This window comes from Schistocerca piceifrons, chromosome 2 (genome assembly GCF_021461385.2).
Source record: "Schistocerca piceifrons isolate TAMUIC-IGC-003096 chromosome 2, iqSchPice1.1, whole genome shotgun sequence".
Taxonomy (NCBI): Eukaryota; Metazoa; Arthropoda; class Insecta; order Orthoptera; family Acrididae; genus Schistocerca; species Schistocerca piceifrons.
Window position 1 is genome coordinate 1,072,446,295 of NC_060139.1, and position 72,089 is coordinate 1,072,518,383.

Sequence of the window (72,089 nt, forward strand, 5' to 3'; positions counted from 1 at the left end):
ATGACTTCCTGACACTTAAATCAATACTGGATGTTAACAAATTTCTCTTCTTCAGAAACGCTTTCATTGCCATTGCCAGCCTACATTTTATATCCTCTCTACTTCGACCATCGTCAGTTATTTTGCTCCCCAAATAGTAAAACTCCTTTACTACTTTAAGAGTCTCATTTCCTAATCTAATTCCCTCAGCATCACCTGACTTAATTCGACTACATTCCATTATCCTTGTTTTGCTTTTGTTGATGTTCATCTTATACCCTCCTTTCAAGACACTGTCCATTCCATTCAACTGCTCTTCCAAGTCCTTTACTGTCTCTGACAGAATTACAATGTCATCGGTGAACCTCAAAGTTTTTATTTCTTCTCCATGGATTTTAATACCTACTCCGAACTTTTCTTTTGTTTCCTTTATTGCTTGCTCAATATACAGATTGAATAACATCGGGGATAGGCTACAACCCGGGCTCACTCACTTCCCAACCACTGCTTCCATTTCATACCCCTCGACTCTTATAACTGCCATCTATTTTCTGTACAAATTGTAAATAACCTTTCGCTCTCTGTATTTTCCCCCTGCCACCTTCAGAATTTGAAAGAGAGTACTCCAATCAACATTGTCAAAAGCTTTCTCTAAGTCTACAAGTGCTAGAAAAGTAGGTTTGCCTTTCCTTAATCTTTCTTCTAAGATAAGTTGTAGGGTCAGTATTGACTCACGTATTCCAACTTTTCTACGGAATCCAAACTGATCGTCCCCGAGGTCAGCTTCTACCAGTTTTTCCATTCGTCTGTAAAGAATTCACGTTAATATTTTGCAGCTGTGACTTATTAAACTGATAGTTCGGTAATTTTCACATCTGTCAACACCTACTTTCTTTGGGATTGGAATTACTATATTCTTCTTGAAGTCTGAGGGAATTTTGTCTGTCTCATACATGTTGCTCACCAGATGGTAGAGTTTTGTTAGGCCTGGCTCTCCCAAGGCTATCAGTAGTTCTAATGGAATGTTGTCTACTCTGGGGGCCTTGTTTTGACTCAGGTCTTTCAGTGCTCTGTCAAACTCTTCACGCAATATCATATCTCCCATTTCATCTTCAACTACATCCTCTTCCATTTCCATAATATTGTCGTCAAGTACATCTCCCGTGTATAGACCCTCTATACTCCTTCCACCATTCTGCTTTCCCTTATTTGCTTAGAACTGGGTTTCCATCAAAGCTCTTGATATTCATGCAAGTGGTTCTCCTTTCTCCAAAGGCCTCTTTAATTTTCCTGTAGGCAGTATCTATCTTACCGCTAGTGAGATAAGCCTCTACATCCTTACGTTTGTCCTCTAGCCATCCCTGCGTAGCCATTTTGCACTTCCTGTCGATATCATTTTTGAGGCGTTTGTATTCCTTTTTGCCTGTTTCATTTACTGCATTTTTATATTTTCTCCTTTCATCAATTAAATTCAATATTTCTTCTGTTACCCTAGGGTTTCTACTAGCCCTCGTCTTTTTACCTATTTGATTCTCTGCTGCCTTCACTACTTCATCCCTCAAAGCTACCCATTCTTCTTTTACTGTATTTATTTCCCGCATTCTTCTCAACTGTTCCATTTTGCTCACCCTTGCATACTTGTGATAGTATGCTATTTTCCCCAAGTAGGCCTGCAGTTCCCTAACAGATGTAGGGCGAGGAAGGGCATCGATCGCAGCAACAGTTTGCTGAAGCGGACGAATACCATCCCGAGAGAGTTGAAACCCCAAGTAAGTGATAGATGCCTGAAAAAATTTTGATTTCTGAAGATTACACTTAAGACCGGCAGTCTGTAAGACATGAAAAAGCGTGCGGAGATTCTGAAGATGTTCTTCAATGGTGGAGCCAGTGACAACAATGTCGTCCTGGTAATTTATACACCAAGGGACAGTGAGCAATAATTGTTCCAAGAATTTGCTGAAAGAGAGCAGGGGTGCTGGCAACCCTGAATGGCAATCGTTGGTATTAATAGAGGCCGAAAGGCTTTTAAGGACCAGAAACTGCCAGGAAGCAGCATCGAGAGGAAGTTGATGATAAGCTTCTGACATATCAAGTTTAGAAAAATACTGGCCTCCAGCAAGTTTAGTGAACAATTCTTCAGGTCGAGGCATAGGGATGGGTCGAGCCTGAAAAAACTTAGGCTGAGCAGTGGGTTTGAGCAAGATATGAGCTTCAAAGTTGTTTGCACGGCCTAACCGTGAGAAAAAAAGGGATGAAAATGTCGTCGACAAGGAATACAATTGAGCATAAGGAATAGCATCAGAGATGATATTGACAGAGTCGTCTATGGAGAACCCAAAAACGTGGAAGACATCGAGACCAAAAAGATTGTCCGCGTTACTATGGTCGACCACAAATATGGGAACAGTGTGAACGACAGATTTGTAAGATACCTCAGCATCGAATTGTCCCAAGAGAGAAATCTTCTGTTTATTGTAAGTCCGTAATTGCCTAGTGACAGGTGACAGGATTGGAGAACCCTACTGAAGATACGTCTGAGAACTGATGATAGTGGCAACTGACCCAGTATCCACCTGCGTGCGAACATCTCAACCAAGTATTTGGACAGTGGGGAATAACTTCCCTGAAAGGGAAGAAGTACAATTGACAGACAACACAGAATCAGAATCAGCGCCATGTTCATGAACATCATGTATGTGGCCGGATTTGCAAACGGATGACACATGACCCCTTTTTTTGCATTTGTGACACACGGTCCAATGTTGTGGACAATCCTCTCTGTGAATGTTTTGTAAAACACCACAGACATGAATGAAACTGCCGTATGTTTTGCTGCAGTTTCTTAGAGGTTTGTTTACGGTTAGGCCGAGGCTGCACTTGGGAGTGTACTGCGGCCGCATCAGATGGTGGGGACATGCCACACGCTTATTCAACATTGCACGGAGGTTGTATTTCCCCAACGTCACCCCATGCCTCTATTTGTGCTCCAGCAGTGTGAGAAATTTCAAAAGACTGAACGATGGATAGGACTTCATGTAGAGTAGGATTTGCCAACTGGAGGTCATGTTGCCTAACTTCTTTGTCGGGCACCGACCGGATAATAGCATCCCACACCATGAAATCAGCGTAGGATTCTTTGTGAACTTCAGTAACAAATTGACACTTTCTACTGAGGCAGTGAAGTTCAGCAGCCCAAGCGCGATAGGAATGATTCGGTTGTTTTTGACAACGATAAAAGGCAACACGAGAGGCTTCCACATGCATATGCTTTTGAAAATAAACAGACAGAAGTGAGCACATATCAGCAAAGGAGAAAGATGCAGGATCTTTCAAAGGAGCCAATTGCGACAACAACCGTTACATTTGAGGTGGAATCAATAAAAGGAACAGAGATTTACTTGTTTGGTCGTCCGCGACATGAAATGCCAAGAAGTGCTGTCGAAGATATTTTTTGTAATCAGACCATTCTTCCGCCATCTCGTCATAAGGAGCAAAAGGGAGTAGAGACGACAACGAGAGACACCCCGCATTTGATGCCGCGACGAAATCACGAATCGTATTTGTGAGAAGTGTTTGCTGTTCTATGAGACCTTGCAGTAGTTGCTGTGAAGTAGCCTTTGAAACGCGTGGGACAATGATGAATAAGAAAAATTCACTACCTCGTCACCAATTTTTATAACTTCAAGTTGTTCAAATTTATTTCAAGGACGACAGAATACATGAAAGTCACAGATCAAGTAAACAGAGTGAGACGTGTGTCACTTTAACAGTCAAATCATAACTGAGTCCGAGTCTAGCTGCCGCTCGCTGGCTGGCCGCTTAGGTGGCGTTGCTGCTGCGTGGCTGGCAGACAGCGCCGCATGTAGAGGACGCGCGTAACTGCGCGTGGGCACTTTGAAAAATCGGCAAGTCACAACACATCATTTGCTTGCAGTTCAGGATAAACTTCGTTCACCAACTGTTCTGTACTGTGAACAGTATTACAGAAGTCATGATTTAATGTAATCATGCCATTGATATTTGCAACAATACCATCGTCACCAATTTTCGAAAGAGCATCCACAGATTGTCTGTGTCATTGTACAGTTGTACATGCATATTTGGTGTTAAACTAAATTTTGTAATGTGCTGACATAAGGTTGATGCCTTTAAACATGGATTTACTTCATCTGCTAGTGTGCCTTCAGTTATTACAGGTAGACTCTGTCTAAAGTCACCAGCCAATAAATTGACCACCCCTCCTAAGATAGGTTGGTTGCTTCTAATATCTTGCATGGTATGATTTAGTGTTTCAGTGGTTTTTTTGTGGGACATTGTATGTTCTTCCCAGACCAACAGCATAAGCTGCTGCAACATCTGTCCATAATAACTATTTTTATTGGTGTTACAAGTAGTTGTTTCTTTGTGAGCTAATTTCAGCAGCAGCATAAGTACTGAATGCACCATTCAGCCATTACTGAGTAGCTCGGCAGCTATTCAAGATTTGGACTAAGAGCAAATTTGAAAGAAAAGTCTTACCAGTTGCTTCTAGAGCATCTAAAACGAATGAATGTGCTTCATCACTCAATTTGTTGCATAATGTTGTTGAAAACTAATGTCTGTTCTGGTCTCAGTTGTGGAAACATATTTGCTGAGCCACTTTTACAGTGAAATAGTGTCATATATCATTTGTCGTAATAAATTACAACTAACTTCCTCAGTTGTAGTTGGTCACCTGATCCAAAGTCAGGTAAATCTTTTCCAGTTATCATTATTTGTGGTCTTCCACCTTCATGTGAGCTTAATTGTAGATAAAATCATTGTAAGGATTTAAGTCTGTGCACTAAATCTTCTGTTGTGTCTTTTCCTCTTTCTTTCTTTCTTTTCTTTCTTTTCCCCACTTTTGTTGTGGTTTTGGAAGCCCATGGGTTCCTATTAATATTATAAAAAGCTGTGTCACTTTGCCTGTTCATCTGCATTTACAGCCTCCTCTAGATCCCAATGATATTCATTTTCTAGTGATCATTTTGTCTCACACACCTGTGTGAATGTTAATAATTCCTGACCATTGTGTTTTTTAATGTCTTTGAAACATGTTACCCTCGTACATGGTGTAGCATTATTCTCAAGCAAAACCATTCCATGTTGCTTGCGTGCACCTTACAGACTTTACCTAAAGCATCTCCAGGTTTGATACCCTGACAGTTGTGAACAGGGATTCCTTCAACTCAAAGTTTCCATTCTTCTCTTGATGTAATCTGGGTATAATATCTTGTTTTACCAATGTATAGAAGAGTTATTGTGAAATCATTTCTTGCACAAAAAGAAAAAAAAAAAAAAATTCAGTCAGTGTTGTATTCGACAAGCTTGATAGTCGAACATAAAAATTATTTTGATTAAAATACACCGTTTTTCCCTTTCCTAAGTGAACACAGAGGTGTGTTATGGTGGACTGTCTTTTTGTGCAGTGGAAAGCCTACAAGCAGCCACACAGCTTTGTTCCTGTTGATGTAACGATCAGACTGGTATACGTGTACTTCACTTACGTGATTTGTGAGATCTTTGTTTTTGAAGTTGAAAATATCTTGACCACTGTCTTTGTTAATGTATTTCCAGATATGTTTTATAACACACTCAGAATTACTGTGTCTTATCAGTGGCTAAACCAGACATTTATGCACTGATGATATTATCAGTTTGATTGGGTCTCAATTGGTCTTGTAACCATAGTAAAACATGCACTTTAGCCATCCAGTGGAATACATAAAATATAACATTTCTCTATATCTTTTTCCCTTAGCTATAAATGACGTTAGCATCTTTACTTTCAACCTAAAAACTCTTACAATCATATCATGTCTATCAAAAGCAGTGTCTTCTGGTAAGAGTTCATCGACTACTTCCTGTCAGACCGGGTTACATGTGAAGATTATGAATAAATTGGGACAACCATACATGTGCATGTAGGTGAATGCATCTTGAGTATAATCTTGCATGTGTCATGGACTGTTCACAAATGAAGAGCATAGAGTTGCCATCTTGCCATATTTATAGGATTTACATTTGCATCACTTTCAAAAGTACCTTTAAGATGAATATATTTCTCTACTCTCAACTTAGCTCGATTTAACTATATGAAATTGCAGACGTTCATTGTACACCTTAACATATATATCAACATTAAAATGATTAGCCCATTGTTTGGATGGTGTATCATATTAAAATCATTTTCTCATATGATATGCATAAAAGTCCATGTACTGTGATGCCATTCCCCCTATCTGTGGTGAGCAAAAATACAGCCATCATTTTCAAACTAACAGAACCTGTATTCATCCAACAACACTATCTGATGCCATTCCTGTCCCCAGTGATGTTGTTCCATACACTATTGCCACCTAGCATGTTTCTGCACATTTGTCAAAGGCAGATGGAGAAGTGGACAATGCATACGTAACTCATGCCGTAATAAACAGCGTCCCACTGTCACCACTGATAGTGTATGATGTGTTACATTGTGCCTGAGCTGAGGAGGACATGGGTCTGTCCCCAATCCCATTTGTAGGAGGTGTTGATTTTCTTGTGGGGTTGTCTGGGTGCTGCAACTTGACCCATTTTGTCATGTTCCATGGACTTCGATAAACCATTCTGTACACACCTGTTGCACTGCTGAAACGTCCCACACGAGCAGCAATTTCTCAGATGGATTCATCACATTCTCCATTTGCCATTAATGCTTCCTCTTTCAAGCTCGCGAGGCATCCTAAGTGTCTGCTCAAATCACACTCACTTTCTGTTTATAGTGCAAACTAAAGCCCCAGGCTCACTTTTCTGGTAGGTGGTGTTGCTCCCCCCCAATATCAATATTGACCTTGAACTGCAGGCCAATGTGGTTCAAATGCTATTCATTTCTGCTGAACATACTGAGGTACATGTTCTGTGGATATGAAAGCCCTATCTCTAGTTGTTCAAGGTACTCTTTTTTTCTGAATTTGAGTGCGTTAACATCATAGTTCACCAACAATCGAGCAAGATTGTCTGCTTCCCACTAATGTACATATTTAAAAATGTCAGTAACATTCAAAAACATAACACAACTTTCTAAAGTAGCCTATGATCTTCCTTGGGGCTCAAGCTATCTCCATAGCAAATTTTATAGGAATCAGTTCAGTGGTAGAGACATGAAAACATAACAGTTACATTCACATTTAATAATATTGGTATTAGTATCAGAGTATGAATTAAACACATTGAGAATTGTATAAGCATTGTATTTTAGCTGTTATCCAAGGCAGCACTTGTATATCACTAAAATTAAATGAAACACGGGTATGGCTTTATTGGTCAGGAGACCCCAGTCAGGATGTTCGGCCACTTGGTACAAGTCTTTTTTACTTGACAGAACAGTGCAGACTTGTGTGTTGATAATGATGAAATGATGTTGAGGGCAACACACACACACACACACACACACACAGTGACAACTGTAATAAAATCTGATCCCATTGGGAATCAAACCCGAGACCCCGTAATCCAGAGTTGCAGTGCTAACCACATGACTGTGAGCTGTTAACATGAATCGTATGCATCTCAGAAGCTATAAGAGTTGTGTGACGTTCAGCAGCTATAATCAACAGCGTTGTTACTGATATTAGTATGGTTTAAACATATAGCGGATTGTACAAGCTTTGTATTCAGCATGTCGAATACTATTATGTAGAACGTATCAACGTCAAAGAGTAAATAGCTTTTTCAAAGGGTAATTATTGGTCCATATTTTGTGTTATATTCTTCGAATCAATAATTGTGTTATATAACACACTTTCTAAAGTAACCTCCTTCAGCATGAAAAATTTCATGAAAACTGGTTCAGCAGTCAGTCATGAATGCATAAGATAGAGAGTTACTTTCACATTTATAGTTTTACAATGAATATGCCTTCTAATATGATTCTAGGAAATTTCTGTTTGCTTGTAACACTAGCTTGAGAGTGAAGGATGGTAAGTGTAACATTGGAATCGTATCAAGTAATGGAATTCAGGGCATAAGGTCATGACTTGTAGTCAATGAATTGATGCTAAATCACAGTAAGACCCAGTTTTTAAAGTGCATAACCAAAATTAAACTGAAACTGACTTTTGATTGCACAGATTCCGTCAGAAATCCCATCTTTGCCTGTGATAGTCTGCTTCTTATGTCCTCCTTGCTTCATCTGTCACTTGTTATTTTGCTTCCAAGATCACTGAATTCTTTCACTTTGTATACTTAGTCTTTCAAATAGAAAGCACTAAAACTAGTTACCAGATAAACTCGTAGTGCCATAAAATTTTATTTTGCTCCACAAGTGTCTGAAAAAAAGACTTTATATATTTTCTGTTTGTGTCTTCTATCTCTTTCCTTTCCATTTCTTGTGTTTAATGGTGTAATGGTTTGCTGTTAATTTAACTTATTGAACTAATATGACTCTGCTTAATGCAACATGGAGCAACATATGAAAGACCATGTCTCAAAGTGTCACATGATTAACAAAACTAGATTTCTTTCTGTGGAAAATACTTGAAAGTCTAAAAGCCAGTAAATTATTACAGTTTAATATTCCACAATCAGAAGTAATTCTGAAATAAAATTGTTAACTACTCACCTTGAAGAGTGTAATGCAGATCATTTTAACTAAACAATTTTGTTGTTTCAGGTTATTACTTGTATTTCAAGCGAGAATTCGGTGAATGGGAGAAAGTGAGCATTCTGTCTAACTGCTCAAGTTACACTCTTAACAATCTGCAGTGTGGCACCAGGTACCACTTTTACATGCAGGCCTTCAATCAATTGGGTCAGAGCACACCTACATTAACAGTCACAACTCGCACACAAGGCTCAGGTGAGAATCCACCAGGAAATTATTATTAAAATTCTATAAGTTTGAAAATAGTGAATCAAAAGAAATATGAATTAGGGTAAAATGCTGCTCACCACGTAGCGGAAACACTGAGCAGAGGACTGGCATATTTAATGTAGACTGCTGGATAAAGTGTTGGACAATGTCCTCCATCAGATACAGAAACACATAAACAGCCATACATCCACACACTTCCCTCTCTCTATCTCTCTCTCTCTCTCTCTCTCTCTCTCTCTCTCTCTCTCTCTCTCTCTCTCACACACACACACACACACACACACACACACACACCTGTGGCCACGTTATATCTGGGTGCTGAGGCCTGACTGAAGTGAGAAGCGATCTCGGTTGGGATGATTGACGGAGATGCAAAAGGGGTATGGGGCTGAAAGGGAGATGGGTAACAGCCTAAGATTGTGAGAAGACGCTGGAGTCTTGTCTGTGAGGTTGTGCGAGAATGTGCCAGTGACATGATGATGTGCTGCAGGTTTCAGGGAGAGTTCAACACCCATGCAGTTCTGAAAAGCTAGTGTTACTAGGAAGAATATAGATGGCCCAGGCTGTAAAGCAGTCACTGAAGTCAAACACAGCTTAGTTGCACTTGATGCTTAACTGGGTTACCCAACTGCTCAGCATACAGTGCAGCACAATGTGCTTGACTTCAGTGATTGCTTTGGAGCCCGTGTCGTCTGGATTCTCACCAGCAACAACTGCACAGTTGTGCAGGAGCCCGCCAGATGTGGCCTCCTATGTGAGTGTAGGATAGTCGAAGTTCAGCGGATGTACAGTAGAGGGAAGGGGGGGGGGGGGGGGGGAAATTCCAAGTGCTGTGTTGGTGCACTAATGAAACAGCATTCAATTAGCAGACATTTATTTTCAAAGTTTTATGATCACTTTGTCTTCTTCCCAGTGCTGTGTTGAGCCCATATTGCATGAAAGTGCAGAGTAGCATGACAGTGCTCAGTGAGGAATCTGCCTGTGCAGGCACTGGCACGACCTGCGGGCAGTTCCCCTGTTGCAGGAGGGTACATTGGCCAGCATGTCGCTACAGCTTGGCATGGCTGTGGACTCGTGTCAGAGCCACAGCATTCTCGCCGCATGAAGCTGTGCTTAGGCTTGACCCCAGAAATTTGCGTGCCCCTGTTGTCATTTATCGAGATGAAATGTCAGTGGTGGATTGGACAGTGATGTGAAGGACACCCCAAGAGGGGCTCATAGCATACAATCCTTGAGGTGGTACTTGTGTTCCCCAGGAATGCTGGCACAAGTAGCCTGCAACAAAGTTGACTGTGTGTGTGTTGGGGCTTATGGGCGCTCAAAATCGAGGTCATCAGCACCCTGACACACATTAAAAGGAATGAATGTGGACAGGCCTAATAAAACTAAAGCACACACTCAAAGTAAGCGGGAAAAGAAGGAAAATGCTACATAAGAATGTAAAACCTAAGGAAAGGGGAAACATAGCAACAAGAATGTCACAGGAAATTTTGATTGGCTGGTCACTTACATAAAATATGGGCAAGCTTGTCACACAGTGAGCAAATTAAAATCCTCTCCCTAAAATCTTTTTATAAACATTTGACATGGCACAGAACTTTAAAACTTTAGCCACATTAGTCCGAGTGTTGCCTAAAAGAGATGGCAAGGCCACTGGCAAGTCAGCCGCAGCCCGCTGGTCAGAAAATAAAACGCAATCCAATAAAACGTCGCGCACAGTGACCTGGACACCGCGAGCACCACACATTGGAGGGTCCTCTCGCTGGAGCAGGAAGCCATGCGTCATAGGGCTGTGGCCTATTCGAAGCCGAGTGAGGAGAACCTCATCCCGTCGATGGGGCTGAAAGGAAGTACACCACACACGCGTTGTGTGCTTGTGTATTGGGAGCTTATTGTCAGTCACTTCCAGCCACTCACCCTCCCACCGACGCATGACCCGCGAGCTCAACAGCGAGGTGAGTGCGTGCAAGGGGATAGCACACTGAGATACTTGTGGATCAAGACACGCCCCCTTGGCTGTGAGATCTGCCCTTTCATTCCCAGCAATGCCGACATGCCCCGGAACCCAGCAGAAAGCTACAACCTTCCCCAGTCGCTGTAGTCGGAGGAGGGCATCCTGGATGGTCTGGACCATTTTGTCTGCCGGATACAAATGTTGCAATGAGTGAAGGGCACTGAGTGAATCGGAACAGACAAGAAATTTAGGAGAGGAAGAATGTCACATCTGCTCCAGTGCCCGCAAGATCGCAGACAATTCTACATCAGAGACAATTGAACAGCTCGTAAGCGGGCAGTTCATCCATGGAGAATCAGCCCAGCACTTGTTTTTGCTTAACTTGAGCCCAGTCTTCTAATTTACTATTAAAACGGGTTAGATGTTCTCCAGACTTAGTTACAATGAATTCTACATAACCAGGAGACATGATGTTAATTCTCAGTTATCTGGCCAACATGGGTTTCAACATCTTCCCGAGCTCTTAAATCTTTAACTTTGTTTGTCACTTCCCGTGACTCCTCATGAAAATTTTCCTGAGCTTGTTAGAACTGAAGTATCTCATTGGAGATCTTGGACTGCTTAATTGGAATTTCAGAAACCTTAGTAGACATACTCTCATCTTTTGTAAACATTTCATTTTGTTCAGCTGAGAAATTTGCCGCAATTGTAGATATAAATTCTACTGTTGTAGACAATTGGGTTTTTTGAACAGGCATTTGCTACAGTTGTAGTTACACACTCTACTTTTGTAGAAAATTCCTCCTGTTGATCTGTTACAAGTTTTAACTAATTCAAAATATCTGCAAGCAGATCCATGTCTACTTGTGTATATGCTGTTGCCTCTTCTCCTTCTGAATGTCCAGTTATGGGTGGAACATAATTACTTTTCATACTGCATATTAAACATTGCTCCAATTCTAAACCATAACACATCAAAAATTAAGTTTAGAACTGTTAATCCCACCAAGTAATGACACTCAAGTACAGATTCACTCTTAATCTAACACTTGACACATTAAAAATTCGTAAAATGAATTAACATAAGACGTAGAATAGCACTACACTAAATATTGTTTGAACTACATTCAACTTTCTACAGCTAAAATTAGACGTCTGCTTGACTGAACTTGCACAGGGGTGTAGTAGGTGAAAAGACACACACACACACACACACACACACACACACACACATACACACACACACACACACACACACACACACTCAATTAGGTCTTGCTAAGTCCTGTCCAAAGATGTCAACACTTCTTATATACAAATTGCTATGTTTAATTTGTTCTTTAGAATTTAATTGAAGTTATTTGTTTAATGTTATCTGGAATTTTCTGGCAACATCAAAGATAATGTTCTAAGTATTCAGGTAATGTCTGTGTAATTATCAGTGCACTTATTAAATGGCACTTCCTTCCAGTAATTGCCCTCTGAAACTCAGCAAAATTGTTCTTTTGCTGTGCAACAGAACGTTCAGAAGTTGTCTATGCAATGACACAACACAAGATTGGAGTTCGGTAGAATTACCAGTCCAAGGAAAACCTTTTCAAATTAAATAATTATGTAATTTTCCATACTCTTCTTATGCAGCAGTAATTAGCATTTGTATTTAACTTATTTTGACTTTTTCCATCCACAAACTTTTAGAATTTCCAAAATACATGAAATGGCTGACTTTTTAAAAAATCAATTCCCCATCAGTGTCATACAGAATTCAATACACATCCATCTAGTCAGATAATTAACAGCAGGATGAATTACTTTATTTCATTTGTAGCTTATTTGCAAAGTCCAGAGAGAAGCACTGCACATCATGAGTGAATAGCTTCTCTCTTGTAGTCACAAATCAGAGGTTGTCCATTATGTAACATATTTTGGTTAAAGTTTACATGACTTGAGAATCACTGTGTATTTGCTGTACAGTTTACAACCTTCCCACATTGTCTCCAGAATTTCATTTATTGTGGTGTAAACATTCGCACCCCACCAATTGAAGAAATATTTAGATGTGTGTTTCATGTACAGGATGACTAAGAATCAGTTTCCCTCTAGCTGTGTAGAATATTGTACAGAAAGTTATGTAGACTCAATCTGTATGATTTTCTTGCTGTTGTATTATTAGCAACTTGTATCTCTATTCACTGAATTATTAACACACTGTATGGAAAATAAACAGATAGCTTCAGTCATCACTGACTGTGTTATTATGGAATAAACTTCCAAATTGTTCATAGGAAACAGGTTGAGCATTAATTGTACAAAGATCTATTTATTTTATTTATCCATCTTTGAGCATTGTACCTTCTGTTGATGTTCACATTGATTGCACATAGTAAAAGGAGCCTTCATTATATGTATACACAAATGTACAAAGCTTATCTGCTTGATAAGTTATCTATGTCAACAACATATTAATTTAAGATCTTTGTGCAACATACGCAATAACCATGAAACATATTTGCATGGCTCAATTCACTGGTAGACAACACACACATTAAGAGTAAAGTTATGGTTTATAGCACAGCACTAGAAAATTAACAGAAAGAAAATGTATTGATAATATTAAGAAATGGGGTTACAGCAGCTCTAATAGAAAACATCACTTGTATCATGTGTTTTAAATTATGCTATAATGTGGAATGACTTGCATAACTAGGGACAGGAAAATACTTGACAAATAAGATGAATTTGGTGGTTTTTAAGGAAACAATGTGAATTCAGCAGTTTTTAAGGAAGTAATGTGAATTTGGCAGTTTTTAAGGAAGTAATGTAAAATTGGCATTTTTCAACAAAATTTCTCTGTGTCCTCATAAGAAGTTTTGTAAATCTAATGATGTCAGTGACATTTAATGTTGAAATGTTCCGTGTTCAGCTGTCGCACTACTTTTTGCAATCGTCATGGTACTCGTGGCCTTTAGACTATCAACTTTCACGAGCATGTACAAACAACTATTGGGTGAATTTGGATTATTTATTTCTATTGTAATGTATGTGCTGCAGTATGCTGTTTCAAAGCAGTGGTGCAATTAAAACCTATCACTAACACATCATCCTGCCCATTAAATGCAGTTAATAATGAAGTAATGATATACGGCTTGAAGAAATTTGATCATTGAGACTTGCGACAGTAGCCAAATGAGTAAGCCATAACGTAACGAATAGTTTCATGGATTACTATATGAATGGATGTAGGTTTGTGTCCCACTGCATGCTAATATATATTTTTCTCCATCGTAATGTTGTCAACACAGTCTGGCGCTTTTGTTATGAATGTAATGCAAGTATTTGGAAGGAGGCGAGTGCGAAAACTGCCAACTCCATCATCAGTTATTGAACTTATGACTCTACCACTTTTTACAGTAAAAGTAAAGGAAAAAATTGGAAAGCATAACACAAGTATGTTCTGCAATAAATGATTTTAACATTTCCATCTCATTAGAGATCGAAGAATGAAATAAATATTTGTATGTTTATTTCCGAATATGTGATGAGTGTTCCGAATGATTGGTGAGGGAAGTATCTTACAGAACAGCATTAATGCCTGCAATGGAAACAAGCAGTTATAAAATTCATCTTCTTGGCTTTCCAGCAAGCTGGATTAATAACAGGACAGCAACCAGTTTGGTGTAGAAAACAGCAAAAGTTGCAAAATTCAGTTACTTTTGTTTAATTGAAGACCGTTCTCACGTATCAGAACCCATTCTCAAATCATCCAAACAAGGAAAAAGGTGTACTTCGTAATAGCGCACAAACCATATTAATATAGTGCATGCTTGTGTTTTTAGCCTTGTGTAGGTACATGATGAAAGACCCCCATGATATTGTAAAGTTAAAATTTATTAGAAACAAAAAATAAAACACAGAACAACCATAAGTATGAATGCACAGTAAGGCCTACTCAAATGAAAATAACAGCATTCTTTTTTTATGCATGATTTTGTTTCTCACTCTCTTGTATGTTGAAGTTCTGTTAAGAAGTGGCACTCAGAAGATTATGGGCTATGAGAGTTTTGTATCGTACATGTTTTGAAATAAGAAAAAAAATTTATACCAGATTAGGTATTTTTATTCAAGGGAAGTGAAACCAAGTAAGGTCAGAGATGAGTGTTGCAGGTGTGACAAACGATAGCAATGCTCCACAGCAGAATAACCATGTTGACACAATGTTTGCAACTGAGGAGACAATATCACGCATCTCCCAGAGCGACATACTGCTCATGAATAAAACATTGGAGAGCGATTCGAATATGAATTTTCACAACACTTTACAAACACCACTTGGTCACAACTCAAACATTAATTTGGAAAGTACAGCTGATAGCAACCACATTAGTACAACTGATGCACTGCTATGGCAGTTATTATCTAACATAAGCACGAAGTTAGATAGTATCAATAGAAATTTCAGTCATATGAAATAAGATATGAACATGGTAAAACAGCAACAAAATGCTGTTACACGAGATCTAAATACAATGAAACAAGAAGAAAAGCAAGTATTTAAGGATTTGGAAGACACGGTCTCACAGAAGTTTGATGATTTAGCCAGAAATTTTCTCACTGAAATTGCAGAAAATTAAATGATATGAAAAACAAGTAAAGCATGAAGTATTTTCTGAAATTAATGATAATATTACAGAGTTAAGACAGAAGGTAGATTATTTTAACGACCATCATGATCTAGTAGAGCAACAGATAAAGAAAATCACAGACACAAACATAAGTATTGAAGCCACACAAAACCAGCTGTGTTTGACAGTAAAAAAAGGTAGCCACTGTAGTTAATAAACTAAATAAAGACTATGCAAGTGTACCTCAAGCTGGAGAAGAGCTTACTTTAAGAGTAGCAACATTAGAAGTTGACTCAGAATGGCTAAGAAGGAGAGAAAGAAGATCAGTGAAAATCTGAGTGATATCATTAGTCAAGTTGAAACAGGTACCAGTGTCAGTTGTAGAGTGCAAAATGTAAAAATAGCCACAACACCTGACCAATTACCAACCGGAGTTACAGTTCATGTAAACGACCTGCTAAAAGCCACATCCACTTTGTTAGAACATATCAGGCTCATTGAACAGGTGCTTCAACGATTTGCAGATTATGGAGTTCCAGCCAATTTAACGTAAGTCTAGTTTTGATAGGGAGCAAGTCAAATTTTTAGGACATGTTGTGTCAAACAAGGTATATTACCTGACCCAAAAGAAATTGATACTATACGCAATTGTCCAGCTCGAAGGAATAAAAACCAACTAAAAGCTTTTTTGGGACTAGCATTTTTTTTTCCCCTCTCCTCCATAAATTCGTACCACAGCAACTGATGAACAGTGATGCATTGCTCAACTTGTTACAAAAAAAATAGGCCTTGGTTATGGGTTGATAAGTGTCAAGAGAACTTCAGTAACATTAAGCAGGCATTAATCAATGCAAATGTTCGTAGCCACTCTGATATGTTCAAGGATTTTGGTGTTTGCACAGATAACTCATCTCAGGTGCTAGGGACATGCTTGTTCCAGATGCGAGGAGGAGGAGGTAAGGAAGTACCCAAGGTCATCAATTTTGCTAGTTGCACATTATCAAAAGTGGAAAAATCTTACTCTGTGTGAGAATTGGAAAGTTTAGCTGTAATATGGGCATTTATAAAGTTTGAATATTTTTTTATGGAGCAAGAATACCAAAGTTTACTGTGACCATCAGTCACTTTCATTTCTTTTAACATGTAAACTATTGCACCATAGATTAGTTAGATGGTGTCTATAATTAAAAGCATTCAATTTTAAGATAATTTATATTAAAGGAAGTCAGAATGTTATTGCAGATGCATTGTCTAGGTTACCATAAGGTTTAGAGGAATTTGGTGAATTAACAGAGCAGGATGCAGAACTCAGAACATTATTAATGCAAGGTACAACACAACTGTCTGGTTACCCTAAGTCTTATAAGCAAATGAAAATTATACAACAGCAAGATCACAGATGGAGGAAAGTCATGCAAAAATCTTAAGCAGGATGAAGGTGGAAAGGTAAGTAAATGTTATAAGGAGTACAAGGGTGTTTTGTTTCATAGGAAACATGAAAAATCTGATCAATGGTGTGTGTGTGTATTCCCGAAGATTATATCGACGAATTTATAAGGCACACACATGGAGCGTGGGGTCATTTGGAGTAGGCAGATGTACTGAAAAAATTGCAGCATTTAGTTATTTTCCAAATTTGAGAAGGTGAGTCCTTCAGGTATTAAGAAAATATGTTGAAAATCAAAACAGTCCAATGTGTCCAAGTATACTGAGCTACACCCAATACTCACAAAAAACCCTCTAGATGTACTACTCCTGGACATAGCTGGTCCATAGCCAAGAAGTAAAGGAGGAGTAAGATACACAGTAGCGCTATATGACATTTTCTCAAAACATATCAAAATGTATGCCATTAAAAAGGCAACAGCCACAAATATTCGAGAAAGAATGGAGGGAAACTATTTGAGAAGAGTAGGTAAACCAAAGGTACTACTAACAGATAATGCTTTATATTTCACTGGGCAAAAGTGGAAACAATTTATGACCTCACAGGACATAAAGCACGTGTTAGTAAACTTTTTTTACCCAGAAGCAAGCCCAGTAGAATGAGTCTTTAAAGAATTTAACCAGTTTAATAGGATATACACTCCTCACAAACACACCCTATGGGTAGCATATGTAATTCCTTTCGTGCAAATTGTCAATATCCTTCCACATTCTTCAACAGGTTTCACACCTAACTAATTGATGTTCCAGACAAAACAAACGAATGAGTGGGAGTCACCCATACCAAAGATACCTCTACAGAAATGACACTACAAGACAAAATCAAACAAGCTATGGTTACACTAGAAAACAGGGCCAAGTATAGAAAGAAAATTTATAATAAGAAACTGAAATGTGTTACACAATTTTTTGAAGGGCAATGAGTCCTCTTAACAGACACAACCTAAATCAAAAATAACTGGCAAAATGAATAAGAAGTGCCAATTACTCTATTCAGGACCATATGTAATTTCCAAAAATACCATACCCTGGCATGTACAGATTAGTCAATGAGTAAACAGGGAGATAAAAGGGTCTCCACCCTCACAAAGATATAAAAGCTTTTATAGAACGATGAAGTTAGGTAGCAATTTTTCTTTTGACCAAGAGTGTAATTTTCCTCCTGGAGTGTATTTTAAGATAAAGTAATGTTTATAGCCATAAGTAATTCTTTTGATTTGTACACATAGGCATAAAATTAACAGCAATGAGAGGAGGTATTGACCTGTGCACATGCACGACAGACTGGCAGAAAGCGCAACCAAATAGGAATCGCAATATGTACAAGTACTTAACTTAAATACAAAGTAAACAGAAATACTACGCAAATACATTTACTGCCTAAGAACTAAGGAACCTATTGATATATGTACACAGAGATTTAATTAAATACTAAGCTACATACAAAATATTTACAGGCAAAAGGAAGCTTTATAAAAAATTATATGAGACATGTAAGCTAAGGACAAACGACAAAATCCCGTAAGGAATTTCAAATAATTTTTGTTGCAGAGTAAATGATCATAATGGGTAACAGTAAGGAATTTCAAATAATTTTTGTTGCAGAGTTAATGATCATAATGGGTAACAGTAAAGGAATGTCTATGAATTTAAACGAAGTATGGAAATATCTGCCGACAGATGCAATGACCAAGTGTATCAGTGGCACCTAGCTACATAATGCAATTAATTTTAAGTTAGTTTTAAGTGTTTTTTCTTTCAGCGACCAGTGCATCGTCATGGCACAGAAGAAGAGAATTATGTTGAGAGTAGCAGATACCAAATGAAGAAATGGGCAGCACCTCGAGTAAACAATTTAGTTATAAGGATATTTATACAAAGGTCATAAAGCAAATGAAAAATGAAATATATATCGTCCCAGTGTATCTCCGTGACAATCATCAGTACCTATTCACTGCAGAGTACACATAAACATCTCAGCATGAGATTTTACAAAAGCCAGTTAATTTTTATCGTGCCACGTGAAAGCTTGAATAATGACATTTCCAGGTATTTGAGGAAGATAAGTCTATGATGGAAATATTTCACACTGAGCTAGACATGAATTGAAGTAAATAGCACTAGCACATGAAGAAACAACATGATAATACATAAATGATTAGTCAGTACACATTATTTCCATGAGACAAAAGTTCCTTGGCAACTAGTCCATGACTGTACAAGTAACATTTCCTCATAAATCCTTGAACCAGTAGATGAGTATTTCCTTTCTTCCCTCCCAAACAGAAGGAGGTGGCACTAAGTGTAGTTAGGCCAGCAATGCGTAATGTTTTAGTCCTATTTCCAATGTTTTTCTCCCTCCTGTACCTAAAGAAGAAATGACCTCCCATAAGTGATAAAAGCCTATTTATAAAACGAAGCAAAAACGTATCATATGTTTGTATTGTATCATGGTAATCTTTATGTAATTAATTTGTGTATGTGAAGTGAATGAAGATAAGTTGAAGGTAACAAACAAACTGTAGTAACAGTGAATGACAATTTTATGACTTTTTAAAAGTTAAGAAATTTATGTTCATAGTATAAACGATGGATGGAATGTCAGCCATAGGTATAAGCTGTCATGTTATGTATATTGCCGTAATTCAATACTTGTATGAATTTTCATTGGGAACCTAACTCCATTTGAGGAGATGAACTGTAAAGCCAAGCAATTTATACTGATTTTTTTTTGATGGCTATATGTGACTTTCAGCAGGTGATGGTCAGGTGGGGTGACATGAACATGCATGTGCAACGAAATAATTTCTGAGTATCATGGCTCACAACACTTGACACATTAATAAGTGAACTATAGTTGTTCGACCCAATACTTACCTCATCGACGGATGCTATTAGTCAGGGTTCTCTCTGTTGAAAATGCAAGTACAATGGGTAATAATGATGCCTGGACCATAAAAATGGAGATCTTCTGCCACAATGTCGGATTTGAACAGTAAGCACACACCCACTGCACCAAAAATGAAGACAAATGCCACGGCAATTTTTCAATATGTGACACTCAGGTGAGAGTGTAACACTCAATGTGAAATCAACACTAAGAAAATAAGTGCCTGCACAAGTGATGTTAGCAGCTGACAGGTTGATCATTGGCAACTAGTTCTTTGCTGCCAAATCTGCCGGTGTGCAAGCGCAAAACATGGCAGGGAGAATGAAGCAAATTGAACATTATTGTTAGCATCCTAAATTCAAATATGTAGTGGACTGTCATATTATGTATATAATCTTTTAATTTCTTATAGAACTTTGTCATACTTAGGATAAGTTGACATACCCATTCCATTAAATAGAAGAGAAGCCGACAAATAAACGGCATTGATCCCTATCAGCAAATGTAAACATGTACAAGAAAAAAACACTGTACATCTCCATACCATGTCAACGTACAGTGTGGAGACAGTTGTGTGTGTACTTGATGAGAGACCCCCAGGATATTGTAAAGTTAAAATTTATTAAAAACAAAAAATGAAACACTGATCAACCATAAGTGTTGGCAAAGACGTTAATTACGAATGCACAGTAAGGTGGAGACAAATGAAAAAACCAGCATTCAATTTTTTTGTACATGATTTTGTTTCTCACTCTTTTGTATGTAGAAGTTACGTTAAGAAGTGCTGTTCAGATGATTACGGGCTACGAGTGTTTTTTATCATACATGTTTGGAAATAAGAAAAAAGATCTGGTACCAGTATTAAGTATTTTTTATTCAAATGAAGTGAAACCAAGTAAGGAGGATTTTCTTAATTATGCCACGCACTGATGTACTTGGAGTCCACTGCCTGCATCTACAACTGGAATGTAAGAAAAGTAGTCAGATAGCCTAAAAATTTGTACAAGCACAGAACACTTCTGAAAACACAATTCAATTGTATTATATGTATATATATTTTATGCAACACAGCCATTAGTCAAGTTTACAGAGACTATTCAGTGGCAGGACAACTGTTTTGCGTATGTTCACTTCCAATCGCTGTGAATAAACAATATTGTGTACAAAACCAATAGCACCGTGGTATTCAAGGATGAGTGCATATTTTTCTATGTGAAATGATTAACTTATGAAAATTTTAATTAATATCGATATGATTGTTTTCAAATTTCGTTGAAACTGCAGTCGACAATCAGGAATTTGCAGCTGCAGCATTAAAATCTGTTTGGTTCCCGTATTCCAATGATGACAGCAAGAGGCTGTTTTCAATCTATAACAAAGTATTGACAGATAGGAATGCACAATGTGTCTGAAGACAACATTGAAATAATGACAATACTGTCATTCAAAAAACTGTCTACAGAGTGAATGTGTACTTCCCTTAGTGCTACTGTAGCCCTATCTTTGTTAGCTTGTTGCCTTATTCTTCTTAAAAAAGTTTGCGTTATCTCACTTTCTCAAATGTTTAGTAGTCTTTACTTCTCTGAAGTATGCTTCTTTTGTTTAAGGATAGATTTCTGTTTTATCTGTTTCTACCGCATTTGTCCAGATCTTGGTAAAAACAGCAGAAAATGCAGTACATCAGTACTACCAGTTGTATTTATGTGTAAAAAATAACAATAATAATAGTAAGAGACTAGTAAAAAATAATAATAGTAGACTAAATTAAAAGAAAGTATTTTTATTTTAAAAGACTGTGTTACTGATGGGAAATAGAATTTAAAACTTAAAACTTGTACTGAAACATAATATAACATGCGAGTGAAATTAAGAAATTTAAATTTTTTCTTACTTTTAACCCAAGTTTTTGTAAATGTTATAAATGTCTTGTTACTTAGGAATACTTAAAAAATAACCTTCAAGCTTCCTTGGTGATATTCATACAGAAAAATCTCTTGGGGATGCAGCCAAGACATTTTATTTACTAACAATAGCACTGCAAAGGCAAAGATTTTTCTTCCCATTAAAAGATTTTCTTCTAAGTTTCATTATTGCTATTCCGTAAGAAATTTCAACCATTTAACATAAATATTTATGTTGGTGAGAAAAATTGTCAAGTGTCAAAAATAGATTGTGGACCTCTAAAAGGGGGAGTTCTGTATAGTTTTTTAATCTGCTGGATACATCATTGATAAATAATTTTTTTCGCTGTATTTAAAATATGTGCATCACTCCCCGCCATTCTGGCCAAGTGCAATAACAGTATACAAATATTAAAAGTTGAAATAATAGTCTCTGTTGCAGATATTTTATTGATGACACATTTCACGCTTCTAGCGCATCTTCAGCTCGTTCTTGAGCCATGGAGACCGGCTTCTGCGGTCCCCACAGCTCAAGAACAACATGAAGAAATGCAAAACATACTACCAATAACATATATGCAACATACTGTTATTTTCATTTTTACCTTTGGTATTTGTTTTCAAATAATTATTTGTGTCAAAATTTTGTGTTAAAATAATTTGTCTCTAGGTTTGTCTTGCGTTTGATCAACCCTGTTTTAGGAATAGTTCCACTTTCAACACAGTATTGAAAAATGGTTAAATATGACAAAAATTGATAACTGATAATAGAAAAAACTTGCCAGAAAATAACACTGATAAATAATACCAACAATTACAAAAATAACACCGATTTTTGCCATAAAATAACACTGATCTGTCCCTATGCAGAAGCTATCTTTATCGTATTGCTTCGGAAGGCATTTAGTGACAAACTATGTACTTGCATTACTAGAATGTTAAATAGTTGTATCTGTGTACTCTGTATCTGAATATTTCTGTCTTCCTAAGTCATGTAACTGAGATGTCAGTCAATTGCCACTTATGTTTATTATGGTTGCATATAAACTGTTGCTGTGATGACTGCTGCAGGTTTTTCTTTCTGTGTGTGTGTGTGTGTGTGTGTGTGTGTGTGTGTGTGTGTTGCCCCCTGCAAGTTTCTTGATTTCTGACTATTAGAGAGACACATTACATCTATTTTTTGCAAATACAATTACTTTTTGCTCTGAGGAATGGCATCATCATGGTAATGCATAAGTTAGGTAGCTATTAAAAAGAGCTTAATAAGAGTTAATGAATAAACAGTCACTTAAAAAAGTCCTAGAGTTAGGCTCAGTAATATACGTGTTGGCACCTCCCTTGTTTGGCATTGGGAATTGTACATTCTTCTTGATATCTGAAGGTATTTCACCTGTCTCATTATCTTGAATATGAGTGGAGCTGTTTTGTAATGATTTATTCATGTAAGGAACTTAATAATTGTTAAGAAGTGTCATCCAGTAAAGGTGCCTTGTTTTACACTGGCTTGCAACCCTAGCTTTTGTTTATGGGGGATTTAGATTGTAAAGTTACTGACATGTTTGATGTTGTCTGTTTCAGCCTCATAGATGTTAATTTTCAAGAATCTTCCTCTGATGATAATTGGATGAATTAAACAGTTAGTAATGATTCATCACAACATTGACATGTTTAATTTCTAGTTCATTTATGTTTATTGCTTTAACTGTTTAAGACCTGAACTTTTTCTGGATGAAGGAAAATCTTCCTTTACCGTATGTGGTAATGTTCTTAGATGATCTTTTAATAATTTTAGTGCGAGATTTATACAAAAGTAAGTACCCATTTTCAAAACATTCTTTGTACACTTTGCTTTGTTTTATGGTCTAAAACAACTAATTATGAAATATTCTCTATTGCAATAAATAGTAAAATGGTCATTGAATAATTACCACACAAAATAACAATAACAATATTCCATTATATAGTGGAACACTGTGAACCAACCACATCCGTGTATTCTGGTGGTCATAGCTGGTGCACACTCCAACATTGATTTGCTGATATTTTCATAGTGACACCCAACAGTTGGCAGTTCTTGTGCATGATGAAAAGGTTAAAAAGTTACAAACGTGTACCCTAGGTTTCCATTGACAAAAAATATTTCTGTTATAGCTAAGGCACAGTAAAATTTAATATACACAGTTGCAGTCAAGGGTTGTGAAAGGGTTAAACACATAACAGTGTGTATCGCTCCAGGAGAAATGGGAAATCTGGGAAAAAAGGAGGGAATTTTTCATTGTTTTAGTTTTCAGTTAAAGTTATGTAATTTTGACTGGTAAGAAGTGACACCCTAACAAAGAATTTTACTTTAGCCTGCTACTGCAAAATAACACTGCAACAATAAAACATAAACAAGAGAATAATACCAAAATAAAACTACAATTGCAAAGAAAATTGACCATACGGACAACAAAACACAGTGCACACCCAAGTGTGAGATGACAGCAACATGTTTCAAAGGCTTTAGGACAAAGACTATGCAATGCTTTGTAACAAGAAACTGCTTTTGATGAGTGTGACATAACAACAGCTTACTTATCTTACAGGTTGTGGGAAAATATTGTGAATGGTGGTTTGAAAAGTGATACTTTCAAAGAAACTTTCCTTTTACAGAAGATGAATTACATTATGTGTGAGAATGTGCAATGAATTTCTTAAACACATAATTTCTTAAACACATAATTCAGCCACTTCATAGGCCCAGAAGACCAGTCACTTATGTCATTATTTAGAATTTTACTGGCACATTTGCATTTGATGTGTCTTAAAGGGTAGCACACGCCAAAAAAGACCAAGGTTCAAGGTTAATTTTTCGTATTTATTTTAGTTCATTCATAGATTACAAATTATGCAATAACAATGGCAGGAAGCATAATCATCCATCAAAACAAAAGAAATGTTCAAGTTGGGTTCTCCAGCAATTTTAGTGTAACTGCCTTTTCTATGGAAAAGCCAAAGTTCTCGACACAATATTTATTCAGCCAGGTAACACTTGAAATGTTCTGAGCACAGCAGTGAAATTTACAATCGTGCTTGTCAGAAATATTCAACTACTGCAATTTAAGCTGTGCTCTTAGGAGCCTGCTGAACCACACCCTCAGAAAAAACAGCAAAAATTTTTTGATGTCCAATATCATATGTGGAAACGTAGCTTTTTTCAAGCTGTACTGTGTCTATATTAATTTAAACCATTAACTTTTCCTGTTTGTGTGTTCACATTACTTAGCATTGGTGTTGCTATTGACTGACTGCATCACTTGTCCTATGCTCTGAATATCTGCCGTCATTGTCTGGTGAGATCACATTACATGAGCTACGACTGGCTGACAAAAGCGAAACATGCGGTGCAATGTCGATTTCAGTGCTTTAGAAGCTGCATTGCTGTATTTGGTGGAATTCATATTTATACTTTCATAATACAAAAACAAGCAGTGTTCAATATGCTGTGTACCATAGATCTTTGCAAAATGCATTGTTTTTTGTTGTGTTTCGTTTCCTAAAGTGCCAGGAAGTTCTACAGCAGTGCATAAAACCTTTGCCCTTTGAAGGATTGACCAGTTTACAGCTCTAAGCAGAAAGTTCTTTGTCACTTAACATGGGTAAAGTGTATTTTAACTGGGACATTGGAGAAAAATCCAGGACCCCTTCCTTCTTGCCTGTGTATGCACTCTGCATGAGTATCAGCTTTTTAAGGAGTCATTATGACAGGTGCTATAACACGGGTCAGCAACTCACATAGTGTGTTAGTGGTCAACAACAATTCACAAGTGGCAACACAGATAACAACATTTCGTATGTTCAGGCCCAACTGACTAACAAACTGGATGACATAGTTTTATAGTTTTGTAGTGACTGAATGCTAGCCACATACATAGTAATAACAAATGTCTGTGCTGGCTGAATGTTCACCATTCAGCTTACTGTGAATTTGTGTGTAACATAAAAAGCACAGTAATTACATTGTCAATAATAATAAATAAGACAGGAAAAGTAGGTAATACATACACACATTAGACAATGAAGTAATTTTGTTTTAATTATAAGCTCCATAATAAAAAAAATGGTGAAAGAGAGAGGTACTATTTTATGAGAGAGAAGTTTTAATGTGCTCTTGGAATTCCAGAGACCACCAAGAATTTTCTGGAAACTTAATTTTTCTAATTTGAATGTTTCACAAACTAACATGTTATTGTAGGAAAGTTATACACTTTTGTAATCATAAAAATCAGAGCTACAAAACTGTAGCAGTGGAATTTTGACAAGATTACATTTTAAAATTTGAACATTCAAATATACAATAATTTTGAATACTAGCACTCCTTAATTACAGTTTCTGGAAAGAGTAAAATGTTCGTTGTTAAGTATGTTGTTGTCATCACTGGTTAGTGCCTCTTGGCTTGTCTCAGGTTCTTCGGCCGACATTTGTCTAATGATTTTTCTGACATTTCACCAGAACAAGTTGCTGGCATTGTCCAAGTGTCACCCTCCATTGCTGGTGGTGGACTGAAGTTAGCTCATGACAGCAGCTTGTATGTACCTGATGCACCAATGTCCGAGGGCTTCCCCATGGTCATTTCCGGTGTGGTTCTCTTGCTACCTGTAGCAGTTGTTCGCTGCAGCATGGGAAGCCAGGATCTGTTTACCTTGAAGCTTTTTTCTTTCTTGTTGAAGCCATTCTTGTGTTTGTGTATTTCTATAGCTTCTGTGAACAAGTGGGTGTGATAGTTCTTCGGTACAGCCAGAACTTCCATGTCGTCAAATTTTACTACATGGTCAGTCTCGCAGTGTGCTTGCTCTGCTGCAGCTGATTCCTCCAACTACCCATGCAAGAAAAGACCGCGGAGAAGCCCTTGGACGTTGGCACACCAGGATCATGTAGTCTGCAGCCGTAAGCTTGGCTCCAGTCCACCACCAGCAATGGAGGGTGAAACTGTGACAATGCCAGCCACTCGTGCTGGCAAAATGTCTGAAAAAGAACTCAAGATAGAAGCCAATAGGCAGTTTTCTACAAGTGGCCATGAAAGCTTTAACAATTTTGTAGTGGTTAGAAAACTACACATTGAATAAAGAATTTAATGATTTCGTATGCTCATAGTATGTGCATTACATGTATAATAGTTAACAGAAAAGAAAGAAATGTTATTTACGGAGTGTAATGGTAGCAGGTGGAGATACTGGAAATCACTGCATTTGAAGACATGCCCCTTGTGCAAACAGCTGTTCTTTTTCATATAAACCAACACACGTTTCAGCACCTTTGTGCCAAACTTTCTTATTTTCTCGAATGTTAGGTTCTTTGCATTATTGTATAGCTTGTCATAGTTATTTCCATGGTATCCGCCCTCATCTGCATGATCATCTATTGTAGAAATAAACACAGAAATGTAATATACTCACAAATTACAACTTTAATTTCAAGGAACACAATGTTTATCTTGTACCCTCATCCTCAGTACAGGTTGCCAAGTGTCTGAGTGACATGCTCTTCCTTTGCAACCTTCGCCAACCCATGCATCTCTCCTTCCTGAGAAATGAAGTAATAGTTTTGAAAGCTAGTTTGGTGCCATCAGTTTTACTTTTTGTAAGTGTCTGTTGACAGCACTAAATATTCCTTCATAACCACTGTTCCATGTACGTGGAACAGAAGGTTAAGAACCACATACAAAAGTCATGCAGTGCTCATAAACCATTTCACTGCCACAGATATGTTGCCTCATGCAGTACCCTTTGATGTGTCATTATCATGTAAGCCTGTGTATGGACTGGGGACGGCTTTCTGCCTGCTGAATTACATGCACAGGCCTCCTGGCACCATTCTGAATATCTCAATTGATCTTGCAAGCTGCATGCTGTACAATCCTTGCATCCAGTCTCTCCAGTTTGTCTCTGCTTTTGGTGCATGTTTGAATAGTAATTCATTCACAAACAGAGTGCAAGGGAAATGAAGTGCTCACTGGAAGACACTTTTGATGTACCCGGACATGTTTTGAATAAATAAATAAAATAAATTGTCCTCAGGGAAACTACAAGGCAATAAATCAATGTTTTCAAGTACAGAATCTTTCCCTTACATCAAAATAATATTATCACATCTTAATGGAGATGAATCTGTGTAATTTTTTATGAACAGATGTTTTGTATGCAGTCTGTTTGCTTTATACATGGAACATATATTGTTGCAGATGAAAAATCAAATCTGTCTCATGCCAGCATCCTAATTCATCTGGAGAGATGCTTCAGACTTTGATTCTTTAAGCATTTGAATATTTTTACAGTATGTGATATGTATTTTAAATCTTTTTTTAAACTCCTAGGCAACTTTCATGAACAAAAATTATGATACACAATGTGATTGCCTACGTTATGTGGGATAATTTTAGTGTATTGTAAGTAGGTGTATATATATATATATATATATATATATATATATATATATATATATATATATAATTTCTGTTTTATTGGTCTTATGTGTGCTATATAGTTACATAATGTAGTTGGTGTATAACAACACAAGTGAGCACATACTGTGATTTATTACAGGACAAAGTTTCAAGAATGGCTGTAACTGCTCTCAGTAAACATTCTGTTTTTATATTTAATGCCTGTTCATTATATTGTCACTTTCAGAACTGTTGTGACTGTTGTGAAATAATCAGATAATAATTGCGTGTTAGGAACTGGAACACTTAAAAATGGCCCATAAGGCCAAAGTTGCCTAATTGTACAAGTTTCAGCAAAGTAAATTCATGTAAGATGTAGCCAAGGTGGAAACTTACAATGTTTCTCAACAAATCTGAGAAGAAGAAGAAGAATATTGCTATACAAAAGACATGTAGCATCATCTGAAACACCATATTTCTTTCTTGACGGCATAATTCTTCATTTGAAGAGTTGCTCCAAACACTTTTACAAAACTCAGTATCCAGTATCCAGTATCTTTGTTTACATCCTTAGGCAACTTTCATGGCAAAAAAGTCAAGATACTAGAATATAATTGCTCTTGGCATTTTGGAATAAAAAATCACATTGTAAAGTGATGAATATGTATAGCTTTTGTTTAACTTTCAAAATTAACCTTGTGTGTTTACATCATGTACAGAATAGGTATTGTAACACCTGAAACACATAGCCAGTCTTTTGCCAGTGAACTACGTCATATGAACTGTGTGAATAGTTTTTACACTCATTGTAACTACACTACTGGCCATTAAAACTGCTACAACTAGAAGAAATACAGGGTCGCAACACATCTGAAATGCAACGTCCACTGTTCAAAGTGATGTCAAACAGGTATTCATTGGACAAATTATACTAGAACTAACATGTGATTACATTTTCACAAAATTTGGATGCATAGATCATGAGAAATCAGTACCAAGAACAACCACCTCTGGCCGTAATAATGGACTTGATACGCCTGGGCATTGAGTCAAACAGAGTTTGGGTGGTGTGTACATGTACAGCTGCCCATGCAGCTTCAACACGATACCACAGTTCATCAAGAGTAGTGACTGGCATATTGTGATGAGCCAGGTGCTCGGCCACCATTGACCAGACGTTTTCAGTTGGTGAGAGATCTGGAGAATGTGCTGGCCAGGGCAGCAATCAACCATTTTCTGTGTCCAGAAGGGCCCGTACAGGACCTGCAACATGCGGTTGTGCATTATCCTGCTGAAATGTAGGGTTTTGCAGGGATCGAATGAAAGGTAGTGCCACGGGTCGCAACACATCTGAAATGCAACGTCCACTGTTCAAAGTGATGTCAATGCGAACAAGAGGTGAGCGAGACATGTAACTAATGGCACCCGATACCATCACACCGGGTGATACGCCAGTATGGCGATGACGAGTACACGCTTCCAATGTGCGTTCACCGCGATGTCGCCAAGCACGGGTGCGACCATCATGATGCTGTAAACAGAACCTGGATCCATCCGAAAAAATGGCGTTTTGCCATTCGTGCACCCAGGCTCATCATTGAGTACACCATCACAGGTGCTCCTGTCTGTGATGCAGCGTCAAGGGTAACCGCAACCATGGTCACCAAGCTTGTAGTCCCGCTGCTGCAGACTTCGTTGGACTGTTCGTGCGGATGGTTGTTGTCTTGCGAACATCCCCATCTGTTGACTCAGATCTGTTAGAGCCATGAGGATAAGATGCCTGTCATCTCGACTGCTAGTGATACGAGGCTGTTAGGATCCAGCACGGCATTCCATATTACCCTCCTGAACCCACCGATTCCATATTCTGCTAACAGTCATTGGATCTCGACCAATGCGAGCAGCAATGTCGCAATAAACCACAATCGCTATAGGCTACAATCCGACCTTTATCAAAGTCGGAAACGTGATGGTACTCATTTCTCCTCCTTACATGAGGCATCACAACAACGTTTCAACAGGGAAATTTGTTGGAAACTTTCCTCATGTCAGCACCGTTGTAGGTGTCGCCAGCAGCGCCAGCCTTGTGTGAATGCTCTGAAAAGCTAATCATTTGCATATCACAGCATGTTCTTCCTGTCGGTTAAATTTCACGTCTGTAGCACGTCATCTTCGTGGTGTAGCAATTTTAATGGCCAGTAGTGTACTTTCCATCCTTCATTTTGATCTTGGCCTGGGATCAGCATTAGCGAAGTTAGAAAGATCTATATTATATTGTCTTTTTTTAATTATTTGTGGCTGTTTTTTAATTCAGTATTAATTAATTCCAACCATACATTCTGTGATAAGTCTCAGAACGTGGTACAACATGTTATGGTTCATTGCAAGTTTTGCATTGCATTAGTATCAGGTTTCCCAGTGCATTTTCTGTTTTATACAGACCACACATAAGCACACTAACATACTTCTCTTTTGAGTACCTACTCACAATAACATCCAGAAAACGGTTCAATAAATCATAGAGGATTCTCATCTTTGGAGCACATTCCTCAGCCAGCTTTTCTAGATTCTGTTGCATATTTTCCTACAATTTCCCTAACAAGAGATAGCTCAACACTGTGAGAGCTATTTTTCACACTGTATCCAACCTGTGGGGAGCATGAGTGTTTAAAATGCATGAATCCGGATTTGGGGGGGGGGGGGGGGGGGTTAGTTCCCTAAAACATTTCCCAGTCTGACACTGAGCTTAGCAGCATGTCACAACAGTCAACTGCACCTACAATTGCTTTGTAATTTTCATTAGACTGTGGTGTCTTGAGATTTTTGCCAGTATTTCTGTCAGTCTTCCCCGTTTCAACTATTTCTGTTGTGTTGCATATGGGCCACATCTTCACATTTATTTTGTCATGCCATTTGAAAGCAAGGATCTTGTTAGATGGATTAAACTCAGTTTCTCCTTGCTTGTGTCCTCTGTGTTTTGGCATGTTGTCCCTATTCTTACAAACAGTGCTCCATGCATTTGTTCTGTGGTTGTGAAGCCAGAGGAACAGTTCTGGTCTGGAATACCAGTTGTTAACATATAGTGTATGTCCTTTTTCCAAATATGGTCCCATAAATGTTACTACTACCCTGCAACTTTTACATAAACTGTGAAATCTAATTTCTGTTATTGTGCCTTTATATAAATGAAAGCCAAAATGAACCCAGTCTGATAGTCACACAGCATGGATGTTTTCATTCCAAATGTATTTTGTTTGGATCTGTTGTTTAGAAGATAATCAGTCTTTGCACAACACGAGACTTTCGTCAGTGCAAACTTCTGATATGGATTAAATGTACTGTAAAAAGTCATAACTAAAGTGAAAAATAAATAAAATGGTCGCAGGACAGAATGTTACTTAAAATTGATGAGTTTAAAAGTGTATCTCAGGGCCAGTAATCACTTACTTTCACCTTGTTAATTTGTACCATTAGAAAACAAATAGGAGCAGAATAATGAACTTCTTTAAGAACATTATCTTCCCACATAGATAGTCAAGAATGCACACCTTCTGGAGTATTCACCCTGGTGTATACATAAGATCAATTTGTTCTATCTTCTATAAACTTCAAAAGGTATTAACCAGTGGATGTTTGTGTCCTGAAGCCAAATCACAAACACATGTTTCAATGGCTGGAAATCAGTTTTTTCCAATCAAAAGTGTTATTAAGACTCTCACTTTTCTGAAGCATTTTGCTATCACTTTCTAATTCTTTAGATTCTGAATAATTGACGATAGCATCTCTTGTAGAAACACCATACTGGTGTGGTGTACCAGCTGATGTATAGGACGGAGGACTATTGCTTCAAGCTGCCATTGAAGACTAATCACTGCTACCTTCATAAAACATTCCACACACACCATCACTAGTTGCGGATATCTCGAAGACTTTTGTATCTATGCAACTGTGGTGACACGACATAGAAAAGAACATAACGTTAAATCTGATGATAACATGCATGGTGAAATCAAAATCTGCAATGGGTGACCACAATGGCAAATTTATATGTACCCTCTAAGTATGTAGCTGGAGCAGCTACTGGAAGAATTGAGAGGAGATTCAGCTCTGTATGTTAACATTGCTAGGGCACACAGGTACCTGACTTGGTATGCTTAAAGTCATCGGCAGCAGTCAGATATCAGATGACTTCATAGCTGCACAACAACCTGAAGAGAGTACAGAGGGTACAACAAAATGAAATGTAGGAAGAGGGGGAAACGGATGGGGGGAAAGGGGTGAGAGGCAAACTTGAAGAAAAGGGGAGGGGTTGAAAAGGGGAAAGAAGGAGAGGAAGAGAAGAATGCCTGGATTGTATTGGGAGAAGATAGTGCAGGATTTGGACGGGGGAGTAGTGGTGTGGACAGAAGGGAGCACGGAAAAGGCAAAGTGAGACAGCGGCAACAGGTTAGCAGAGGTTTAGAACAGGGGGATTGCAAGAGCACAGGATGTGTTGGAGAGACATTTCCCGTCTGCATAGTTGAGAGAAATTTGTTCCGGGCCTCTTGGATGAGTCTTTAGTACCAGACAATTTCCTATCCAGCTCACCCATAAACAAGTCTCCCATGCCAGCAGCTCCTCTGACACCAGTATACCTGTTAACTAGCCACTGACCAGCTCTCCTCTGATAACCCAGTATAACCCTGGCCATTTAAAAGCTCTACCGGAGCCTCTATCAGGTCTTCAACTACCTCTCATCATGCCCTGACACGAGGTGTATCCTACCTATGTCCCCAACATAGGGTTCTTCTGTGCACCCAACGTACAGAATATCCTTGTCCATCCCTATTCCAATCCTATTCACAACCCTGCACTCCATGGTTTGTTCTCTTGTGGTCATCCCAGTTGCTAGATTGCCCAATAGAGCCACGCACCACCTCCTACTGCAGTCGAGCCACAGGCCTTTCCCATCCAATAAAAGGCAGGGCCACATGCAAAAGCAGCCATGTTGTATATCAGCTGTGTTTCAATTACTGTATAGCATTATATGTGGGTATAACAAGTAACCAGCTGTCTTCTCATATGAATGGCCACTGCCAAACTGTGGCAAACTACAAATGATTTTAGCAGCTACCTTACTACACAGGCAATTTAGATTCTTACTTCCAACACAAGTTTCTCTGAACTATGCAAATGGGAATTGTCTCTCCAACACATCCTGCACTCTCGCAATCCCCTGATCTAAACCTCTTCTAACCTGTTTCCACTGCCTCACCTTGCCTTTTCCCTACACACCAACCCTATTCCATCCAGATCATGCACTGCCTTCTGCAAACACTTGTCCTCCCTCCAACCCCCCACCCCCACCTACTCAATGTGGAAATTCTCCTTTTCTTTTCCCCCTGTTCCACCCCTCATTTTTCGCTCCCCACTACCCCTCCTTGTGACAATTCCTATTCCTCTGCATCTCCATCAGCTCAGGAAACTGCTTTCAGAAATTGAGTATCAAGAATTAGTCTTGCCATGGCCACAGGAATGTGCATTTGGGTGTCTGTGTGAATGCACGCAAGGGTGAATTCAGGGCGAGGGTGGCAGGGGGGCACATGTAGAGAGTGAGTGAATCTTGGCATAATCACAATTTTTACTTACAAGCAGCTTATAATTGTGAGTTTAAAAATTTCAGCCTTAGCTTCATTGCTTCTTGTTTCATGTTTGTCAGAATTTATGATAAAAGTATGATAAAACATAACTTTGTTTATCTTTTGTGACGACGCAGTAGGTAAATGGGCCATTGTGTAGGTTTCGATCACACTGCAAAAAACGTTAAAATTTTGCATTCAGATATTTTCAGTGATCTCAGTGTATTCTTTTCCCACTTAGTACTGCCATCAGCTTTATTTGAAGCTAAAATTTCAATTTTTCATCATCAGGCTTCTTACAGTCTCTGTTGTGCTATGTGCCTTGACATTTCACCCAGGTCCTCTTGTCAACAAATACTATTTCATGTCTTGTTTAACATTTTTATCAGGAACCATCATATTTTAAACTTCGTAGAGCACTTTATTTCTGTCTGAAAGGCACTGTGAGTAATCTGTAATATACTAATATTATAAATGTGAAAGTAATTTTGTCTATCTGTCACATTTTGACAGCTGAACCACCAAACAGAATTTGATAAAATTTGTTGTGGAGATAGCTTGAATCCTGGACGGGAATATAGGCTACTTAAAAAAATTGAATCAGGAGACAGAAGTGATAATAGGGAATCAAAGCAGCAACAAAAAGTTTGTTTGCAATGCTATGTCAAATTGGAAAGTACTGGAGTATCTCAAAAAGATCTACGTAAAAGTTGATGAAAGCATATGCTTATCTTTTGCAGCACACCCATAATAACCATTTTTGTCTTTTGATTGTGCGTCCTGCAGGGAATCCAAAAGATAAAAGTGTTGATCATGAATGAACCATAAAAGCTAAGTGTAAGTTTTTGAAAACATTTTTTCTGGATATTTTTCAGATTGTGTTTTAGTATGACATCAAATTATGTACCACATATTCATTAAACAGTCTGTTGCTGCTGTCAAACTCTTTACTTTATGTAGCAGATTGTCTTTAAATGGCTGAACAAACTTTCAGCAAACATGCAAAATTGATGCATTTGTGGTCAGAGCTGTGATGTCATATATGTAGAAAGATATTCAACAGACAACACCTGACTGTGTGTGATCGGCAGCAGAGGGGACAATGCACATCATGGCCTGTGCTTCTCTGATACTTATTCATCATAACAGTACTACTGATATCTGAACAAAGCTGCAGGTAAAAGCTAGTTGAATATATAAATAATTAGACACTATTACTAATCGATGGGGAACATCTGTAAATGCTTGCAGGTGGCATTTCCTGTAAGAAGCAGCACTGTGGAGAGATCTCTCTCAGCTTTCTGCTGCTAAAAGACATATCTTCGCAGTAGGTTGACCAGAAGGACGTTTCAATGGACTGGCACCGATGCATATCCATCGAGATATTGCATCAGCAATGAATGCTGAGGAGGTATTGGATAGCTTGTGTAGGAAACACAAGAGGGAACTTGCAATGATTGTGATAAAGTTATGAGTGTAATAAAGTTATGTTTCTAATATGTGTCATGTGATAATTATTATAATAAAATTAATATATTAGTGTGTGTGTGTTTATTTTAAAATTGGTCTCACACGGCCTAGAAGGACACATTCACCATTCTGATCCTTGTGTGCCGCCCCCCCCCCCCCCCCCCGTATTAGTGTGTGTGTGTGTGTGTGTGTGTGTTTATTTTAAAATTGGTCTCACACGGCCTAGAAGGACACATTCACCATTCTGATCCTTGTGTGCCGCGCCCCCCCCCCCCCCCCCCCCCCCGGAAAAAAATCCTTTATCTGCCCCTGACTTTGTGTACAAATGGTAGGAAAAATTTTGTGCTTGAAAGCTATTGGAAATACTAGTTTCTGTTTTGTGTTTCTTAGCTCCATTTATCGATCCACTGTAGGTGAATGGTTGTGTTACTTTTTGTGTAATTGTAAGTTTATTAAATTTACAGTATTTATAAAGCACAGAGATCACAGGCGCATACATACAACTGATGAATATACTGAATCCCGCATCCCCAGGAAGTATTTGGCATTAACACAGTTCAGGCTTTTTGTTTTGAAATCTTGTTTCAAAGAAAGTTAACAGGAGAGAATCATGCTGGTGCAGCTGAATTTCAGGTAAAACAATGCTTGTTCCCCAGGCAGGTTTTAGAAAATTTTGTGGTTGACTCCGTTATACAATATTCTACTCAAAAGTTTATTTGCTGTTATAGGTAAAGCAATGGATCGGTAGCTTTGTGGTTTGTTATTTGGTTTACCAGGTTTTAAGATAGCTATGGTTTTTGCTCATTTCAAACCATGGGATATGTTATTAGTTTCCAGAATATCAGTGTGTGCCCCCCCCCCCCCACACACACACACACACACACACACACACCTAGCAAGCAGATCTCGGGAGGAACAGTAAGACTCAGGTACCCAGTGTAACAACATTTTAGTTACCGACTTTTTGGTTTATTTATAAACAAATCTGTGAGTCTATATGACAGTGTGTAAATGTTTTTGAGAGACAAAATTAATGACAAATTACTTATAATGTTTTAAGTTTTGATATGCATACCCCTTGTAACTTAATGGTATATTAGTTTTTGTTGAAGTAAAGTAACCTCTTTTTTTTATGCAGCTCCTGTTTCACCTAGAAACACTGACTTAATACGAGTAAATTCTACTTCCATTTTGCTGAACTTAACATCATGGAATGATGGTGGATGTCCAATAACATCTGTTGTGGTGGAGTACAAGCTGAAGAAAGGATTTTCGTGGACTCTTGTATCAAATAACATTAAAATAGAACAAACTGAATTCATGGTACTGGATCTGGAACCAGAAACCTGGTATGCTTTGCGCGTCACTGCTCACAACAGTGCTGGCTCTACTATTGCAAACTATAATTTTGTCACTCTGACACACACAGGAGGTAAGTCACAAAAATTTAAGTCACATAAATTTCAATATCATTACAGATTTTTTATTCATGCATATTTCCTTTCATTTTCTGTAAATTTTGTGTTTCTTCTTCTATGAGTAGACACTGATGCATTTTTTTTTATTGTTCTAACTTTCTGTGTGGAATTTTATTTGTTTGTGTTTGTTTGTGTGTCTATCGACCTGCCAGCACTTTCGTTCGGTAAGTCACATCATCTGTGCTTTTAGATATATTTTATTTTATTGTTATTATTTGCCTGCTAATCTGACTGTACACACACACACACACACACACACACACACACACAGAGAGAGAGAGAGAGAGAGAGAGAGAGAGAGAGAGAGAGAGTTAACTTTTAATTCTGAGTCAGAATAACTATGTAAGTTGAATATGGGACAGCTACCATATCAGCAACAAGTTGAGTATTTGCTTGGTCTTACCACATTTTCTGTAATCCATTGCCATATCACTCAGAAATCTCAGGAGCAGGGGATTTATTTTGTGCTTTATTACTCTATATTATAGTGTATTTACTAAAACAAGTTTTCTGAAGCCAGAGGAAAAGCAGTAATGCAATTACGATCCTGTTGAACTTAGTAAGTACTGCACATCAGCAAGGAGAAAGTGAATGTATCCATAAGAGATCACACCGCTTTTGCTGTGGCAGCCCTGTTACATATCCAGGAAAGGTCAAACTCACAATGTCAGCTCTTCCCATGTTTAACCATCCTGAATTGTCAGTTACTGTGATCCAGATAGATGATTCTTTTGAAAATGAGTGTCATTAGTGAAAATCGCACAAACTTAAGTGTAATTGTAGATTACCTAGATGCAATAACTACAACACAGTGGAATTAACATTATGGCTGAAAATATCTCTAAAACAAAAATAATCATTTTTTGAAAACATAATATATTAGATAGATAAAAAATCTACTCACCAAGTGGTGTCAGGAGAACACACATATAAAAGGTATTATGTATGCAAACTTTCAGAGCCAATGGCCCCTTCTTCTGGCAGAAGGGTTGAACGGGAGGGAAGAGGGGTGAAGGAAAAGGACCGATGAGGTATAGGAAAAGGTGTAGAGTTCGTAAAAGTCACCCAGAACCCCAGGTCAGGGGAGACTTACTGTCCTGCAGGGATGGGCATGCAGCTGACACATAGCTAGGCAGCTGGGCCAAGTCCACATGACCGTACTGCTCTGCTCAGGTACCAGTGGTCAGGGTGGCCAAGTCACCATACGTGCGCAGCATATGTACAATAGGAATGCCTGGCGAGTAGCCTGTACTGCTACCACTTGTCCGCAAGTGAGCTGTGTGGTCTCCTGTTCCCCAGGGATCAGCATTGAAAGAACCTGCACTAAAGCAATAACCACAGCATGTCCGGTATAATCAAAGCAACAGTCAATCGTTATCTTGGCAGCATTCTATGAACAAAACACTTTTTCTGACCTGAGTTGATCTTAGAATACAGAACAGTTGATTACTGCTAAGGGGGAATTTCATTGTTTTTCTTTGTTTCTAGCCAATATTTTCCTCAAAGGCAGCAATACTTTTATATTACTGAAGTATCTCTGTTAGTAACAAACCTCTTCTCTCAAATGTCTGTGTAGGTGCATAATATGAACACAAGAAGAAAACTTAAGTGATTTAGTTGATATATTAGGATCGACAGAGCCTGATACCCCTGTCCAGTGCATATGGAAGTCTAGAAAATGACCATCACTCACTTTTTCTTGGCAGTGATATAATGAAATCAGAAGGTAGCTCAACTTCAGGGACTTACACAGACCTTATGACAGCTTAAGTGGTACACCAGTGTGTTTGTAGTATCCAAGTGGTGGCCTAAAGTTGGTTGGTTGTAGCTGACAGAACTTCCAGCTCATACATTTCCTTTCCATTCCACAGTGATTATAAACTTAAATTGTCATAATCCACAGTAAAGAATCTGTTAGCATGCACAGAAAAATCCAGAGTGAGTGGGCATCAGAAGTCACACAGTTAAATAAAACAGTTGAATAAGGTAAACTGAGGCTATATTCTCAGTACTCGGGGTGCAGTTTGGCTCCTTGAGGCAGAAGTAATGAGTGATTGCCAGTCTAAGTGACCATGAAATGAAGGCCGAGGAAGAGGAAGAGAGGGTGGATCAGTTCAAGTTCTGCTGGTGGCTGGTTGTGGAGTGCAAAGCCAGAGGTGTAGGGTAGGGAACTGTTCAGTCTGTTGGAAGGCTAGATTACCAGATAGAGAGAGAGAGAGAGAGAGAGAGAGAGAGAGAGAGAGAGGCAGCTTTGCTCTGCTCCTCAACCTGTGGTGAGCAGCAACCATGTGACCCCTTTCTCATGCCTTCAGTTGGTTAACATGGTGGTGTGGGTAGCTAGTTCATACAGCTAGCAACCCTTACCGGAATGAACTGTTTCTGTCCATAAAGATGGACTGGCTTGGTACATAGGTCTCTGTGAAGATACACTGGGAGAGTGCTTGAAAGAATTGAGGGAAAAAATTGCATAAAAATCCTAGATATTCCCAGACTGTCTGGCCATCCTGTACAACAGAAACTAATCTAGAATGAGTAAAATAATAAAGTTTAATGAAAAGCATCAATAATTATCATATTGTGTGTAAAGGTAAATTAAAATTTACACTTTAAAATTTAAAAGAAGGAAGGGAAATGGTTTTATTTTATACTACACAGATGAGATGTAACAGGTACAAACAAAGTGCAAAATTTAGAACAAAAATGACTGTTGTATTAGCAGCAGAAACGCTGTCCATAAAACAACATGCCACAGGTGAAAAAAACTGATGGACAGAACTATAGGGAAGCCCATGCAAAGTATAAATTTTGCTTCTTCTGTTGTGCATAAAAGTACAGTGTTGAGAAAAGAAGACAATATTAGGTGTCTGTGTACAGTTCTGTGGTGGCCATTACTTTTCCAGCTCATCACTATATTATATCTCACCTTTCTGCTTTACACTTAACATTAGTAATTCATGAACACCCTTCAGAAGCCTGTTCAAGACACTATGGATATCAACTATTGCTTCTCAGTATGTTTATTGTTTTAATGAAGTTTGTTGTAAATAAAATATCCCTTTCCCAGCAAACAACTCAGTTTTGAAATCAACAATAGGAGGAGAAGGCACTTAACTATAGTCCAAAGAAGGATCCACTTTTCAGGGACACACATTTTTAGTAACTTGCCAGCAATTATAGAAAGTATAGCTACAAATAAAGTTCAGTTTAAGAGGAGTCTGAAAGGCGTCCTTGTGGCCAACTCCTCCTACTCCATTGAATAATTTCTAAAACAGATTCAGCTGATGTATGTATAAGTGTATCATTATTATTCCTGTACTTTTTTATTAATATCACATGATGTAACTATGTATGACATGTACCAAATACATGAGGATCTCCACAATATGGATCCATGGAATGAGGAGTTCCTCTAATCTTATCTAATACAAATAATGACCTGTACAGTGTTATAAAACTCAACTCTTTGTTAGCCATATAATATGGTTTAGAACTATAATAGAATGATTCTATATCTATTTTATTTTCAGCTACAATTGCTCCTGACTTAATAGTGTATTCAAATTATGGAAGTCAACGGTTTTTTGGTGATACGACCCTAATAGCATTTATTGTTGCTGGAACTACACTACTCATTGTGGCTATTCTGGGACTCTTGATTTATCTGAAGAAATGCCAGGAGATCTTCTCTTCACACAAATGTGACGGTAATTTCAACGTATATAATTATCAATTTCAGCAAATTTAACGTCAACTAGACTCAGATTACAGTCTGGAACAAATTTTCATTTATCATTACATTCATTACAGTTTAAGTGCACAGTCCAAAGGCCATGAGAGTGCTTTTCATTCCAAGTTAAAACTCAGTTAATTATGCAAAGTATAACTAGTTAAAACAATAACATTCTAACTGATCTCTCTGTTTCTGGAAGTCACCTTTGTTTATTATAATTATTTGTGATGTGATGTTTCAGAATTCTCATATTATTAGCCAGTTGTACCTCTTTTTCTGCCTTATCACTAACTGACTGACAAGACTTAGGTTTCACTTGCTGCATTACACTTTTTGTGTCATATCCCTAGGACACAATTTGCATATCTCTTGACACTAAAGAATCTTCACAATTATTGTCACCATTTTGCACTTTCCTTATCTTTGTAATCCTTCAGTGTGCTTTTTCATATCCTCAAAAACACGATGTTTATTTTACATTTCTCCTCTTCCTCTTATTCACACTCCTTCCCCTTCATCCTTTCTTTATTAGTTCTTTCTTCAGTTTATGATATATTTCACCAGTCACATAATTCTATGCCAACATACTGATTCCAGTTCACTACATTTTAAATATTTTGGAATGTAATTTCTTGACTGTGGTATACATAAATTGTTTCAAAACTGCTTTTACATTTTAATTTTCCTCATTATTTATTAATGTAATATGAAAGTAAATACTTTGAGCTAAAGTAGATCGCTCTCCACAAAGCAGAAGCATTGAGTTGTCGATAGGCACACAGGAAAGGAAAGGAAAGAAAACTTGCTAGCTTTTGGGATAATCCTTTCTGAGCTAGAGTAAAATGCACACAGAAAACACACACACACATTTTTTATTTATATTCAGATACGAAATGCAAACATAAGCACAGTACAGCCACAAGACATGACAGAGGGCAAGTGCGTTACTGGTGGGAAGGAGGCATTTATGCCCTGACATCGTGACTTTGGGGTGCTATGTGCGCCACAGAAGAAGAGTTCGGGGTGACAGTGGCTGTTGTTGTGAAAAGAAAAATGAAAGAAGATTCTATGGAATTACTTATTTACGTACTTACTTCTTGAGTTTGGGATACCAACAATCTTTTAGTCAACAAATTTGGTTATTAAGAGATACATATGAATGTTTGATTGATTATTTTTTTTTTTTTTTTATTTTACTTTTTTTTTTACATACACGTCAAATTCTGTGGGACCAAATTGAGGAGCAAATCTCCAAGGTCATGGGATGTGTCAGTACGTGAAATTACAACATAAAAATAATAATAGATAAAAATAAAATATTTATGGACCCAAAAAAAGTCAATCCATAAGTTGAAGTAAACGCAATCAACAAAACAACAAGAATCAGCTTAATTTTTCAAGGAACTCCTTGACAGAGTAGAAGGACTGACCCATGAGGAAACTCTTCAGTTTTGATTTGAAAGCGCATGGATTACTGCTAAGATTTTTGAATTTGAGTGGTTGCTTATTGAAAATGGACGCACCAGTATACTGCACACCTTTCTGCACAAGAGTTAAGGAAGTCCGATCCAAATGCAGGTTTGATTTCTACTGAGTATTAACTGAGTGAAACCTGCTTATTCTTGAGAATAATCTAATACTGTTGACAAGAAGTGACAGTAAGGAATATATACCGGGTGATCAAAAAGTCAGTATACATTTGAAAACTGAATAAATCACGGAATAATGTAGATAGAGAGGTAAAAATTGACACACATGCTTGAAATGACATGGGGTTTTATTAGAACCAAAAAAATGTAAACATTCAAAAAATGTCCGACAGATGGTGCATCATCTGATCAGAATAGCAATAATTAGCATAACAAAGTAAGACAAAGCAAAGATGATGTTCTTTACAGGAAATGCTCAATATGTCCACCATCATTCCTCAACAATAGCTGTAATCGAGGAATAATGTTGTGAACAGCACTGTAAAACATGTCCGGAGTTATAGTGAGGCATTGGTGTCGGATGTTGTCTTTCAGCATCCCTAGAGATGTCGGTCGATCACGATACACTTTCGACTTCAGGTAACCCCAAATCCAATAATCACACGGACTGAGGTTTGGAGACCTGGGAGGCCAAGCATGACGAAAGTGGCAGCTGAGCACACAATCATCACCAAACGACGCGGACAAGAGATCTTTCACGCGTCTAGCAACATGGGGTGTTTTGTTTTGTTCTAATAAAACCCCATGTCATTCCAAGGATGTGTGTCAATTTTTACCTCTCTATCTACACCTAAGTCAAAACAAGGCCCTGGAAGTAGACAACATTCCGTTAGAACTACTGACGGCATGGGAGAGCCAGTCCTGACAAAACTCTACCATCTGGTGAGCAACATGTATGAGACAGGCAAAATTCCCTCAGACTTCAAGAAGAATATAGTAATTCCAATCCCAAAGAAAGCAGGTGTTGACAGATGTGAAAATTACCGAACTATCAGTTTAATAAATCCCAGCTGCAAAATACTAACGCGAATTCCTTAAAGACGAATGGAAAAACTGGTAGAAGCTGACCTCGGGGACGATCAGTTTGGATTCCGTAGAAATGTTGGAACACGTGAGGCAATACTGACCCTACGACTTATCTTAGAAGAAAGATTAAGGAAAGGCAAACCTACGTTTCTAGCATTTGTAGACTTAGAGAAAGCTTTTGACAATGTTGACTGGAATACTCTCTTTAAAATTCTGAAGGTGGCAGGGGTAAAATACAGGGAGTGAAAGGCTATTTACAATTTGTACAGTCATAAGAGTCGAGGGACATGAAAGGGTAGCAGTGGTTGGGAAGGGAGTGAGGCAGCGTTGTAGCCTCTCACCGATGCTATTCAATCTGTATATTGAGCAAGCAGTAAAGGAAACAAAAGAAAAGTTCGGAGTGGGTATTAAAATCCATAGAGAGGAAACAAAAACTTTGAGGTTTGCCGATGACATTGTAATTAGTAAAGGAGCTTTGCCATTTGGGGAGCAAAATAACTGATGATGGTCGAAGTAGAGAGGATATAAAATGTAGACTGGCAATGGCAAGGAAAGCGTTTCTGAAGAAGAGAAATTTGTTAACATCGAGTATTGATTTAAGTGTTAGGAAGTCGTTTCTGAAAGTATTTGTATGGAGTGTAGCCATGTATGGAAGTGAAACGTGGACAATAAATAGTTTAGACAAGAAGAGAATAGAAGCTTTCGAAATGTGGTGCTACAGAAGAATGCTAAAGATTAGATGGGTGGGTCACAAAACTAATGAGGAGGTACTGAATAGAATTGGGGAGAAGAGGAGTTTGTGGACAACTTGACTAGAAGAAGGGATTGGTTGGTAGGACATGTTCTGAGACATCAAGGGATCACCAATTTAGTACTGGAGGGCAGCATGGAGGATAAAAATCGTAGAGGGAGATCAAGAGATGAGTGCACTAAGCAGATTCAGGAGGATGTAGGCTGCAGTAGGTACTGGGAGATGAAGAAGCTTACACAGGATGGAGTAACATGGAGAGCTGCATCAAACCAGTCTCAGGACTGAAGACAACAACAACAACAACAACAAAATCTACATTATTCCGTGGTTTATTAAGTTTTCAAATTTATACTGACTTTTTGATCACCCGGTATATTGAGAGGCCTATGTCAAAATACCCAGACTCGTGAACAAGGGTCGACAAGAGGTTCATGAACTTACACCACTTATTGCCCAAACTGCCCATTTCTGAGCCAAAATTATCCTTTTAGAATGGGAAGAGTTACCCCAAAATACAATACCATATGACATAAGCAAATGAAAATAAGCAAAGTAGACAAATTTTTGTGTCAAACGATCACTCACTTCAGATACCATTCGAATAGTAAAAGTGGCAGAATTAAGTCTTTGAACAAGATCCTGATGTGGGCTGTCCACATCATTGAAGGATCCCACTCCACATGCTACAATACAGCTTCCTCAAATTGCAGTGTTCTTACTGTGTGATGCTGTCCCTGTCCAGGTAATCTGCTAAAATGACCTGGTCTCACGCAGATGTTGGTACACAGCAGCAAAGGTTGTATGATGCAGGATACGGTGATTAGGATATTGTTGTTGATAAACCCGCTGTGCAGCTCATTGTGGTGCAATACGTAGTACGCACCAACCATATCAGTGTACTCACTCCAGGTGTATCGCTCCATTAGTAAGCAGAAACAATGCGCTACTACACTGGTGGACAGCTTACAACTGAAGAGCATAATACGACCTCTAACAACTGAAGATTGTAATACAGCCTCTAACAACTGAAGAGCGTAATACGGCCTCCATCTGTTTAAATACTCCTCATAGGAAAAAATGACATTAGGTAAAAATATTTGTTTTGATGTCCCCTAAAACCTCCCAGAGTTTGTCGGTTTAAATACTTTTCTAGTTTGTCGGTTTAAATACTTTTCTCCCTGTATAACAAACTGGGTGAGCTGTAATGTGGACTGTAAGCATTTGTGTGTGTTTGAGATTGAGACTAATTTTATCAGCAGTACTATATAATGGTTTCAAGGGGATAAAACATTTATTCAAAATAATTAAGTGTTGTTAAGTGTACACCCTTCACACTTTAGTATAGCTGTAACTAGGGGCATGGTTACAAAAATGTTAGGTAAGGTTTTAAATAAGCTCGATCGGATAGATGATTCATCTCACAATATAACAACAATGTCAAATGATGTGACAACACTCAAAACAGAGTAAAATTCAAACAAATAAGATGAAACAGCTGGATAGGATAAAAGTCATATCTAATAATAAAACAACACTTAAAACTACAGTAAGTAGAATTTCTCAAATTGACACAGCCTTAGCAAACTTACCTAAGGAGTTGAAACCGAAATCTAGAAACACAGCGATTTAGCTAGGTAGGAGGTAAGAAAAATTTTAGTAATGATAATGTTAAGATCTAACTATTAGGCTCAGGCGGCAGAATTTTATGACGAAGGAATTTCCAAGCTCGTCCATTGCTACGATAAGTGCCTTAATTTAAATGGCAACTATGTAGAAAAGTAGTATTTAAGTGTGGCTTTCATCTGTATATAATAAAAAAATTTCCAGTACTTTATTTTTAATTCCAAAACGTAATGTACTTTGTGGATAGCCCTCGTATGAGAGTAGATGAGAGTAAATTGATTATGAAAGTAGGAAACTGTAAAGTAAGAGTAAAGAAATTTAAAGAAGTGTTCTCCAAATATAGTTAAAGCATGTGGATTTACCTGGTCAATGTTCATTCTTTCGAATCTTCATTTTTCTGTATATGATGTATGAAAGCAAATCTAAGAATTGAAGGTAGAAGAAGTAGAGTAAATGATAATGCAAAAATGTAACTCCTTATCGTAACTAAAATGTTGGAACATTGTGTATCAAACAAATTAAGGGAACTACGTCGCTGCAAAGCAGTTACATATGAGTGCCCATAATCAATAGATATGTAACAGGAAAATGGTTCTAATTGGTTTTTGCAGTTAGGAACATATTTTGAAGCAAAGTGATCAACTGTCTCAAGGATTTTCTTTGAAAGTTGTTCATTAATCTGTGGTAATATTCTGTTTAAAACAATGTTCACTGACACGTAGAGTGTCACATATTGTGAAAGAACAAAGATACCAAGGAGGGCATATCTCATTAGGAATGAACATTAATTATGAAATAATAATTATCATATTTTGATAGAAAGAGACTAACACTTTTATCTGATGAACCAAGGAATCACAAATGGAAAAAGTGTTAAATTGAAAATATCTGAATGTGTATCATTTGTTGTGAAAAGAATGGGAATAACACTTTATCTCAAGAGACCCTTGATGTGAAACTAATTGTAATTTATGGGAAGTCAAAGCTATACAATATTGTGATTAATTATTTAAATTACTCTACATGGCATCTTTCATCCTAGTTGGGGAATATGTGGTGATACATATTGCTATTCAAGGTAGCAACACATTCCACTTCCGATGAAAGATGGCCATTTAGAAACCATAATTTATGGTATTATTGGCAGAGGAAAGACCACATACTGCGCGTTCATTTTTTTATTCGTGCACAGATACGGAACACAAATCTGAGCACACTACGGCCACAAGGCACGACTGAGGGCAGGTGTTTTACTGGTGGGAAGGAACCATTGACACCTTGATGTGTGTTATGGATGTCAAGAATAGGAGGTCTGGACAACAATGGCTATTGTTCCAGAAAGAAAAACAAATGAAGATTGTATGGAATTACTTAATTACTTCTTAACTGTGGGATACTAATGATCTGTCTGTCGACAAGTTTGGTTATTAAAGGCTTAAATGTGAATATTTAATTTACATGTAGAAAATGTTGGAAATTGTTAAATGCAGAACAATTTTGAAAAGAAGTGGCTAGGTGCTTTTGTAGCTAATGGGTAGCAAACATAGTCTTCCATTATCACAGCACTTTCCATCTGGCAATAAAGAAGTTTAATATAGCTGTGCGTGGCACTGCATAACAGAACCACAACTTCAAGGAGTGATGCAAGTATGGAAAGAGAAGGTTTAAAGGTGAAGGCATTTATGAACATACAACTGACAGATCACATTCTCACTTTCACAGAATTGACTCCATGGATGAGTACTCCAGCAGCAAATACCGGCAGTAACATTCCACAGTGCCAGTGGTGCATTTCAGCTGGTAGACTGGTTGCAGTGAGGGTAGTGTCAGGTTGGGTGTGTGAAGGGAGCGAGAGGCAGCAGGCAGGGAGAGAGGTTGACGGTGGGTGGCTATCAACTCAGAGGGAGGCAACTGGTTTGCTTGCTAGAAATGTGGGAGGGAGACATGGCAGGTATATAGACCAGGCACGTCATGCATGATTCTAGGAGCTAGTTGGTAGTGGCACATGCTGAAGGTGACACGGTGAAGTGAACTGGGAGGGTGTGACAGGATGGAGGAAGGGGAAGCTGGTGGTGGGTGGAGGGTGAGGGGACATTGGATTACCTGTGATTGAGGCCAGGAAGATTATGGGAGCAAAAGATTTGTTGTAAGGCTAACTCCCATCTGCTTAGTTCAGAGAAGCTGGTTGTGGAGGGCTGGATCCAAATGGCCGGGGCTGTGAAACAGCCATTGACATTGAGTGTGTTGTGCTCAGCTGCATGTTGTGTGACCCAGTGGTCAACATTGTTTGTGGCAACAGTTTCGAAGTGGGCATTCATTATGATAGTGGACAGCTGGGTTGTTCTCATACCAACATAAAAACTGTGCAGTGTTGGTGCAGCCAAGTTGATATGTGAGATGGCTGCTTTCACCAGTGACATGGTCTCTGATGGGGTAGGATAAGCCTGTGACAGGACTGGAGCGGAGGTGCTGGGTTATTGGGCTGATCTTTCACCTTGGTTTGTTGCAGAGATTTTATACCTATCCCTGTGGCAAAGGGTTGGGAGTGAGTGTGGCATAGGGCTAGACTAGAACGTTGTGCGTGGGCAATGGAACACCACTTTAAGAGGGATAGGAAGTATCTTGGGTAGTATGTTCATCACTTTAGGGCACGATGTGAGATAATTAAACCGTTGGTGAAGTTATGGAATTTTGAGATGTGTACTTTCATAGACTACATTGTGAATACTCACACTATAAATTACAAATCTGCTAGAGGGCCTGTGCTTATGCTTAAAAATTAAGTCTCCGTAGCGACAAGAGCCACCATTTATCTTTGAATATACAGTGTGTTTACAAATGAATGTTGGGGTTTTAACACTTTATAATATTTATTACATTAAACTTATAGTTATAAATGATATGTCAAATGAAAGAGCAACTCAAACAGTTTTACCAAGAACCTTATAAATGTTCAATGTGAGCACCATTTGTCACAAGGCATAAAGCGTTAAAGCCCCGAAATTTATTTATAAACACCCTGTATTAATAACAGTTTCATAGTGTGTCACTGCTTGCCACCTGGACCTCCAAACATATACGTTGTTGCCCAGAAAGCTGCGAGAATGATTTCATTCCTGGCATGTAAGTAATATCAGCACAGTAACTACAGTGACAGGTTGAACTAGCAGATGTAAACAACAGATATGCTTTCGACCAGTCAGTTGTCAGCAGGCAGTGTTAACGAGTGGACATGTGATGATATTGTGTCTATGTTGTTGTGTCACAAATCACAATTGAATAATGTCGCTAACCATTACTAAGACATTCTCAAGAACGTTTTGAAGATGAAAGAAATGTGTGCAAAGTTTGTTCTGCACAGCTTGACTCCCAAACAAGAGTTACACAGACACCTGCCACGACTTGATTGAAATGCAAAAGTCAAATAATTCTTTTCTGTAAAAGATCATCAGAGTGTTGCAGTATTTTTCTTTTTTTTTACTTTGAAAAAGCATTTTACTTGGTACCATAAATGCAGTTATTAACAAAAGAATAATTATATGGGGTATCAAACAAAATTTGTTACAGGACTGAGGATTTCTTGGTAGGAAGACACAGCATGTTATCTTAGACGGATCATCATTGGCAGAAGTAGATGTAACTTCAGGCTTTCCCTAGGGAAGTGTGTTGCGATCCTTGTTTTATCACTTGGAAGTTATAAGTTATGAAATAGGTTGGTAATTCTTTACTGATATTTTGCCTCCTTTTTGGAAGTAGAATGACAGCTGTGTCAAAGTCTCTCTGGGAAAGTGCCACTTCCAAAGGATTCAACGCCAGAATAAGTCAGTATATTACAGTATTTTGGTAAACAACATATCATTATTTTACTACTGATACTGTCACAACCATCTGAACATTTATCTTTAAGGAAGTTTATAACTCTGGGGACTTCTTTTGGATATGTAAGATGAAGATGAATTGTATCAAACTTGTTTTGGAAGGCATTTATTACAAACTGTAGGCTATCAGCTAAAGAATTGTTCGAGTTTTTTTATCTGTTACTGACAGAAAAAAGATAGAAGTATCTACAATTTTGGGACTGTGTTTTATCAGATTGTTCCATATATTTACTATTTTTCCTGATTAACTTTTCCTTATCTTGTTTTTGCTGTGTTCCAAAACTTTCTTATTTTTTTACTGGGGGACCTTACTTTTTTGAATTTAAGTGCATTTTAATGATCTAATGACTTTGCTATGAATATTAAACTGCAGTGTCTAATGTAATCATTCACACAACTCTTGTTGTAAATTGTAATAACAAAATTCAACTGCAATAAAGTTGACTACTGCAGCATAACACTGTGTGTTGTTCCTACAGTAACTGTCATATTGCGTTACATTTCATTCCCCTTTCAACAGCAGTGTATCTTGTTTGCATTTGCTGTAAATTTCTGCTATTTTTTAGAGTGATGCTGATCATAGCCCGTAGAGGTTTTTCTGTTGTTGGAACAGAAATCACTTCTTTGCTTGAGTTCTTATAAGGATCTTTGAATCCTTGTAGCATAATAAACCTATAAACAGGATGTATATGACCGAGGAGAGCCGGGAACAACTCCAGAGTTATTTCATCTGGGAGAAAACCGGGAAAACCATGGGAATTTTTTAGAATTACAGGAATTTTTCATTGTTTTAGTTTTCAGTTAAATTTTTGTAATTTTGACTGGTAAGAACCGGTACTCTAACAAAGTATATTGCTGTATACTGCTACTGCAGAATAATACTGCAGCAACAAAACATGAACAAGAGAAAAAAATGTAAATAAAGCTTAAGTTGCAAAGGAAACACGCCATGCACAACATTAAAACACAGTGCTCATACAAGCCTCTGCCAACAGCAAAATGTGTTAAAGGCTCTAGGAAGACAATGCAGTGCTTCATAACAACAAATTGCCTCCGATGAGCTGGACGTCACAAGTTTACATTAGATTCGTTTGAGTAGTTGTGAGCGGGCTCATGCGCATGCACGTATGGATAGTACCTTTTCCCACTTTTGGCTGCATAAGTGTGGATGTTAGTTGTGCAAGCAATAGCAGCAAGCAGCCAGATGCTACCCAGAAAAATTTTACTGGTGCACCCAAGCTGCCGGATTCACACATGCGCAGCAGGGCGGGATCTAGGGGTTGGGAGGGGGATGGCAAACTAGGGTATCCGCCCCGGGCGGCAATTTTAGTGGGGATGCCAAATTCATATTCTTGAGGAAAAAAACCTTGTTTCATAAAGCGCCTAGCATCAGTGCATGTTGGTCTATCGATTATTAATATTATTTTGGAACACATACCTGTTGGTTTTTGAACACATTCCAAGTTGATTTCTGAATGAATGATAAGTTTATTTTTGAATGCGCTCATAGTGTACATGATGTCTCTGCCAGGGGAAACACGGTTGCATCTGATAATAAACTTTCCTGCAGACAAAAGGAGATGGGCTACATGAACTGAGCAGAATAAACCCGACCAGGTCAATGCCAATCGCTATTTGTTTATATGGTTGACTGTGTTTGTGAATGATTCAAATGACTCTGAGCACTATGGGACTTAACATCTGACGTCATCAGTCCCCTAGAATTTAGAACTATTTAAACCTAACTAACCTAAAGGCATCACACACATCCATGCCTGAGGCAGGATTCGAACCTGTGACTGTAGCTGTCGCGCAGTTCCAGACTGAAGCGCCTAGAACTGCTCGGCCACACCGGCTGGCTGTGAATGATCAGCTTTGTTATATTTACTAGCGAAATCCATACATTCTGACTACCAGAGTAGAAATAAACGACAAACAGGAATAACAGGTAAGAAAGATTACCTATTATCTTCTCGGTGTACCCAAGCAAATACAATTTTGCCCGAAAATTTTTGGCCACATTGCTACGCTAGTAAGGGCCATTTGTACAGTCCTCAGCTAGCAGCCGCGTAAGTTCTATTCTGGGAGTAGCGCAGAAAACGCGTGGTATGAACACTTAATAATGCCTAACTGGAGAATAAACATGGGATAATGAAACCAGTGATTGTGGCAGGATGAGTGACTTTAACCAGAGAATGAGTTTTGACACTGGCAGAAATAGTTACAGAATTAGTGATGACAAGAAGAAGAACGGGGACATGACACAAATCATGGAAGAATATAAAGATTCCAAATTTATACAAAAATTTCGTTCTACTACTTTTTGATCTCATGCTTGAGAAGCTCGAGTGTATGAATGAAATTTGAAACTATTTCATAACATAAAACTTGTTGCTTGTAGTAGGTCTAATAGGCATTTGATATTGGTGCTTCGTGAATTATATTCTATCATGCTAAAAAAATGACCATTTGTGCCAAACAGTCTCATTTATTTGGTGTGTGTTACAATTGCTGCAGTATTAGATGGGCCTATTTTGTTTCATCTAGCGGACAGTGACAAAATAGACATAATCAGATTGAGAAATCACACCAGTCTTGGGTAGTATTTGTATTATAACTTTTTCAGTACTAGACGGCATTTTGACTTTTCATGTAGCAAAACGTTTGATGAATTTTGATGAGGTAATAGATTCTTCCACAGACAGAAAAGCACGGCATCTAAAGCTGTTGCAAGATTACAGAGAAAACAGTGCTAGGACCTAAGGATTGAAGAAATGTGTACTGTCGTGCTTGTCTCTTGTCTTTTCTGTTTTTATGTATCCTGTATTTAATTTTTATGTCACATAAAACAGCAGTAGGCAATAAAGAGTGCAAATATTCTGAAGAGTCCTTGTTCTCCTGGTTACAAACAATCCCATCCAGTACTAACTGTAAGTTTTATTTTGCATTTCAAGTGCACATTTTTATCTTCTTTTATATGCCATAATAAAGAACCAAACATGAGATAATACAGTACTGGTACTCCAAGGAAATTTACGTCCTGAAAAACCACACTGAAAAGTGTGGCCAAACTATGCATTTTAGTGCCTCAGTATGGTTCACGATATTCCGACATTCATGGAGTATCCTCTGATGTGTTGCTTCTTTTATGACCTAATGTAAGATTTTTTAATGTTTTACCCATGTGAGCATACGGGCTTCCTACATCAACATAGCTGTGTAAGCGTGGTGACACCTGTTATCTGGCACTCTCTGGCAACTGCTGAAATGAACAAATCTCTAACAGGTCGTGGGAAAATATTGCGAATCATGGTTTGAAAAGCGTTACTTTCCAAGTAAATTTCGTTTTACACAAAGTGAACTACGTGTGAAAATGTACGATGAATTTCTTAAATTACAGAGCATTTGACTCTCATTTAAAAATCAGCTCTTTGAGCATGAGTCAGTTATAAGAATTTCAAGCCCTGAAGATCAGACATTTATGTCATTCTTAAAAAATTTACTGGCACATTTGTGCGATGTAGTATCTTAAATTGTAACACGCACAAAAAAGATTAACATTATATGTGAAAGATTAGCTTCTCTTGCAGCTTATTGATCTATAGGTAGAAGAGAGCGGGCATGGTAACTACAATGATAAATAATCACTCGCACTCCTGTCATTTATTATGAATACTTTTATTCTCGCAGCGTATACGCAATGTGCGTGGCATACAGTGCGTACTGCAGAGAACTGATCTTGCTGCAGTAGGGCATCTATATTTTTGGGAGGAAGAGGCAGTGATTCTACATCCTCACAAATGTTCGAGACCAATATTATATGTGAAAGCCTTGCTTTTCTTGTTGCAACACTATGGATATTCATTTAAACTTAACAGTGATATTGCTATTGGCTGACTACATTACATGTCATATGCTCTGAATATCCGCTGTCATCGGCTGGCGAGATCACATGACATGAACTACGACTGGCCTACAAAAGCACTTCACAATCTTGATTTCAATACTTTGGAAAGAAACAGGAGGTGTTTGGTGAAATTTGGATTTATACTTTCGTAATACGAAAATATGCAGCATACTTGTTGCTGCATACCGAAGATCTTTCTGAAACTTTTTTTTTTGCTCCTCAGTTTCCAGGAATATTTTATCCTTGTCCACGTATACACCCTGATAAACTAGAAGAGACACAGAAAGTTTATTTTAAACTTATGTAAAATATTTCACCAACCACAATGCAGTTACACTGTGAATGCTGTTCTCCAGCACTGGGTTAGTTAGCTCCTGTTCATAAGCAGCTGGAAAAGCTCAGACTGCTGTCAAGCAATTGGAAGCTGTTGTGAATAGGAGTATTGGAAGGGCTAGTGAGAGTCTTACTAGAGATACAGAAGGTATTGCAAGTACTTTCCTCTCCTCTGGACACCCCCTCTATTAAAGGAAGTAATTGGATCTGTCACTATACATCACTTGGCTGTGTGTGGTATGTCACTGGTACACTTTGTTCATCAAGAATAAACCTGAATTCAACAAACACAAATGTGATGATTGGTCAGAAGCGTAGCACATGTGCACTGGTATTGTTACGCTCTTGGAAGTAGGTCCTTTGTATGTGTTAGATACGTTATTACTAAGCTACATTAAATGGAACTTTAAGACATCCTAACATATTAACAGCCACGAATGTTTCTCTTAAATTATGCTTTAACTATGTAATTTTTATTTCAGTAATCATGTACAGTCACAGTCTCTGTACTGTTGTGCTCTGATTGTCATACTGTCAGTATGCAGTTAGGAAATGGCTAAGACTGCTTCCTGCTCCATAGTGAAACAGAAACATGAGTGCAGAACATGGTTAAAAAGGGCTGAGAAGTAGGTTGTGTTCTTAGAGTTTTTCATAAATTTACAGAAAAAAAATCTGTTATGTAGTTTTCCAGTGGACTGTATTTTTTGTGGCGGTGTTCGTAGCGACAAACAATTCGCTGTAGAAACGGCTTACGAAGTCACCGCCACACTTTTAATAGCGGGCCGACCGGTCCGCTGGAACGGTGAACAGAAAGATGAAAACCCAAACACTCTGATTAAATAAAAGTCGGTACTTGTCTTTATTATGAAGATACAGAAATACAGTAGTGAACTCCGTGTCTACAGAAATCTGTCTAGTTCGAGTCGGAGCGGCTAGGTCAGCGTCGGCTGACGACAAACAACAACTCTGCTGCGATGAACACACAACTGACTAGCAAGTACACAATTCGGTGGCGAGTATACAACTGAGCGGCGAATACAGAACTGTCCTAGCGCTTCCGACTCCAGCGCTTAAGAAGCCAGAAGCCAGCGGTGGCACGCGCAGACTTGCGGCGATTTCCTCTCTCGCTGGCGCTGCTTATGCAGACGGCGTCCGGACTTCGATGCTGCCAACCTTTTGGCAGCGGGCTCGGGTTGCATTACTGGCTAGGATATAACACTCATCCCCCCCAAATCGCCGCACCGTCGTTGAATAATGACGTGGCGAGCGTCGACGGCGGGGGAGGGGTCTGGCCGCAGGCGTAGCAGAAGAGACCGGGGCGGAGACTGTTGTCGGTGGCAGTCCCCGGTCCGCACCCCAGCACTGGCTGCGCGGGGCCTCGGGAAACACCGACTGGAAACCGAGGTCAGGGTGCACGCCTGTGACCACGGGCGCAGCTTCTGGTACTGGACGCGACGGGGCGTCGGGACCCACGAAGAGAGGCAGCGTCTCCTGACGCTGCGTCGACGGCTGCTGAGTGGGCGCCGGACAAGGCGCTGCATTGTCAGACTCCTTGGGGGTGCCCAAGGAAAGCGGCTGCAGGACAGGCTGCACAGCCACCGCTTGGGAAGGCGGCCCGGCTGAGGGGTCGACGTCCATCAGCTCTGAAGGCGGTGGCGACTGAAGAGGGACCGCAGGCGCCGGAGCGACCACCTGGGGTGCTCCCGGATGAAACTGCGCGGGAGGCATCAACGGGACGGGCTGTCGGCGTGGTAGCGGCGACGGCTGCTGCTGCTGCCCTGGGGGCAGCAGCGAAGTCGGAAGGCGCGGCTGGAACCCGCCGCGGACCAAATCTGTGGACAAAGAACGAGCGGCAGAATCCGGGCGTCCAGCGCAGCGCAACTGGTTCTGATGCATCCTGTGCACCCCAGTAGCACCTTGAACAGTATAAAAACCGCGACCCTGGACACTTATCACGGTACCACGTTCCCAACGACGGCGACCGTGATAAACTCTGAAAAAAACGGCGTTGTTGCGCTGAAAACGCGTGCGATGCTCAGAAGCGGCGGGTCGATCCGGGGGGTGCAACAACCGTAGTAGGGTGCGATGACGACGGCCGTGGAGAAGCTCCGCAGGCGAAGGGCTGTCGCGTGGCGTGGTCCGGTACGACGACAGGAACGTGATGAGCACGAAGGCGGTCCATACGATCCTTGAATGTGCGTACAAAACGTTCTGCTGCACCATTCGATTGAGGGTGGAACGGCGGAGTAAGAACATGGCGAATGCCATTGGCAGAACAAAAACTTTCAAATTCAGCAGAGGTAAATTGTTGACCATTGTCAGACACTAAAACTTCTGGAAGACCCTCAATACAAAAAATTGAAGTCAACGCCTGTATAGTTTGTGCAGACGTTGTAGACTGCATGGGCACAACAAACGGAAAATTACTAAATGCATCTATCACGATGAGCCAACGAGAATTCCAATATGGACCAGTGAAATCAATATGTACTCGCTGCCAGGGACCGGCAGGGCGTGCCCACTCAGAATAGCGTTGAGGCGGAGCAGCTTGGTGTTTGGCATACGTCGAACAATCTGTAGACATCTGCGTAATCTGCTTATCAATGCCGATCCATGTACAATGACGGCGGGCAAGCTGCTTGGTGCGGACCACTCCCCAATGACCTTGATGCAACAAGTCGAGGACCTTGGATTGGAGCACTTGGGGAACCACTACACGAAGCTGGTCATTCTCGGTGCGTAACAGCAAAACTCCGTGCGAAACAGACAACAGATGACGTTGCGGATAATAGCGACGAACCACAGGATCCGATATGTCCTTTGCCTTGGACGGCCAACCACGTTGAACTAAACGTAATAGTGAACTCAGATGAGGATCCGTAGCTGTCTCACGTGCCACCTGACGATAATCAATCGGAAAATCCCGGAGGGATTGATGCTCATCGGCGTCAATCTGATGGCAAGAGTCGTCAGAGGAATCGAAGACATCATCCGCAGCAATCGGCAATCTAGAAAGCGCGTTAGCGTTTGCATGCTGAGCTGTAGGGCGATACAGTATCTCATACTGGTATTGTGATAACAAAAGAGCCCAACGTTGTAGTCTCTGAGCTGTCCGCTGAGGAACTGGTTTAGACGGATGAAACAGTGACGTCAGGGGCTTGTGATCTGTTACTAAATAGAATGGTCAACCATAGAGGTAGTGATAGAATTTTGTGACACCGAACACAATAGCCAACGCTTCCTTGTCCAATTGGCTATAATTACACTGAGCTTTGTTTAGCAATTTAGATGCGAACGCAATAGGACGTTCGGTGTTACCGACTCGGTGAGACAACACAGCACCGAGGCCGAAAGAAGAGGCATCACAAGCTAACACCAGAGGCTTGTTAGGGTCATAATGGACCAGACAACGATCATTCAATAAAGCCTCTTTAAGCTGCTGAAAGGCTGATTGGCAATCAGCTGACCACACAAACGGAACATCCTTACGGCGGAGACGATGCAACGGTGCAGCAATCTGTCATGCATTAGGTATAAACCTAATATAATATGTCAATTTGCCAAGAACTGCTTGCAATTCATGCAGATTGCGAGGGGCGGGCAAATCACGAATAGCTGCTAAATGTGACTGGGAGGGATGAATGCCTTGAGCATTAATAACATGTCCCAGATACTCCAGCTCCGTAAGGAAAAATGAACATTTATCGATGTTGCAACGTAGGCCTGCCTGAGACAACACTTGAAACAAACACTCCAAATTACGGAAATGTTCAGCAGGCGTCCAACCGGACACAACAATATCGTCTAAATAGTTGCAACACGATGGCACATTAGCCAGAAGTTGTGACAAAAAACGCTGAAAAACAGCGGGAGCTGACGCACAACCAAAAGGCAAACGCAGAAAACGGAACAACCCCAACGACGTGTTTATGACAAAATACTGTTGTGATTGCTCGTCGAGGGGCAATTGCAAATATGCTTCACGGAGATCAATTTTGGAAAAGAAACGAGCTTCCCCTAACTTATCCATCAGCTCGTCCAGTCTAGGCAAAGGAAAAGAATCAATGACAGTCTGAGAATTAACTGTCGACTTAAAATCAGCACACAAACGTAACTTGCCAGACGGTTTCTTGATAATAACTAAGGGAGAAGCCCACTGGCTCGCTGAAACGGGTTGAATAACACTGTTGTTTTGCCAACGACAAAGTTCATCTTCTACGGGTGCCCGGAGGGCGTGAGGCACTGGACGAGCACGACAAAATCGAGGCTGAGCATTATCTTTTAACGTAATATGAGCGGCAAAGTTCGCAGCACAACCTAGTTCGTCTTTAAATATGTCACTGTATCGTTTACACAAATCGGTTATGCTGTCTTGAGGAACAACAACAGAATTAATTTGCAACACATTGTCTTGGATAGACAGGCCAAACAAGTCAAAACAGTCTAATCCGAAAATGTTTACACTGTCTGTAGCGCGGAGCACTGTGAATGAAACTGTTTTTGTATTGGCACGGAATGTGGCTGGCACGCTACATACACCTAACACAGGAATTTGTTCTCCACTATAAGTAGCCAAAGAATGTTTTGCCGCTGAAAGTTTAGGGCGGCCGATAGCCGCATACGTAGCACTATTTATGAGAGTCACAGACGCACCAGTGTCTAATTGAAAATTGAAGGTCTTATCCTGGATGCGTAGCTTCACAAATAGTTTATTACACTGTCTCTGGATCGGTGCAGTGGAGGCGGAAGACACAAAATCAGCGCGTTTAGCGCGTGTTCGCTGCTTACGACAACTCGTGGGTTGGGTGGGTGGAACAACAACTCCCGCTTCACTTGCAGTCTGTACATTACGTTTTACAGCATTTGAATTACGCTTGGGTCGCATAGCAGAGGGCTGGGTGGGTGGCTTATTGCGAACAAGTTTATTACACACACGAACCGTGGAAGAGTCTTTAAACGCGACCTTCTGGGCGGGCTGGCTTTGAAGAACATGAATATCCATGGGCTGGGCAGCACTAGAATTGTTCTTGCGTTTACGCAAACAAACAGTCTGGATGTGTCCTTTCCTTTGACAAAAGTGACAAACCGCATTTCTCAACGGGCAACGTTCACGAGGATGAGCAAGAACACACTTAGGGCAAGACTTAACTCTATCATTTTGCACACGCGGCTGACGAATGTGTTTAACATGACGCGGCCGGCTAGTGTTTACAGTCTGACTCTGCCGGTGGGGCCGCGGGCGTGACATAACTTGCTTAGCACAGGCAATTTGAGAAATACATGGCTGATCTAACTCACACTCAGCATAGTCAAAAGTATCTTGGGCTTCAATGATGTTCATCACAGTCTCTAATGACGGGTCAGGCAACTTTAAGATAGCAGCACGAATACGAGAATCTGCAATGTTTTGAGTAATAGCGTCTTGTAGCATGACATCACTGTAGGAAGCTCCACACACACAATTAAATCGGCACTGACGGGTGAGGCCCCGTAAATCTGTTAACCACTGTTTATTAGATTGATGTGGCAGTTTCTTTAATCTGAAGAACTTGAATCTGGCTGCTGCCACATGAACTCGCGACTCGAAATACTCAGCAAGCTTGTTAACAACAACGTCATAGTCTAAAGCTTCTGGCTGGGATTCCGGGAACAACTTACAAAGTAGTCGATAGATTTCCACGCCTGCAGTGGAAATTAAATAAAGCTGCCGCTCAGTACCTGCGATTTTGTAGACTGTCATGTGCGCCTGCAACTGCGCGAAATATTCTCGCCATTCTTCTCGTGATGCATCAAAAGCATGGAAAGGTGGTGCTGCCTGTGCTTGTTCCTTTTGTGTTGGTGGATTAGCCGCTTGTTTGGCGATTGCTTCCACCAGACTTTGTATTTGCTGACTCTGTAACAAGATCAACTGTTGTAATTCGGCAGACATAGTGAACACAAAGTAAACCAGCCCCCAAAATTTTATCTCTATAACTAGTATAACAAGAAACAAGTTGAACCAGCCCTGCACACGAGTTCGGAAGTCCTCGTCGCCAGTTTTGTGGCGGTGTTCGTAGTGACAAACAATTCGCTGTAGAAACGGCTTACGAAGTCACCGCCACACTTTTAATAGCGGGCCAACCGGTCCGCTGGAACAGTGAACAGAAAGATGAAAACCCAAACACTCTGATTAAATAAAAGTCAGTACTTATCTTTATTATGAAGATACAGAAATACAGTAGTGAACTCCGTGTCTACAGAAATCTGTCTAGTTCGAGTCGGAGCGGCTAGGTCAGCGTCGGCTGACGACAAACAACAACTCTGCTGCGATGAACACACAACTGACTAGCAAGTACACAATTCAGTGGCGAGTATACAACTGAGCGGCGAATACAGAACTGTCCTAGCGCTTCCGACTCCAGCGCTTAAGAAGCCAGAAGCCAGCGGTGGCGCGCGCAGACTTGCGGCGATTTCCTCTCTCGCTGGCGCTGCTTATGCGGACGGCGTCCGGACTTTGATGCTGCCAACCTTTTGGCAGCGGGCTCAGGTGGCATTACTGGCTAGGATATAACAGTATTTGAGGTAGTTGACCTACGAATACGCACTGGAAGTATAGTAGACTCAGTGGCATAGTAAATTGATAATCTGATGGAGTTTATAGATTGCTGGTTCGAGTCTTGTCTTGGTCATCCTTTCTTTTCCAATTTGAAATTCCTACATCACATAACTGTAAAATTCATCATCATTTTTCATGAATAATACATGTCTTCTTGTTTCTAATTACATATTGCATGCACTATTCCTGTTTTTACTTCAAATATAAATTCTTAATTATTGATATTTTATGAGATATTGTTAATGAAGGCTGCTTAAATTAGGAATGCGTAGGAATTTAAATTTTAGGGCAAAAGTGAAAAACCGAATACTCTTTATTTCGACTATGTTCATTGTTTTACACCACAGATGTAGTCTGACACAAAGCAGAGTGATAAATATTGTAGAAATATGAAAAACAATATTTTCACAGCATTGAGCACACCATAAAAATGTTGCAGTTTAGCATATGCCATTCGACCATTACAATATGAACCTAACAGAAATGATCTGGGGCCAGGTAAAAAGAGTTTTCTCATGAGAAATAACAAGAGTGTTAAGCTGCCAGATGTACTCGTACTAATGCATTCAGCTCTTTCACATGTCACTGCCATACGCTGGTGGGATATAGAACAACATGTCATACAAGAAGAGGAGAAAATCTAGCACATGGGTGGCTTTATGTATCCTGTTGTTGGTTGACTTGTTATCAACGTATCATAAAATGGTTCAAATGGCTCTAAGAACTATGGGACTTAACATCTGAGGTCATCAGTCCCCTAGACTTAGAACTACTTAAACCTAACTAACATAAGGACATCACACACATCCATGCCTGAGGCAGGATTCGAACCTGCAGCCGTAGCAGCAGCACAGTTCTGGACAGAAGCACCTAGAACCGGGTCAACGTATCAGATAACAGTTCCAAAACTAAAATGTATTTCTCAGATATGGATAAGGAAGGAGCTAAGAGATTACCAGATGACTGACTGTAATTAATACCTTCAGTGGCTTCAGTGTTCAACGATATGGTGAAATCACTGCAGCATAATTCTGCATCACACATAGCTTGCTGAGAAAAATTACCCTGTGTTTAAGTTTGTAATTTTCATCTCTCAACAATATTATGAAAAGGATAGTTGCCACTCACTGTATAGTGACACACACACACACACAAACACATGAACACAGGACTGCAGTCTCAGGCCATGGCTTCAGCTGCCAGAGACTGCAGTCGTGTGTGTGAGTTGCGTCTGTGTGTGTGTCTGTCGTCTATTTTGACAATGGCCCTGTTGACCAAAAGCTTATTTCGTGACAGTCTTTTTGTCATGCCTATCTGTGGCTCAGCCTCTCTGCTATATGGTGAGTAGTAACTATCCTTTTCATAATATTGTTAAATTCCATCTGGATATCCATTACTTGAATTTTCATTACTCTTGTTTGTAATTAGAGTACTATGTTAGGTAAGAATGAGTACATTTTATGCTTTCCGTCTTGTCACCTAAGTAGCGTGCGCTAGTGCTGGTATTTTTCCAAATATTACTTCATTCTCTTTGAAAATTAAATTATGTTCAAAGCTATATTGTTTCTCTGCTCATCTCTTTTTATATCTGAACTGCAATTGCTCACATCATTGCGGGTAAGTCGGGCCAGCTGGCAGGCCAGTGCCGTCCAAGTTAAATGCACTGGGAAAGCTGTTGTCTCACATTATTGCTCAGTATATGTGCATGTAAGACAGCATAAAATGTATCCTTATGATCGTACTTGACTGTACTGGACCCAGTTTGGCTTCCGCTCCATGTGAGACAATATCCAATGAGATTCAAGCTGTTGTGACTCGCTGATCTTTCAAAGTGCCGCCGCAGCCAGCCAGCCAGCGGCTGCTAGACTTGGACTCAGTTATGATTTGACTGTTAAAGTGTACACACGTCTTACTCTGTTTACTTGATCTGTGACTTTCATGTATTGCATCCTCCTTGAAATATATTTGTTCAACTTGACGTTATTACAATTGGCGACAAGGATGGGATTTTTCTTTTCATGGCTACTTTAGAGCAACTATTGCAAGGTCTCATAGAACAGCAAACGCTTCTGACAAATGCGATTTGTGATTTTGTCACAGCATCAAATGCAGGGCGTCTCTCGTCGTTGTCTCTACCTACTTTTCCTCCTTACGACGAGATGGTGGAAGACTGGTCTGATTACGAAAAACGTCTTCGACAGCACTCCTTGGAATTTCATGTCACGGACGAACAAACATTTAAGTATCTGTTCCTTTCATGGATTTCACCTCAAATGTATCGGTTGTTGTCACAATTGGCTCCTTTGAAAGATCCTGCGACTTTGTCCTTTGCTGAAATGTGCTCACTTCTGTCCGTCTATTTTCAAAAGCAAATGCATGTGGTAGCCTCTCGTGTTGCCTTTTATCGTTGTCAAAAACAACCGAATCAATCCTATCGCGCTTCGGCTGCTGAACTTCACGGCCTCAGTAGAAAGTGTCAATTTGTTACTGAAGTTTACAAAGAATCCTACGCCGATTCCATGGTACGGGATGCTATTATCTTATCAGCGCCCGACAAAGAAGTTAGGCAACATGCCCTTCAGTTGGAAAATCCGATTCTAGGTGAAGTTCTATCCATCGCTCAGTCTTCTGACATTTCTTGCACTGCTGGAATGCAAATAGAGGCATGGGGTGATGTCGGGGTAATACAACCTCTGTGCGATGTTGACGAAGCATGTGGCATGTTCCTGCCGGCCAACGTGGCCACAGTACGCTCCAGACCGCAGCCTAGGCCTAACCGTAAGGAAACCTCTAAGAAACTGCAGCAAAACCCACGGCAACTTCCTTCATGTCCATGATGTTTTATGAACATTCACGAGAAGATTGTCCACAACGTTGGACCGTGTGTCACAAATGCAAAAAAAAAAGAGTCGTGTCATCCGTTTGCAAATCCGACTGCATATATGACGTTCATGAACATGATGCTGATTCTGATTTTGTGTTGTCTGTCATTTGTACTTCTTCCCTTTCAGGGAAGTTATTCCTCACCATCCAAATACTTGGTCGCGATGTTCGCGTGCAGGTGGATACTGTTTCTGCTGCCACTATCATCAACTCTCAGACATATCTTCAGTAGGGTTCTCCAATCCTGCCACCTGTCGCTAGGCAATTACGGATTTACAATAAACAGAAGATTTCTATCTAGGGACAATTTTATGCTGAGGTATCTTACAAATCTGTCATTCGCACTGTTCCCATATTTGTGGTTGACCATAGTAATGTGGAGAATCTTTTTGGTTTCAATGCCTTTTGCGTTTTTGGGTTCTCCATAGATGACTCTGTCAATATTGTCTCTGATGCTATTCCTTATGCTCAATTGGATTCCTTGTCGATGACATTTTCGTCCCCTTTTTCTCCTGGGTTAGGCCGTGCAAACGACTTTGAAGCTCATATCACACTCAAACCCACTGCTCAGCCTAAGTTTTTTCAGGCTCGGCCCATTCCTGTGGCTCTTTGTGATTAGGTCAAATGGGAGCTGGATCGTCTCACTGCTTCAGGGGTCTTGCTTCCTGTCACTTGCAGTGAGTGGTCCTCTCCTGCCGTTGTTGTTGCTAAGCCAAATGGTGATATTCATCTCTGTGGTGACTTCAAAGCCACTGTAAATGCTCAATGCCTTATCGACACTTAACCCTATACCTCGACCTGAAGAATTGTTCACTAAACTTGCTGGGGGCCAGTATTTTTCTAAACTTGACCTGTCAGAAGCTTATCATCAACTTCTTCTCGACGCTGCTTCCCGGCAGTTTCTGGTCCTTAACACGCCTTTCGGCCTCTATCAGTACCAACAATTGCCATTCGGGGTTGCCAGCGCCCCTGCTCTCTTTCAGCGATTCTTGGAACAATTATTGCTCACTGTCCCTGGGTGTATAAATTACCAGGACGACATTGTTGTCACTGGCTCCACCACTGATGAACATCTTCAAAATCTCCACTCACTTTTTCGTGTCTTACAGATTGCTGGTCTTAAGTGTAATCTTCAGAAATCAAGATTTTTTCAGGCATTCATTGCGTACTTGGGGTTTCAATTCTCTCAGGATGGTATTCGTCCGCTTCAGCAAACTGTCGCTGTGACCGATGCCCTTCCTCGCCGTACATCTGTTAAGGAACTGCAGGCCTTCATGGGGAAAATAGCATACTATCACTAGTTTTTACCGTCTGCTGCTTTGGTGGCTCAGCCGTTGCATCGCCTGTTGCATAAAAACGTGCCTTTTCACTGGTCCTCATCATGCGATGCGGCTTTCCAGAAATTGAAGACTATGCTGAAACAGGCCCCATGTTTGGCTACTTATCGACCTGGCCAACATCTTGCTCTTGCCACGGAAGCCTCTCAATACGGGGTCGGTGCAGTCCTTGCACACTGTTTTTCTGACAGTTCTGAACAACCCATTGCTTATGCCTCCGAAACACTCACGGATGCCCAACAAAAGTATTCTCAAATTGAAAAGAAGCTTTGGCCATAATTTATGCTCTTCATAAGTTTGGTGTTTTTCTCTATGAATCCAAATTTCATCTTGTTATGGATCACAAACCACTTGTTTCTTTGTTTCATCCATCAACGTCACTTCCTGACAAGGCTGCACACCGCCTCCAGCGTTGGGCTCTTTACTTGTCTCGTTTCAACATGCGAATGCTGATGCACTACCTTACCTTCCCATGGGTCCTGATCTGACATTTGATAGGGACGAACTTTTGTGTTTCCACCTGGATGTTGCTGAGCAGCGGGCTGTGGACGGGTTCCCCATCACTGGGTACCTGCTGGCAGCTGCTACGGGCTCTTACCCTACCCTCTCCCTTGTTTTACGCTGTATTCAGAAGGGTTGGCCAGATCAGCCATTCGCTAAGACTTCTGATACGTTGCGGGACTACTATGCTTTGCGTTACCGCCTCACAGTTAGGGATGGTGTTATCCTCCTTTCCACCGAAAACGCTTCGCCACTTGTTGTGGTACCTGTGTCTTTGTATGCTTCGATTTTGCGCCTCCTTCACCAAGGGCACTGGGGTGTCCCTTGCACAAAATCTCTGGCACGCCGTCATGTACTGGCCCGGCATCGACTCTGAAATCGCACACATGGTCGCTGCCTGCGGCCCTTGTGTGTCACAGGCCGTCGCCCCGAAGTCATCTTTGTCACCATGGCCGTCGCCCGAGAAGCCCTGGGAGCATGTTCATGCTGACTTCGCAGGACCTTTTTTAGGTATTTATTGGCTTCTCGTTATTGACACCTACTCTAACTTCCCTTTCATTGTCCGTTGCACGTCGCCTACCACCACGGCAACCACCAATGCTCTAGCTCGCATTTTATCTTTGGAAGGCCTTCCCTCTACTCTTGTTACTGATAATGGTCCACAATTTGCCTCTTCAGATTTTGCGGATTTTTGTGCCCGTCACGGCATCATGCATGTCACGGCCCCTCCGTTCTATCCACAGTCAAAAAGTGAGGCTGAACAATTGATCCGCACATTTAAGGCTCAGATGAGGAAACTCCTGACTTTTTCTGCTGCTGATGATGGGCTTCTCCAATTTCTGGCTTCTTACCGTTTCACCCCCTTGGGCGACCACAGCCCTCCTGAGCTCTTACCTGGCTGACAGCCCTGCAAACTACTTTATCTTCTGCGGCCTTCCAGCTCACGGCCACGGCTGCCATCGCTTGGCTGGCCAGTTCACCGCTGATGACCTTGTATGGGTACGGGGATATGGCAGGCGGCCAAAATGGAGTCCTGGCCTCATCTTACGACACCGTGGCCAACGCCTGTATGAAATCCAGACGGACATGGGTGTTACAGTGCGTCATTCAGACCAGCTTTGCCCTCGTGTGGTGGCAATACCTTTTCCAGATGCCGCTACACCACCTTCAGCTCTACCTGATGCTTGGGATACTGGAATCTCTCATTACTCACAATGCAGACCTCTCCCCATCATATCGGTGCCAGCACAAGAACTGACACCACCAGGAGACATGCCCATGCAGGAACCAGATGGCCATCATCTGTTGGAGCAACTCTACTCTCCTCCATCTCCTACAGACGCGTACACATCGCCCATGTCTCCTGTTATAACAACTTGACTTGCCGCAACGGGCAGGTTGGTGCATGGGGCCCCAGGAGATTCAACCCCCACGTCTCCTGTCATCTCGACCCGTTATCATCGGGGACACTTCCGTCCGTACGGGAAGCCTCCTCCTCGAGACTTTACGGCCAGTCAGACAACACCTACGGATGTTAGCAATCTGCAGGCCACCTCCATCAAGACCTGTGCAAAAACTTCAAAGGGCAGAAAAGTGTTGTGACTCGCCGATCTTTCAAAGTGCCGCCACGCAGTTATGCGCATCCTCTGCATGCGGCGCTGTCTACCAGCCATGCAGCAGCAGCGCCACGTAAGCGGCCAGCCAGCCAGTGGCCGCTAGACTTGGACTCGGTTATGATTTGACTGTTAAAGTGTACACACATCTTACTCTGTTTACTTGATCTGTGACTTTCATGTATTGCATCTTCCTTGAAATATATTTCTTCAACTTGACTTTATTACACAAGCAAATGTGGGAGAATACTTGTTGTAATGTTTGTATCAGGTTTATTGTTATGATGAACATAATATAGGTGTAGAGGCCCTGTAAAGGGAAGGCCGTCACCAGGGAGATCTCGGGATACTACACTCAACCACATAATCACAAAAAGAGTTGCCTCCCACTGGAACTGAAACTGAGCTGGTGAGGAACACTTCAGCTGTTTGGAAGCTTGCTGTGTCCCTGTTGAGAGGTAGCAACTGCAGAGGGAGTGACAGTCTGAAGGTACAGCAAAAAATGGTATGCATAAGACAAATGGCAGCAGGGAATTAGAAGGATCATCCTGTGGACTACATGTGAATACCTAGGGTTTCGAATTCAGCATGTTGTTGAAGCTGTTGAAAACAGTCACAGAGGAAGCAGGGTGCAACCAACAACAAATTGTGGCACACATTGAATCAGTCAGTGCCTTTCACCTGGATTATGAAATCATACTTGGATCATTCCAGACTGCCAGAAAAGGTTAGGAGGACAAGCCTTGCTCACAGAATTGCAGCATAGTTAATTCACAGTTTGTTGTATGCCCAGAATTGATCATGGTCCTCTGATTCTGAGCCAAAGAATAGAGGCTCAAACTGGTGACTTTGTAGGTTTTGTGACAAGCTGAGCTGTCACATTTCCTAGACTTGCACCAGAGGGTTGACAAATGTAGGGTGTCCCTAAATAGGTCAGAGGTGTACCACATATCAGATGGTGCTTCTGGAGAGATGACACTGTGTGGAGTGCACAAAGGGTTTTTAAGTTAATCGGCTCTGCCCAGTAGAGCTGTAGGAGAACTTGAAATAATAATGTAAGATTTAAACAATAGCTTATAAAAATCCTTGTGATAAGCTGGCAAAACATTCACAACAAAGTGCTACAATTTAAGGCACTCATAAAAGGTAGTTGGGTTCACAGAATACAAGGTTTAGAAATCTGGCTAATTCATGAAATAGATGCTAGTGAGATTTTTGCAGTAAATCAAAGTGTGGTGTATTTATCACAGTATATAAGAATCTGTACTCCACTGAGACAGAAATTGAAGCTGCATATGATAGCGTTTGGGCAAGATTCAATATCAAGGGTGGGCATAAACTCGTGATTCGATCTTTCTATCTGACACCAGACTCATCCACAGATGTAACTGAAAAGTTTAGAGAAAACCCTTACTCGTTATTACTTATGTTCATCACTAAGACTGTCATAATTGAAAGAGACATAAATCATCCAAAAAGGAACTGGGATGATTACAGTTTTGTAAGTGGTGAGTGTGACAAGACATGCTGTGAAGTAATATCAGATACCTTCTCTGAAAACTATCTAGAACAGATAACATGGAAGCCTTCTCATGTTGGAAATATATTGGACCTAATGGCAACAAATTAACTGTTCAGTAGACCAGTTACAGAAGTAATAGTGTCTTGTTACAATAAGTAGATTGAAACATTCAGCTCCGGGCAGGAGCTTGTAGCAGAACTGTGGCTGAAGTTTCAAAGACTAGCTGACCGAGCCTGAGATATATACATACCTACATACATACATACAATTTATCATTGGAGGGATTCTCCATCGGTATCAGTTTCAGTATCCGTAAAGAAACTTCTACATAAAGGGTGACCACTGCACCACAAGTGTGAATCAAATTGTGTGAGTATAGATAGAAAGATGCTAAATGAAACACATGTGGCTTTCAAAGGAGCTCTGTGTAATGCTTTCAATAACTGCCGTAGCAGAATCATGTTGAAAGAGCTATGACAAAGCCCAATGATGGTCAGTTGGCTGGACAGAGCGTAAAATTTGATAAGAATGAGGTTTCTTGTTTTGATGTTATCATGGTTATAAATGATTTTTGAGAAACTACATACACAATTTTAAAAGCCACCAGCGAGGATCATACCCGAACAATGGCTCAGTGGATACATTGCAGGTAAAGATCATACAGTCAGGTTAAAGTCGTATTTTCTGTTTACATTTTGCCACAGCGAATCTATAGAATTTCGTTTAATTGTTGTTTGCTCTCTCCAGCAATTTAACTGCAGCATACTTCTTCATTCTTTAACTCACATTTCTGGAAAGTAGCATAAAGTTTAAACTGTTGTTTCAGAAACTTTGCACTCTTGTTTTTGTGTTTTTGTTTACATACAGTTGCATATAGGCCAAATTTGTGGAATCATACTTTCGTGTTTATCTATAATTTAACTGACCTATTCTTAATAAACTATTACATTTACTGTGAGTGAAAAGTGCTTGACTTGCCATAGAATTGTTACGTCGGGGCTTCGGTGTGATGGATGCTGTAGTTTTTTCCATGTGGGTGACTGTTGTGGTGTGGGAATAGGGGAAGTAAATGAGACTCATCAGTGGTTTTGTAGGATGTGTAGTAGAGATAGGAAGATACTAGAACAGGAGGGGAAAATTGCCGCCCTTCAGGCTCAGTTAGGCAAGGCCATGTGAGACATTGACAGGTTAAGGAGGGAGAAGGGTAAAGAGAGGTGGGAATTGGCAACAGGAGGAAGAGGCCTAGAACTTTGTCTGATAGCTTCATGGTGAATGTGGAAAATAGATTTGACCTGTTGCTTCAGTTAGAAGTTGATGAGCCTCAAGCAGTTGCAGGTATAGACAGGGCACAACAAACTTTCAGCAGCAAATTGAAAAGTAAGAATGTAGGGAAATCAGTAAAGAGAAAGAAAGTGGTGTTGTTAGGTAGTTGCCATGGAAGAGGTGTTGGCCAACTTTTGCATTATGAACTATGATCAGAATACCAGTTTACCAATTTTTGTAAACCTAGAGCTGGTCTGGAGCAGGTGACAGAGGACTTAGGATCACTGTGCAAAGATTTCACTAAGGAAGACACCATGGTTATAGTGGGTGGGCTAATTAATAGTATTGACAGAGATCCTGGGTGCAGTACACAGTGTGACCTGGCAAAGATTCCATCAGCATCAAAGCATACTAGTGTTGAGTTTGTATCTCTTCTTGGGCACCATGACTGACCCCATTTGAACTCTTCTGTCCAGAGAGTTAATTTGGAGTTGGAACGGCTGCTTATGTTGGGTGTAGGGTCACACATTGGTGTGGTTCCTGTTGATTCTCTCAATAGGTGGGATTATACTAGGCATGGCCTTCACCTCAACAGGAAATGGAAGGGTAAACTGGCTGGGAAAATAGCAGGAAAGTTAAATGGGGCAAGCACTGTCACGAGTGATAAAATACCAGTGGTTATAGGGTTCAGAAAAGACCAATTTTTAGGGTAGGGAGGACCAAAAGAAACCAAATCTTAATAGAGGTTAGGACTGAGACAATCCTTCAGTTTGAGAAAGGAACCAACAAACATAATTCTAGCTTGTTACATGAGCACAAAAAGCTATTGGTTAAGAATTTTCAACAATCAGCAGAAATTTCAGCTCTTCCCAATTTTAACTCAGTCAATGTGAAATGTCAGCTATCTTTATTGCATCGAAATATTCAAGGACTGAGAAATAAAATTAATGAATTAATTATCTGCATAGATGAATTAGAGTCCTTGAACCCAGCTGAGACAATATGCCTCTCTGAACATCATGAAAAAGGCATTACAGTGAAATTGTCTAAATCACACTTTGTGCGACAAGAGCTTAAGTTTCTAGGGTATATTGTAGGGGTGCAAGGCATTAGACCAGATCCTGAGTGCATAAAAGCAATTAAAGAATGTCCACCCCCTAGAAATATAAGACAGTTGAAGGGATTTATAGGAATGGCTGGATACTATAGACGGTATATATGAGGTCAAGAAGTGAATGACCCAAGAATTGTACGTTTATTAAGAAAGGGAATACTGTGGCTTTGGGATCAAGAGGCAAATGATGCATTTGAAAATGTAAAAAGAGCACTGGTAGAATCACCCATATTACATCATCTGAGTATGGGTGCGCCATTTAAAATTTCAACCAATGCATCTGATTGTGGTATTGCAGAAGAACTTTTTCGAGGATAGTGGGGTCTAGATAATGTAAATCATAGATCCATAGCTTTTGCTAACCATAGTCTTAATAAACGTGAATTAAACTATGCAGCTACTGAAAAAGAACTACTGGCAATAGCATGGAGTATCCAAAAATTCCAAACATTAGTATGGGGGTCAGAAATCCATGTCTGTACAGATCATCAAGCTCTATCTTTTTAAATGAGTAGTTCGTTGTTACATAGGAGATTAATGTGATGGATGTTGTTCCTACAGAAATATGACATTAGGATACAGTATGCAAAAGGTTCTGAGAATAATGTACTGGATGCTTTGTCTAGGTTACCAGTAGGCACGGAAGAGTTAAATCATACAGAGGGAACTGACATAATTTTTTGACAGTAGACTATCCACACACCAGGGTACTATAGGTGGCCCAAAGGATAACAGAAAACATCCATCATGATCCCTATTTCACAGGAATGTTTGCTATGTGTATCAGGAATTCCTTACCTCCTAATCAAGCAGGAAAGTGGAAAATTATAGGGCATAATTTGTTTTGGTTAGACAGTATAACATTGCAACGTTGGCACATTTGCGTTTTGAAGTTAATGAAAGACAAAATCGTGTGGTTTATTCATACAGGATATGGATATGCGGAGTAAAAAAGTGTATAGCTCATATGAATAAGTTCTGTTATTTTAAGAAGCTTGGACATCTTTAATTAGGATCTGTAAAATCTGTTTGAAGGTGAAAGAGAGTAACACTCATGTTAAATACAAAATGTATCCAATTATTCCTAAATTGTTACACGATCTTACAGCAGCAAATTTTTTTGGACCGATTCCTAAATGAAAGGGAGGAGTGTCATACATTTTGGTCATCATATAGTGCTGGTCAAAATATGTTAAGTTAAATCCTATCAAAAGAGCAAATGCACAGATGGTTATACACTGTTTGTAACAGTACTTTTTGGAGTTGGGAAAACCAAATCAATTTCTCACAGATAATGGACCACAATTTGTCAGTAATGAATTTAAAGAATTTCTAACTTGGGAAGATATTTGTCAAGTATTAATATCCAACTATAGCCCGGCCTCTAATCCATGTAAAAGAGCTGTGAAAGAAATAGGGAAATTATGCCGCACCTACTGCCATGAAAAACATACTTTATGGGCAACAAAAATTAAAGACTTCGAACTTTTTTTAAATGAATTACCACATTTATCAACTGAATTAACACCTTTGGATGTAATAGGCAAACCTTTTGTAGGATAACCTCTCATTAAATGTTTTACTTGGCCTGGACATCTTACTCTCTACTACGAACTGAATCAGTAAATAGTTTCTAGAAATTTAGTTGAAAAGGCACAACAAAGAGTGAGTAAGCATAATGAGAAAGCTGTAGAACTGCAGTACAAGGTTGATGACCTAGTCCTTGTAAAACAGCATCTTCAGAGCTCTGCCCTGAAGAAAGAGAGAAACAAGTTTTTCCAAGAGTATGAAGGACCATACCGGGTTCAAATGGTTATCCATCCCAAGACATTATTTTTAGTGGATCCTACAACTGGGTCAGAAAAAGGAAA